Genomic DNA, 68321 nt, shown 5'->3' with positions numbered 1-68321 from the left:
CGCGCCGCCCCCGGGCGGGCGGCCGCCCCGCCCCCGCCGCCGGGCCCTGCTGTCCCTCTCGTCTCCTCTCCTCTCCTCTCCTCTCCTCCCCTCCCCTCTGCTCTCCTCTCCTCCCTTCCCCTCTCCTGCCCTCTCTTCTCGCCCTGCTGCTGCCCCTGCCGGGCCCTGTTACACCCGCCTGAAGGCCCACTGGCCCCCACGGCTGTGGGACCCCTCCCTAGTTCTGCCCCCCATGCTGTCCCACGGCTGTGCAGCCGCTTATTCCCCCCATGGCCGTGCTGTCTGGTGGTCGTGCATCTCTTTTTACCTCTTGTAGCCCTGCTCTCCCACGGCTGTGTGGCACTTTGCTCTCTCCCGACGCCATAGCCCTGCTTTCCTGTGGCAATGCATCCCGTCACTACACCTGTAGCCTCGCTCTCCCATGGTTGAGCACCCACTTCCATCCCCCGTAACCAGACTCTCCCAAGGCTGTGAACACCTTGCTTTCCCTTCCCCTGCCTCACTGTGCCAACAGCTCTGCGTTCCCATGGCTGTCAACGCATTGCTCTCCCCTCCCATAGTCCTGTTCTGTCATGGCTGTGGAACCCTTTACACCCCACTGTACCCCCAGCCCTGATGCACATAACTGCATCGTTTTGCTCCCTGCTATAGCTCTGCTCTTCCTTCATACGGCAGTTCACCCTCAAAAGCCCTGCTCCCACCATGCTATGCACTTAGACCTCCGCATTGCTCTGCACACTGTTCTGTGTGCAGCTTCCCCTGTGGATCAGCATCATCTTGCCCCTTCTTCCTCCAACCCTGCTATTGCTTTGTGATCTTTGCTTTTCCCTGCTCCAGCCCCCTGCCACAGCGTCAGCTGCATGCCTCTAGCTCTTCCCTGCCATCCTCATATTACCTTGCACCCCTGTCCTGTGCCTCTCCCTCCTCCCCTCTGCTATGCCTTCATGCACCCCCCCGACATAGCTCCGCATTCCCTCCCCTTCCCTGCAGCTTTTCACTTGGGGTCCCTACTGCCCCACCCTAGGGAGATGAGCCATCTCGTGGGAGGAAACTTGGCATGTCCAGGGCCTCCCCCAGGTCCACTGCCTCTGGAAAGAGAGATGGTCCTAATCCCAGCCCTCTTCCCCATTCCATGGTCAAGGGTTCAGGTGCCCCACTGCATCCTTTTCTCTGTGTGTGACTGGCCCCATGCATGTCTCTTATTTCTCAGCTCGGTTTTTCTTTTTTCCCCCTCCCTCCTTGCTCTACTTTGCCCTTACTGACTCCTTTTTTCCCCCCAGAGTGGTGCTGCCAGGCAAGGCACAATCAGGAGCTCCACCCAGCGCTCCAGTTTGCAGCTCTGCTTCCCATTTTAACTTTCCCTTTGAACAACACGACCAGAGCTATATACTGTTTTTCACTTGGCTTCTTTCTGAAGGATGTAGGATGAGCGATCATGACTAATGCTATGGCTGTGCCTTGCCTGCTTGTAAATGTTAGTTTCCTTTGGCTGTGTCACTTGCAGTGGCTCAATCCAGCTTCCAGCAGACTGCTTATGTGGGAAAGTCCGTCTCTGCTGTCCCAGATGACTCATCACAGAGATGAGTTTTTGCAGCTTATCCGTTCAGGCAGACTTTTTTTTTTAATAAGGGCTCTGTCCTTCCGATGCAAAACACTGCAGAGGGCTGTCCAGTTGCAATAGGGAACATCCTTTCCATACAGCAAATTTTGCTGCAAAGAGGAAGGCAATCAGCTTTATGGTGCATGAAGAAATGGTTTGAATTTCAGAGAGAGATATATGCCAAATGTTAGGGGAAGATTTTTAAATTGTTCAGTCACTGCAGTAGACTGCCAGGGGAGACTGTGGAGCCTGTGTTTTTGAGGTTTGCTAAAAAACATGTTAGATAAAGATCTGTCAGGAGTGGCTTAAGGAAAGCTGATATGTACTTGGAGCACTGAGAGTGAAGTTGATGTTTTGAAGTAATGTTTTGAAGTCTTTTCCAACCTTATTTTCTATGATTCCTATCCAAATTGCTTTTCTTAAGTATTTAATAGGCCCTTTCTAGCTCTTCTTTATGAATTTGAATTGCTGTTCGCTGTTATGTTCTTTTCTTAAATGAAAATGCAGGCTTATTTGTAGGTAACATGAGACCCAATGCAGAGAAATAGAGGATCAGAAGGTTGAAATATCTGGCTTGTTCATAGGTTTTAACTAACTGATTTTGTTTTTCAGTGAAATTTTGTGTTCCACTGTCAGGGTGCATGATGTTTATAGTACGCTACTGAACCTTTCATTTGCCTTCTGTGTGCCAAGATGTGGTACGATAAATGAGCTTTGTATCCCATATAGGTAGCTGAAGTATAAAAAATGGTTGTTTATTTACCTCCTTAGCCATGAGCAATTGTGTGTCTCCTCAGGAAATCCAAATCAAAGGGTACTTGCTGAATATTTTATCAGCAACAGTTTTGTCTGGTATATTGATTGCAGAAACCTTGCTGCCAACCATACAGCATTACATTAATGCCTAATGTCTGTCTTATCCTCTCTCTTATCATTAACAATAAATGTTGCTTTCCTCATCTACCATTGTCTTCATACTTCCCCCTCTCTTATTTCCTCTTAAGCTTTCCTTGAGCAGGAGTCCTTCAGACATTCCTTCATGTTGCCTCACTTGTTGTTTCTCCCCGTGAAGCTTCATCTTAGTCTTTGACATACAGTCTGTCCTCTTATCATGACTCCTTGCCCTCATTCCTTATGACTTTGTTGTTCAAGTTGATTTCTCATTAAGTTTATTCTTCAGCTTTCTAGCCTATTTGATCTTCATCTGCTAATCGTCATTTCTGTTTCTGGGAGAAGTGATTACTTCTGTTTTGATTTTGCCAGCCATCTTATCTGATTACTGCATCTCCAAGTCCCTTTCTCATGACTGCCACCTCCTCATCTTGTTTATGATAATGCACCTACCTGTGACTGGTTGTTGAACCAGGCGGATTTCTTTGACGTTTTCTTCCTAACTCTTATTTCATACTCAATTATCCTCCCCCTTGACGTCCCCTCCCTCAATGCATTTCCCAGTTCCTTTGCTTTGCTGGCTGTCTGGAGCTCTGCCTTAGGCTTTTTCCTGTATCTCTTCCCCTGCAGAATCTAAAGGTTTCCAGAGAAAAACTGATTAGAATTGGCATATTTACCTTTCCTCAGCACTCCTGCCTGCTACTTTCAGTGATGGATTCTTGTGTTTGCTCTCTGCTTTTTCTGTCTTTAACTGTGTAGCCTGACCCCAAAGCCCCATTCATTCAATTTTTCTGTTTCAACTCCAAATTTCTGTCTGTTACCTCTTGCTGCCATCTTAATACCTTTCTAATTTGATTCTGAGTTAGTCCTCCATTCTTAAGACTGACAGTCAACTCTAATCTGTTTCCCTTCTTTTACACTCTCCTGGAACAGAAAAATTTCTTTGTTGTCATGCATTCTGTCCTATTCCTTCATATTACATTCCTTCCAATCCAGTTTCTGTGCTCTGCTGAAATTGCCTTCATTAAGATCTCTACAGGCTCCTTCTGGCCAAGTTGCAAGGATTCCCCTCCTTTCTTACCCTCCTTGGCCTCTGTTGCTTTCGATACTGTCTGTAATCCTCTACAACTTGATGTCTTATTCTCTGTGGGCTTCTGTAATGCTGTCCTCTTTTATTCTTCACTGCCTTCTACTCTCCGATTAGTATTTCTTCTCCTTTGCTGCTGTCTGTGCTTGTGCTTTGACGTTTTTTCCTCCCTTTTGTTAACTTGCCTCCTATTCTAATAAATTTTTCAACTTGAACTGCTATAAGTAATGTTAATGCAAATTTAATACAGCCATACCAGGCTTTCTTCCAGGTGTGCTTATTCTTTCCTGTTGTTCCACTGCTGTTTTGCCTGTTGAGGTGCTTCAATCTGGAATATTTCTTTCCAGCTTTTCTTTTTTTCTTTTTTTTTTCTCCCCCTCCATTTCACTCTTATTCCATGCTCGCGTGAATTTCTTTCACTTCCTCTGGTGTAGTGTCTTCTGTGATCTGCACTTGTTCTTTATTGTGACAACCACAGTTCTTGTTTACCTGTTGTTCCTTTTCAGTGTTAGAGCTGTGTCAACTTTGTTTCTTTAGGTGATCATGCTGTTCTCTACTTATTTAGGTGGACTTTGCTGTATTTTTTTGTGCTTGCTGTTTCTTGACTCTCACCATCCTGAAGCTTGAACTTTTTGGGCAGGTGGGATAAACTTGACTGGGATAAAGCACATGTTATTCTTAGTGGTTTTAGTGGTGGCCTTGGTTTTTACAAGACTAAAAGAACATCCTATTATAAGACTAGATGAAGACAGATCATCCATTAACTTTCCATAAAGCACCTGCTGTCAAAACAACACACAATAAACCTGGAGTTCCTAACTTCAAAAAAATGTTGTAGTTCTGGTGGAATGTCTCTTCTGAGCAGGTATGGACAATACAGATTGTTAACTGTACCTCAGCCATATCTTCAGTTTTCAGAGGTTCTTGCAGTCAAATGTCTGACTATAGTGGACATGAAGCCAAAACCATTTCATTGTGGGCATGGGTACTATTATGGAAGAAGACCTGCTGAATAATAGTGCTGATGGGCAGAAACAGATTGAGTTGTGAATTCTGCTTCCAAGAGCTAGAAAGCTAGATTTCCTTTTCAACACATTCACAGTAGTTGAAGCTTCTGTTCTAGCCTCTGGCAAGTAGATACAGTATGACGGATGAAGCATACAAGCAGAATCTGAGAACAGTGCTAACGAGTCAGACTTCTCATGAAGTTGTTGATTACTTTTCTGTATTCCTGGTCTGTGAGCTCTGTTCGGCTCCTGTGAACCATCACAGGTGTCCTTTTACAAATGCTGTCACAAGCAACTGCACAACCTGCACAAATAATTCTTTTTAATCTAAGCCTAGAAAGAAATATTTCAACTATGTAGCTACTTGTAAGTACTTTCTCAAATTTCATTGAGTTTTTCCCACTAAGGACTAGCTCCTTCTGAAGTTCAGACTATCTTTCAGTTGTGTCACATCTTAAAAATTTTAAATAGCACATTATTTCCTTTACTTTGTCAGGTAACTCAAAGACTGACTTTTTTTTCAGCACTTCAAGAAATGATAGTTTGGATTAAGACAAGCATGGGACATTGTATCCTTATGAGACTTTTTTTTTTTTTGTAAAGTAAGAACAGTTGTGGAAAAGATTGATTAACTTGCATTGCTAATAGTGAATGCTAAATCCAGAGCTTATGTTATTGTGATCTAATTGGCATGTAGAGTGCAATCAGCCATCAGACTTTTAGGTTAGTAAGGGTATATTCAACTGGCCGCTTTTATTTTTCATTATGAAGAAATGGCAATGTTTGTTATGTAGTGAAGATGTCAACTGTCCTTATGCTGTTTACTCTAAAGGCACTAACTGCACATGCCTTTTTCTCCATGGAGTGACTGTAATTTTTGTTCCTTTGAACTTACCTCAGCAGTTTCTTTTCTGAAAATCAAAACTTGCAAACCAACTTGAGAGAAACTGTGTCTTTGTCATTTTGCATTTGAATCTTTCTCACTTGAAGGAGCTGTTGGAAAATTGTGTAAATTTTATGCTTTGCTTCTAAAAAAAAACAGTCATGCAGAGGGTTGCCACATGATTTCTACCTGCTGACTAAACTGATTGCTAATTTTTACTTCTATTTGATAAAACTATACTGAGAGCTTTTTTTGTGTATAAATTTTAGAGACCAAGTCTGTGTTGGTGAACACATAATAGGGTTCTTGTAGGTCTTGCCACCCACTGTAAGGTTTCACACATTTATGAAGTAAATAAATTTCATTTTGTTGATTGGCCTCCTGTCTGTAGCCCCCCCACCTTTTTTTTTATCTTCTAGGTAAGCAAATTTCCAGTGTGGAATAAAAGTGTACAATTGCATGGCAACAGCCTCAAGAACATCTGTATACATACTTAAGAAGAGAGAAGAGTCAACTTCATTTTGAAGTTATGCTTTACAGTCCTAAGATTAATTTTCCCTGCTTTAATATGATTTCAACACCCAGTGTACAGTGTACTGCAAGAATAGGAGATGATTGCAGTGTACAGGAGAGTTGAGATTCCATACTCCATTTTACATGCTAGTTTCTAGCTGTTGCTATTTCAACCAGTAATTTTGCTAAAATATGGTGGAGAGTCACAGCAAGCAGAACATGGTGAGTTGTGCCTGATATCCTCTCTTAATAAATGTGATGTCGTTAATCAGCTGTTTACAGCAGAAATGAAATCTGGCCTGTTTTTTGGTTTGTGTTTCTTTGTGTGTGGTTTGTTTTTTGTTTTGTTTTGGTTTTTTTAAATGGAAACCACTCTTGCTGCTCTCCAGATACATTATTTGGCTGAGGAAGAGACCTCTGAATGTTGTGTTCAGATCTTTAGAAACAAAACAGGAAACCCATTAAAGTATGTTGTTCAAGGTCATGTCCTGGGAATGCTTTGTTAGATTCCCCCTAGTTTGCCATGAAAAACTGAAGAATAATTGCCTACTTATAAGGAAGTTTGCTTATGCAATAAGCTAAGGGTTTGACACATTTCCCTTTCCATTCTCCTCCCACCCTTTCTTCTATAAATCAGATAGAGCCTTCTTAGCGTTGGTTCCTATTAATCTAATACGCTTTCAATGTCCTCAAGCACTACCCTCTTATTGTAATCCTGAGTGGTTTTCTTTCTTGTTATGCCAGAATTTTGGACCTGTAAGTCAGATTTTATATTTAAGAAGCTATGTAAGCTTTTTTTTTTTTCCCAAAAAAAGCTTTTCTGATCTTCATTTGAGGAAATGGGGGAAAAAAATGGTTCAGAGGCTCTTACTGTACTGATGACATCCATTAAATGTAACTGAGTATGACTATTGGCTTCTCAGTTTCCAACATAGCTCTGTCTTTCGGGTTTTGTACCCAGTGACGTGGAAGAATGCACAATGCCAGTGTATTGAACAGTTCATAGTGTTCTGTGTAGTGCCACAAGGACTGTGTGTGTGTTGACACATGTGAATACGAGCCTGTAACCTTGTAGCCTGTAACCCTCCGCCAAGTAGCCCTTTGCCTTTGAAAGGTAGAAAGCTTTTCTGCAAGGATTGTAAATGCAATACAAAACCATGTGCTTTTATGATTTTCAATTGGCACACCCGCTTGAATGTAGGATGCATTTTCTAAGAATACTTAGCAAACTGCTAGGAATGTCTTTACTAAGTGGCAGAATCGTTGTTTTTCGCAGCAGTGCTGTGCAGGCCCTGAGCTCTTAAAGAGGTGTGATGTTTTTGTCTTGAATTCTGGCTTTAGACACTTAAAAAGGGTGAAAAAATTCTTTTAGGGGACGTTGCTCATTGCACATGAAGAGAGTGCAGAGAACAGGGGCAGTGTTTTCTATGGAATATCCATCTTCTGTGGAGAACATTAATTGGGGAGTTCTGCTGTGTTTTTATTTTCTTCTGCTAATGTCATGTTGTGATAAAGCTAACACATTTGGAAGCAAAATGTGTGTTGTAGTTGGACAATGTTTTGCTAGTCCAAAGTTTGAAAACATTTTGTAATTTGGGACTTGCAGTCTCATAGCAAGAATAAAATCTGAGAATCTGTTTAACAGGTTGATGTGTAAATAGAAAATTCAATGTGGTGAAGTAACTTGGTAGGTGCAAAATATCTTCAAAAATGTACTGTTTGGTTTTTGGTTTTGTGTTTGGGGTTTGGTTGTTTCTTGGTTTTGGTTTGTTGGTGGTTTTTTTTTCATGACTGCTTTTTATTAATGGTTAAGAACCATGAAAGTACCAAACAAGCTTTGAAATGGGTATTTTAATCCCCTGAAAAATATTACTGTGATATTTGTGAAGTGCCCATATATATTGCAGCTTTCAGATAAGTACTGAACAACATGCAATGAAGAAAAGAAACAGGAACTAAATACTTCGTGTGTTAACTGGGCTTTTGTCTGCAGATGGCCTTCTTTCTAAACTTAAAAATCTCAGCAGGTGTGCTGATAATGTCAGCTCTCTTCATTTAATCAGCTGTGTTATGTTTCAAGATAAATATTTAAGTTGCAGACTGAGGTGGAAGCATGTAATAAAGGAGTTTCAGAAGCAATGTTTAATATGGGTTGACTGAAAAGATGGGTGGAATACAATATACAACACAGCATATGTCAGATTCGTAAGTGAAGCCTTCCAGTATGAGTTTTCAGGGTAAACATCTTTATATTACACCATCGATCATGTTATAAGTGCTGTCTTAGGTGCTTTCAATTTTGTTTACATTATGTTTAAGACTTATAAATACTGTGTGCACAGTATGAGACCATTAGTGAAGTAGCAAGTATGGACACATTGAATTGGTGGTATGCTTAGTCTCTGAAAAGAAGCAAAGTATAAATTCATTACCCTTTGGTGGATAACTTTAAAGCGGTATTACACCTCCATAAAACTTTTCCTAGCAGGAACTCTCAGTTTCATACTAATAAAGAGCAGATGCATCTTTTCAGTGGACAAGGCCTCAGAGAACGTGTGGTGATGTGGAGTTATTAGGCAAATGACACAGTTGCTTATCTGTAAAGTATTGGCATGTGGCTCTGAGTAAAATCCAAAAGCATGACTAACATCTGCTTTGCAGTGAATTGGAAAATAAAACATTTTGTAATTAAACTGAAGCAGAAATTCCACAAAAACGGGTCTTAGACACCACCGTGATTTGCATGTTCTGTAATGCAGTTCCTTTTGGAATGGCCCAGAGGCATCTGGCTTATTATCCAGAGGATGGTGTCATCCTGGAGGGCACTTACAGGGAACAGTGAGTATGGTTTAGAGACAACTGCCACTTGTAGCTGTTGTACTACTAAAGTGTCAAACTCACTTGCCCATGAAGTGGGAGACCTAGCTTCAGTTCTGTAAGTCTGGGGGAATTCAAGCCCCTGCCTCCAAGGAGAATGCTATAATAAGCAGACTCTGGAGTAGGAGCAATGCTGCTCTTCCCCAGAGGTCTACACTAAGTCTGTGCTAAGAGTTTTTTGGTGTATTTATGGAGATATTTTTATTGATACATCATGGTTCATTCTTCCAGGAAACTGGTATAGAGTAAAAGTCTGGGTTTGCTGGTGTATCTTCCTCCTCTAATAATGGAGGCATACCAAAATATATATTTGCTGTATAATATATTAGGTTTATTGTGAATTTGAAGACAATTGTCTGAATTCGTGATAAACTGCAGTAAGCTATTGCTTGGTGCTTTATCTGAACACCTGTAGGTCATGCTTAGGAATTCTGTAGGTAATGGTGAGCATTTTAACTAGGGCATCGTCACACAGTGTTCCTAGGCTTCACGGTGCAGTAAACTAAGGTTTTTTTTATAAAAAATTGTGAGGTAGTTGATGAAGTTATGAATTGAAGATAGTTCTAACACTTAAAGACGTTGCTTTGGATACTTAAACAGCATGCGTTCATCACTTTAAGGTTTTATATCAAGAGCTACTTACTTGATTTGCTACTTTTTTTTCCTCAGAAGTGAACGTGTGTGGGGAAGTGAATTTTTTGGGGGGTGTTGTTTTGGGGGGCTTTTTTAGGAACACTGTCATCCAATCTTCAGAGTATTAGAAAATCCTAGAATAATCATAGACTTCATTCTCCCTAGAGGTAAAACACACAGACCTTCATATTGGCATTGTCAGGGACTCTAGGCTCTGTTATTTGTGAAGGTGTTAGAAAATATCCATGGCTTTTCCCTCCCTCTCAGTATGAATTCCTTTATGCATTATCTTTAACAGGTTAAAAGTTGCCTAATGCTTTTGTTTGAAAATGTGAAATAATTAGCTAGATTTTAATTTTATATTCCGATGTTTTACAGACTTGTTCAGATCAGTGATTATCCAGTTGGCTGTGTGTGCAAAGAAATGCTCTGTTTTTCATGAAATAATTAGTGACTCATGTTTGTAGTGAGACACACTTAGTCTAAACTTGTAATTGGTATCACTTATGTTTTAACCACTTTGTGGTCAAAATGTAGTTCAGATGCACCATACTGGTCATCTTACTGCAATTTAACATTCATAAGGAAAGGAGAGAAATGGCTAGTTACTTAATTTTATGTGAAAATGGCTGCAGCTCTTTATAGAATGGGGGATTTGGGTCTTGGTTTTAGGCTTCAGGTTAGAGTGATCTAGTAACATATTAAACTTAATGCTCAGGCTCAGGACTTGAATCCTTTTCCTCTTTAAGCTCTTGGATTAGGGCCTGTTCAGAGGTGGAATAAATTTCATTAGGGCAATATACAGTTGCTGCTAGTTCTTCTCCGAAGCAGCTGAATAGTGTAGAAAGGTGTGCCATGTCTTGGACAGAAAAATGCCATGTTCTTTGGTAAACTGGGTAATTACATTCTTGCAGTGGAAACATTTTGGTAAGCTTGTAAATCTTGGTTCCTCCACTATGCTACCTAGTGAAGGCCAGCATGTGACTGGGGCTGTTTTTTAGCAGGTGAAGATACATGAAATGAGTAAAGAATCAGCTCCTTAAATGGTAGTTAGGAACTGCTGACAAATGGTTTGACTGTGGGGATGTATCAATAGCATGTAAAGCTGTGGTTTTAAACTTGACATGACAGCTTCTGGACTGGATGACTTCTTGGTAGCAACCTCTTTAACTTGGATTGCCCATTTCCCAAGGCAAACTCAGGAACAGACCATGTCTTCCTTACATGTCATTTTGTGGTGTGCATAGTATTGCAATGGACCCACCAATTCTGAAGCATTGAACTTGCATTGTAAGTGTAAAGTGACTGTATTGTGTACTCATTGTGCTATTGGAATAGACTAAATGCTGTTCATACAGTCAGTTGAATCTCTGCTACTTTATCAGAACCAGCCTGCCTTCTTGGAAGGCTACATTCTGCAGGACACAATGACAACTTCCCACTAAGGATCCCGGTCAGGATGAGTATCCTTTTTTGCCTCTGAGTGCTATTTATTAATGCTATATTTACACTGTGGCTGTTTGTCTCCTATGTAGATAGATAGCTACAGAGTAATTTCTAATTCCTTGATTTATGTGTACAAACAGCAGTAATTTCTATTTACTCTCCTACAATGAGCTGCAGTCACATATTCTGAATCCTGGTGTTACATCAAAGTGATAAAACAACAGCGAATTTAAAGGAGTTGTAGTTAGATGAATGTGATTCTTATGATGAGGTTTTGAAACAAATGATCTTAAACTGTGACATCAGTAATACTATCCTTGAGGAATTTTAAAAGTACAATAAAAGCTATCCTTTCATTTAAAAAGAAAAAAAACCCTGAAATACTTGCAAACCAAATTTCTCCATACCTTCATTTTTGAAACTGATTAGAAATTATAACAATGGATATTCCAAGTTTTTCTATAGTGACTCTCTGCAGAGCAAAAAAAGTAAATTAAAACTATTTGAAAAGTTCATTTATGTAATACTTTTGTAGTAATTTAAACTGCTCATAAGTTATGTTTTAAAAGATAAATCTTTTGCGCAGATTACATCCATATAATTCATTCAGGAAACTACTTGTTCTCCCCCAAATAATTCTGTAAAAATAATTGATCTGACTGTAGCTAACTTGGCAGTTATTGATAATTCAGCAGTTATAGTTGATTCAAAGCTATGGCATTTCTGTGAGCTTAATGAAAGGTTGAGGTCAAACCTGCTACAGAGGGGGCTGTAACAAAGGTTGAGTTATTCTTAAATATCAGAGAACCTAAACGAGAAGGAAACAACAAAAAAAAAAAGATCAGGAATTGTTTGCACTGCATGAAGAACTATGATCAGGACTTTCCCTTTGTTAAGTATCAAAGGATCGGATTCAGCTGTGCAGAAAGTCCAAAGGAAATCAATCTTAACTAGTTCCACAGCTTCGAGAACTATTGATTTGTTTTTTAGATGGATTTTGTGCTTAAAAAACAAAATAAACATATATCACACAGAAAAGAATAGTCATAGACACTATTTTGAGGAACAAGCTGAAGCTCAGATGTTCATGCATACAAGTGTTCTTAATCGACAGCCTAATGCAACAGTTCTGTGGAAGGAAGATGTATCTTAAATTTTCTTAAATTTTGTAACTGCTCATAGGGAGGAAACCTTTGTAAAGGGCATGCAGTTACTGTGGTGATTGAGATATTAAAAACTTCAGTGGTGGATCTAATATAAAAAGGAGACTAAGGGTCAGAAGAGGTAAAAAAATTCAGTGTGTGTTGGTGAGGGGAGAGTAGCGGATGGATTTATTTTGTGGAAAGGTCAAACAATGAATGTAAATGAAAGCAGTAGTGAAGTTTCTGTACACTAGGTCTGTGTCTGACAGTACTGTAACCTACCAGCTGAACCAAGAGAAATTTCAGAAGTTTTAAGTGTTCTGAAAAGTTGCATCCTTAAAGCATGGTATGAGCTGTTAAGGGGGGAATGGGCCAAATGCTGAAGCGCCTGAGACTGCTAGGATCTGAAAAAACTTTGTAACTCTAGGCCTGATTGTTTAGAGCAATGAGTCAAAATGCCATGTCTTGTATTCAGTAGTCAATAGAAAGAACGTAGACAGTTCTAGGTGTAGAAAATATGAAAGCTTTTTCGTAATGCCTGCCAATGGGAAACTGAATGTTTTGCAGCAGCATCTTGTGTTAGAACCAGACTGAAAGAAAAAGGAAACTAAAAAAAATGGATTGCTTTTTTATGAGGTATTGTCAAAATTATTTGTGTGTATCTCTATGTAAAAACTATTTCAACTTTTCTGTCTTATTTTGTTGTATTTTTGAGTTGAAATGAAAGACCAAATGCTGAAGTAGAGGAATACTGGATTGCTATGTTTCATCTGGATGTAGGGTTTCATCTAGTGTTACTTACAAGTAAGGCTAATGAACAATTTGTCCTGGCTGTGGACCTTCCAGGAGTTTGGAGCACCTGCACTTGGAAGCTTTTTCTTGAGCTAGAACAGAATAGCTCATGTAACTGGTATCTTGTGGAGTTTAACTCAGTTTGACTTGGCTGGCTGCGGACATTGCCTTAAAAATTTTGACCCCTCTTGGCTTTCTTAACACTGTGTACAGTAGTCCTGGAGTTAGATTAGTAGATTGGAATTCTTCCTATGGGATTTTGATTGGGACATCCTTCATTCGAGGTCTCTTCTGAGACTTGTTTTGGGCTGAGAAATGTGAGGCTTGTACCTGTTGGTTTGTGTTGGTTTTATTTTTTGTCTTTAAATACCTGTATGAAGCTATGTCTGTATTCTTAGAACCTGTGTGTTCATGTGCAAATCAGACTCTCTCAGTTGCTAGCTTAAACTCACTAGCCAAAGTAGAGCCTGGAGTCTAATCTCTCCCTGCATCTCCTTCTCATCCAGTGGATGTTACTCAGACCAGTTATTCAGTGGGTTGTCCCTAATTCAGCCCATCTGTCTCAGCAGTGGCTTAATTGTCTTCTTCCTGAAATATGCGATCTGATCACCACAAGACTTTAGGATTTCTTTCTTCTGCCTTTTTCATGGTGTTGTAACATATCCTCTAGTGATGGCGAATTCCATCTTTATTCACGTCTTTGCTACTTACCCACAGCTTGATTATCCATATATATAATACTGCAGATGTTCTTTACTTCGCTTCTTGCTTCAGTCACGTCACTCATGAATTGTACATTGCATGAGACATTCTGTGTTTAAAAAAATTCTTTGTAATTCCTTGCATCTGTAGTCTTCTGCTGACGTGCCATATTTTTACAGTTTTTGGTGTGCTTATGTGTTTGATGCACTCTGGTTGGGGACAGCGAGTGCTTGTATGGTAACATCCAGTACAGCTATTACAGGTAACAGTGAAAGTAGCAACCATTGGTTCCGTGCTATGCTGGTACCTGTAAAGTATATTACAGTATGCAGGAGAGATGTAAATTCAGACCTGCTCTGTGGTGCTGCAAAGATATATTTTGGAAGTGGCAGGGAGAAAGCCATCTGGACAGTGGGGTTCTATGTTTGTTTTGAAGTGACTGGATGCAATGAATACCAAGAAAATAGCCCCTTTTTATTTTGTATTTGCATACAAGTACTTTCTTTCTTGAGACTGCCCAGATCTGAATTCAACTGAAAAAAACAACAGCTATTGCACTGGCATTCTTCACACATCTCATCTGCACAAAAAAGCCTAACTTTAGACACCCAACTTTCTAGGTGTGGAATTAAGACCCAATTGTAAAATCATGCTGCACACAGCTGTTCTGATATGTTTTTAAGAAGCGTTGAGTTTGCCAGATTTTTTGGAAAATGGACAGATGTAAACTTCTGAACATACCCATTTGGATTCTTGAGTAAATAACTCTTAGGACTAGCACAGAAGAGCTGTGATGGGCAGGAGACGTGTTCCCAACCTGCAAGACCTGCAGGCTCTTTTTCCTGCTTTCCACTCTAACTGATAGGGCTCCTGATTCTGCATGCTGTCATAACGGTGTACAGGTAATCATATGCTTTGTTAATGGCAAGAATGTCCATAGGGAGCATAGCATAAATTATAAAAGCTCTGTTGTAACAGAAAACTTAAAATAAATCAAGTTGTTTCCAAAAATTTTATTTTTCCTCTAGCTTTCTTGCATCAGCAAATATTGAAGGCTTTTAATCTGTCTGGAGAAAAAGCTGAAATCAGTAGAAGTGCTGATTTAGGATTGCAGGCAAAGCATGTCTGCTAAAATTTTATGGTATTTGAGTTACAATGGAGAAAAAGCATAGTTTCCAGACTGCAGAACAAACAATGTTTGTTGCAGGTTATGTTGACTGTAGATTAACAATTTGTGTTGCTCAAGCATGAATATCAAGGTCTCAGTAAACATCTAAGGCTGTAGAGTGGGCAAGGAATAGTCACTAGCGAGATACGCACACCAGCATCAAAGATGAGGATGAAGGGCTGTGAAGCTGTGGAAGAAGATTCAGTGGGTATCGTGAGTACAAGGAAACAACTGAGAAGAAAACGGCAGATAGATCTGGAGAGAAGGTTGGACAGCCTTCTAGAGAAGGGCATTGTTCTAAAGGTGTATAATTTCATACCATATTAGTATGCTTAGTGGTTAAATTTAGGGTGGGTAAGTGCCTTTTGAATTGCCTCCTACGGTACCTTTTGTTTAAAACACCTTCGTTTTAATTTTTTTTTAATTATGTTTTGGAGAAGAGTAAAAACGATAGACACAGAATGAATTACTCTAAGCGTTACACCATGGCATTTCAAGTTCCTTTTGACATATAAGTTGCAGTCCACTTAGTGAATAAAATGGATTACTAATGATAGATGTGACTAGTCAGACAACCTAAATCTTTGCCAGAGCTATTCTAGAGGATGTCCAGTGGCTTTTAAAAATCCTATTAAAAGATTGTATTTGCAGATGGTACGGAGAGGATAAAAAACCCCAACAAAACAAAGAAACCATACCACACAGAGTGCTCCCTCTTTTGTCAAAGGCAACTTACTCTTCAGGTGATCTACAGCTGAAATTTCTTTCTGCTGTTTGTAAATAAAACTAACTCTCTAAAGCGTCAAGAGTTCTAGTGAATTTAGGAATAGGAAGCATGAAGCTTTACATATTTTATGAATTATGATTATGCTAATTATAACAATATAAATCTCACAGTCTTATTGTAAATGTTAAGTTTGAATAGTGTGTTAGTTTTAAGTGTGAACCACCAGAATCAGAAAACAGTTTTGTTGAATGTGTAGTAGAGTGCATAATGTGACCTTTTAGCACCTTTCACTACTGATTATTGAGTAAAATAAAAATAAGTTTGATCTTCAGAACTCAGAGTGAATTTGTGCAGTTTGAATTAACACTATAAATACAACATCTTCAAGTGGAACTTACTTAATACAAGATTGCAAAAATAGCACAGGATTCCCTAATGCAAAGCCAGACTACTTAGAAGACTGTGCTTTTTGAAGCATGGTGTGTGTAGAATTTCATTTACTTTATATCCAGTTTGAAGTTTTCTAATGCTGTCATTTGTAAACATTACTTTGTGCTTGTGAATTAGCAAAAAACAATATCATGAATACCAAAAAAAATCACATTGCTAGTATCACGGGCTACATGCTGTAGACTTTTTTTTTTGATAAAAATATGCAAAAATACATGCTGGAGATAAAAGCTGTTGACATTTTCCGAACCATTCTGTTTTAATTCAGTACTGACATTTGCTACCTTGTCAACAAAGTCTTGAAGATGCTTCAAAGTCTTGAGAGGAAAAAGTAATTCAAAATTTGAATAGGTTACCCCTTCTGCTCTGGCTCTGAAGAGAGCTGCTCTGTATTCTCCCTATAATCAATCTCCTTTTCTTCCTCTAGTATGAAAACGACGTGTGTGGTTTTTGGGTCTTAGTAGACATATGTGAACAGTTAGTACTTGGAAACTAGTTGAAAAAGCTTGTTTCTGCAACTGTATTAAAAAGTAGCTGTAAGCAACGTTTTTGTTATAATAACCAAATTCTGATAGGGTGGTTAGTTTTTTGCTACAGCCAATGTTCATTCTTTTCTTAAAATCATTGTTTTCTTAAAAGCATTTTGCCTTGATGACAAAATGACTGTTTTTAACAGACTTTAATAATCTTAGCAGTGTATACACAGATGAGCAATTTTACCTCATGAGCAGCAAACTATTTGAATTGCTTACAACCGCCTCTTTATACTTTGCAATAAAGCCTCCGTCATTGAGTGTTTCAATTTTAAGTGCAAGATTTTCCTTTCTGGCACCTGGACAATACTCAATAGGGATGTCTGCTAAAAGCTTTAGCTTAGCTGCCTCTTGGCAGGTAGAGAACTGTTCCTTTAACAGCAATTTATCACCTCCTTTCTACCTCCGCTGTATTTTTAAACTTGCCAATAGTGTTTTAAAACTTAGCAGCTTTTGAAAAGTTTAACCTTTTATTCTTCTTGGAAAGCAGATTACTGGAAAGTAGCTCTGGAAGACGGCAATAGCAGATACTGTTGATTCCATGCCATTATCTTATCTTTTCTGTTATTAGAAAAATAATATGCCATTTCGTGGGTAAATGTAAATTCATAGACAAAAGTTGATCTAGCTTCCAGTGGAGGCATTTCTTTTGAAATGTCTTTCATGAGCCTTACTGTTCAGGTTTTTTGGCCAAGTTCCTCCAGCTATATCAGAGTTTAAAGTTCATTTCTTGCTGTATGTTAATGCCCTGGAGAATCATTTTCTGCCTTTTTCTGTTATGAGCAGGAGGCAATTAAATAAGTCTTGTTAACCTCATCTCTTTCTTCTCACACAAGAGCTCCAAGCGAGAGTGGAAGCCTCTGGAGGACCACAGCTGCACAGATGTACCATGGCTGCTCTTATTCATCCTCTTCTGCGTAGGAATGGTGAGTAAGACTCAAAGGATTCTGTGAATGTTATATTGTTGAAGAGTTTTCATTCGTTAGAAGTTTTACAACTCTTCATTCACTTAGTCACTGGCTATCCATCCAGGGTATACTGGCATGGGGGTCTGTCAGCTGTGGAACAGAAATGGGTAGTAAGTACGCATCAAAGGTTTTCATTAGGGATCCATAATTTATTATTTGTGCCAGTTCTTACTCCAGTTTCTCTTCCCCGGAAACTACAGTTTCATTTGCATGTGATTTTCATCAGGCGAGGTATCACTAGGCTCGTGTTCCTTACATGGGACTTTGGATGTCCCAGAAATTATAGCTTTGAGTCTGGTAAACAGTTCTGTGAATCTCAGCAAACTTTTTGCTGAGAAACAAAGATTCTGAATATCAAACAGTTGACTGTTTTCTTCTTGGATGCTTAGTAGAAGCACCTACTATTAGCAGCCATATTACTAATGGTAAGATCTTTCTTTCCAAGTTTTATCAGCTTTGCCCTGTCTGATGAAACTGTTACCTTGCTCAAGGCAACCTCACAACACTGTGCACTTCATATTAGAAGACAAACAAACCTCCAAGAGCTGCAGATTAGTGAAAACTAGAAATACGCTTCTTTTCATCTTATGTTGTTTTGTGGACCTATGTATGATGTTCTTGCTAAACAGAGAATGTCTGTCACTGTCTTGTACTGCTGTGTTGCAAGCAGTAGCCCGTAGGAATTTGTGAGTTCTGTGCTGGTAGCTTTCTTTTCTACTGTCCCTTGGTCTCTGGTCTTTGGAATTATTCCATTGAAAAATTCCTTTTTCTTTCCCCAAAGTGGCTGCACTTTAAATGCAGAGATGATAATTTTTTTCTTTAAATCATATGAATTGTATTCTCACTGTAACATGTGAGCATCTTAAAATCTTAAAAACACACAGTACCTCCTGAAACAAGCAGGGTTTTTTTTGTGGTTATTTTTTCCTACCTTTGTTGATGTTCCCTCATTACTCAGTCTATACCTACCTGTTCCCCCTGTTATACATTAGTCTGCTGTGAGTTAGTGTCCCAGATTTTTTTATCTAAGCAATGTAATATACAGACCGATTATCCTTTGGGGTCAAATACTCTGTTAGTTACTGTTCTAGGGGACTTCTCTTGTACGTACCATGATGGGTCAGGAGGGTGTTCCTGCACTGTTGTAAATTAGATTAAATGGGTGAGGAATTGCATAATTTCCCTTACCTAGTGTGCAGGGAAAAAATTATTGAACCAGCCAAGACCCTGAATACTATTGTATGTAAAATGCATGCTAGTGTATCCTTTACAGAATAGTAAGGGATCTGAGAAATTGGAAGTGAGTGCTGGAAATCAGCTTTAATTATTAGTTGTGATAGCCTTTTTCTCACTTTGCCCTTGTTTTTCACTTTAAGTATTAAACCTATAAGTGCATTAGTGTGTTGGGCAGAGGAAGATAATGACCAACTTGCTGTTTGGAATTTATCTATGGTGATAGCCTGTCCATCAAAGAAGGTCATTCTCCTGTGTCTTCAGACCTTTGAAACCACCCACGTTTTAACTGTTCCATGCTGACTTCATTACCTGTTATCATCTCATCTGCTCCTGTTGCTACCATCTGTTACTCCACGCATTTGCCTCAGCTCTTTACTCTGCTTCCCGTTCTCAAATCTTAGCTTGTCTCATCTGTAAAAACAGTTCATTGATGGCAGCAGAGTGAACTGATGGTTCACTTCTCCCTGTCAGTGGTGTTGCTAGAGAGTTAATGATTCCTTTGCGCCAGTCTCCTGTTTATATCATCACTGCCTTGATCTCGGCTTTGCTAGTGAAATATCTCTGAAAGTTCACAGCAAGACCTGCCTGATGTTGGATATTACTCTGAGCCGTTTTGTGTTCTCTTGCTCTGTATCTGTTTCTTTCCTGCATTTGAACCTAGCATCTGGAACCATAGCGGCCTTGATCTGGTCTCTTGCTTTAGAGGATTTCCTTAAAAGGAACTTAGGTCAGATAGGTGTTTTCATTCTAGCTCATCTTTGAAAGCACATAATTTGAAGGAAGAAAATAAAACTTAAAGCAAGAAAACCTGGACTGTCTGGAATCTTTTAAGGTGCATACTAACCACTGACAACTCCAGCTCTGCTTGTAGCTCTCCTTCACTGCCTGTCCTTGACCTCCTTTGGGCTTCATGCACAACTTGCTGAAATAAGACTCTCCAAAAAGCTACCTACAGGATTCTTAACACTGCATGTGTAATATGCAGAATTAGACATCTGAAACCTCTTTTTGTCATGCATTTAATTTTATAATTGCACAATGGTTCTCTGTGAAGGATCCTTGTCTTTCCCTCTTCAGCCTGAAAGAATTTTTTAAAAAAACTCTGCTTAGAAATAAATGAATTAAACTGACTTTTCCGTGCTATCAAACAGAATTGTTATCAAATATTACTATCAAATATTATCAAATATTACTAAACTGTGGGGTGTTTTTCTCCTCCAGGGTTTTATCTGTGGCTTTTCAATAGCTACAGGAGCAGCTGCAAGACTGCTTTCAGGATATGACAGTTATGGAAATATTTGTGGACAGAAAAATGTCAAGGTGGAGGGAATAATCAACAGTGGTCTGGACCTCACACACAAGAAGTGAGTATGTGATTCAAATGCTTCATTCTGTAAACCAGGAAAGGCAAAACCTTTCTTCCTCTGAGAGTGGTTTTCAGTAAAATGGGAAAAGGGATATGCTAACTCATTCCTACTTGTCCTTCTCCACCCTTCTTACCTATAGAACAACAATCTTTTGTAACAACCGGCAATAGTACTTGGAGAGTGTATGTTGACAGATGTGCCATATGAGTACAGCTAAGGCATTGAGGAATTTCCCTTTCTTAGCATCCACTTCATGTAGGAGATTATATCATGCCACTGAAGAATCTTGTTTGTTAGAGTTTTAGGTGTGACAGGTATTCTCAGATTTGGGAGCAGACCTTTGATATCTATGTAGAAATTATTTGCTTTTGATGTTGTATGCTCAGTTTCTGCCACTGAGTTTAGGTAGAGGTGGGATATATCTGACACATTAAAATAGGACTTTATATATTCTGCTTACAGTTTAAATTCTAGAAGTAGCTTGTGGAGAAAATGCACAAAACTTCTAAGCAGCGCACAGCTCTTACTAAGCAATGTCATGTGAAAACACATACTTACAGTTCAGAACCAGCCCAGGTACTTCCTATCATGCAGAAAAAAAAATCATACTGCAGTAGTAGTACTGGAGCTAAATGTTAAGAATTCTGGACTGAAGGATTGAAAACCTGTGAATATCTGTTGAGGTCTGTCTGCCAGTCAGTGCTCAGAGTGCGTCTGTACAACTTGGGTGACTTTACAGAGTGTATTACTTAGTCTAACCTTAGAACAGTGATATTAATTGACAAAAAATATGTTCCTTTCACTGTTGGTTACTTCAAAGGACTAAAAAATCTTTAATTTCTGAGTATTTTTTACTTTTACTTCACAGTTTACTTTCAGACGAACAGAAAATCCGTAATTTGCATGAATTGTTTCAGAAGGATGCTTTCCTAAGATCTGCTTATTTTGAGTTGCTATAGGAAAGATTTCTAAATATCTGACTTAAGATTTTAATGTAGCTTGGTAATTGGTGTGTTATCAGAAGAATTTGACTTAAATGAAATAGCCTGTCTCTTTCTTCTGTCAAAAGAATCTTTTCTTAATCTAATCACAGCTTCCTGGAGAGTTGAAGGACTTACAACTTATGCGGCATAATTTTCGTAGGTTTTTATATAAATATTTTAGTGCTTTCTAAAATCATGCATATTCAATACAAAATTATCATTCTAGTGTTATGAGAGAAAATACAAAATCTAAAATTATGCTTTTATACTTCCTCAGCTCTAGAAAGAAACGGTGTCTGAGTTTGTGTGAAAACAGAGAAACCCAGACATCTTATTGAAATGTAACAATTAACAGTGTAATAGTCTCCTACATGTGACAGAAATTGGGCCATCATGAGGAGAAACATCTACCACTGCTAAGTGATTTCCTTTCATAAAGGCAAGATAGAAAGACAGCAAATAAAAACAGAGACTATTCTTAACGCAGTGGATAGACAGAGCCCATAGCACATCAAAGTCTTAATAAGGTTCAAAAGGATTATGTTTTTCTAACAAAGGTGTCATGGCTTGAGGCATGACCTAAGCAAATGAATGGATGAACTTATATGTCATATCATCGTCTCTGTTTGGTTGAGACCAAGAGAAAAACTTCTACCAAGGCAGATCATCCTGTAACTGTTCACAGGGAAGTACAGTCAAGAGTACCTAGCTTTGGAATAGGCCAGTTCTTATATAACCGAGTGATCCTTCCCACTCTCACACCCTATGGCTTTTTAAATTTGTTTGGAAGTTTTTAAGAAGAAACTGTCTGCTTTGCATCTGTCTCTAGCAGATGGAGTTCCTGCAGTGTCTGAGGTGAAGTTCATAGGAGTATTTTGTGCTATTTTATTGGAGTACTTTTCAGACTGTAAAAAATAAACTCTTCTTACTGCCTGTACATTCCAGTTTGTGTAGCGAAAGAAAGGGCTTTAAGCTCTACAAATGTGGTTCTGGAAACATGAAGTTATTCTCATTTCATTCTGCTTGCAGGGTAATTCTGTCTTCATTTCCCAGTCCAAGGCAGAAAAGCTAAATCATCTGTAAAAATAACATTTTCTTCCTTTTAAATGACAGCAACCCATAGGCACTGTAATGAGGAAGTGAAATGGATGTGTTCTGTGTGGGTATGGAAATTGTGAGTGGTAAAGGTGAGGAGGACAGTCCTCACAGGGGTATGATTTGATCCATGTGCATCAGTTATGCTGAAACCAGTGAGATGTGATGTTGGGAAGGAGGATTTTACAGCCTGTTCTCGTCAACAAAGAGGGAATCAAGCATCTTTTTATTTCTGCAAATAAAACACAGTACAGCTTTAATAGGCTGTGCTTTATGGTCAGACATGAGATTATAGCCTAGTCTTGGCAGTGAACTCTTGCCAAACGTATCTGCTTCAAATAAAGTCCGTGCCTTTCAAGTTTTGGCAGTTATAAGTAGGTTGAAAAATATCCTTTTATTTGCAAATAAATGATGACCATGGCAGCCAATGCAAGTCCCTGAAATGCTAGTTCAGTCTGGGTTTTTTTTGTTCTGTGTGTTGTTTTTTTTGGTTGTTTTTTTTTTAATCACCAATACTTTGCTGCTTGGACAGAATTCAGTTCATGCCGTTTACTCAAGTATAAGAAGGTGTGTACATGCTGCTATAGGGAAGAGTTAGGGTGGCATTGCACCTTAATAAGTGCCTTTGCCTGAGGAAAATGCTTGGGGTTTCGCTTGTGGGAAAACCCAGGGAGAGTTCACAGCATGATTGCAAAGTTTGGTTGAGTGAAACTGTATATGCTGACCCATAACTTGTTTAGAATGCACGTGATCACTTAATTCACTTCTCCATTATTATTATCCAAGATAAGATGCTGTAGATCACAGCAAATGGTTGTTCTGTGAAGTACCCATTTGCCAATAAAGAGGTACATTGAAGGCTGACAGAAAATCAATGCCACTGGCAAATGTAAGACTGTACAAAATACTTGGAGGTAAGATAGGCTTGTTCGAATGATTTGCCACCATGCTTCCAAAATCAAGGTGTAGTGTATGAAATGATGCTTGGTCTTGCGGGTTTTGCAAAGGAAGAGGAGACTGCTGTGTTTCTCACGGGCATGAATAGGTAATAGGACACTTGTCTAGTAAGCTACCAGTCAGAAGCCAAAATTGTTGATTCCTTTTTTTTAAAATTTTTTTACCCTCCTGTCATTTTGAAATTATATTTTAAATTACTTGCTTGGAAATCTGGATTTTTCTTTCAGAAGTGAAAAAAGAAACAGATTGAAATATAAGCCCAAAATGGTACTAAAGCATAAGGAAGATTATCCTATAGATTCATAAAAAAAAATCTTATGATGCCTTTTGAAAAGCTGTACTGAAGTTCATTTTGAATTACATGCCTCAGGATGGACAACTTGCTGTTGATCTTATTTTCAGACACGGTGGCATTTGAAAAGTTAGACTCTTTCCTTATTTTCCTTTATGCAAAGGAATCAGTTTAAAATTAAAGATGAGCTAAAATTTTTGGATTTTTATTATGGCTACAGAAGGTAGACATATTAAAAATTACATGCAGTTATTTTTACTCAAGTAACTTTTTTGTCATGCCATATTTCAGAGTTTCTTTTAACAAAATTTGATTTTTCAGAAAAGTGGATTGTTAAGGTCAAAGAATCACAGAAGCACAGAATGGGTTTGGGTTTGAAGGGATTGTTGAAGATGATTTAGTCCAACCCCCCTGCTATGGGCAGTGACATCTTTCACTAGACCATGTTGCTCAAAGACCTGTCCAGCCTGGCCTCGAATACTTCCCTGGGCAATCTGTTCCAGTGTCTCACCACCCTCACAGTAAAGAATTTCTTCCTTATCTCTAGTCTGAATCTACCCTTTTAGTTTAAAATCATTACCCATTGTCCTATCACTACAGGCCCTCATAAAAAGCATCTCTACATCTTTTTTATAACCCACTTTCAGTATGGACTTTGTTTACTTCGGTCTTTCTATTGCTGATCTAAGTTACTTTCTTATCAACAAATTAGTCTATTGTTGATTCTGAATAACTGAAATTGCAGCAGAAAGCATGTAAGTACATTCTGCTAGTGAGAAACAAAACCTGTTGTGGTGACACAGTATGGAATTTTCTACAGTAAAATCACTTACTTTCAGTAAATCATAGCTTTGAAAACAAAAAACAGAATGCCTTTTTCTCTGTAATACTGGTGCCTAGCATTTAGATTCTTGTTTTAGCTCCTAGAAATTAAAAAAAAAAAACAACTTACTTCTGTTCTCCTAGACCATAGATTGAAGCCAGGGATTTGATAGCTTGGAGTTTGCTTTCCAGCTGCTTCATTGCTGTCAGAACTGTCTCTGAACTGTGCAATGCAGTGTTTGAGTTACATGTGTCTGTTGAAGGGTATAGCAGCACTGCACACTTCCGTCAAAACTGCATATGGCAATATAGTTTCATTGTGTCTCTAAATTTCCAGGCTTGAGTTAAACCCATAGTATTTATTTTACAAAATATTCTAATTTCTTCTGTCCATTAAAATTATAGCTTGGTCCTTGAGTTTAAATGACTATAGGAGTGGGCTGGATTCTAGCTTGTTAATGCCGACATTCCTGACTTGGTTTCCTTAGGCTTCCCTCAGTAATATGTGTTAAAGGATGTCTGGAGGAACCTCCTGCCCGTACACTGAAGCCAAACCCAGTACGCCCTGGGACCCAGGGTCACTGCCTGGGCTGAGGGATGTGGATGGACAGACACATACGGAACACTAGCATGGCTAGTTACATGGACTGGCCTTCAAGAGTGCCAACATAGAGGATGCACGTAAAAGATAAGCACAGACATCCATGTCCCCTCCTCCTGGTGGGCTGGCAGAGACAGAAGGTCACTAGTGCAGGCACACACGTGACACTCTCCAGATTCAAAAGCATATGCACATTTAGGGATGCCCCAAGTACCAGCACAGCCCCTCTGCCCACCCAGCACCTCTGCCCCAATCCCAGGCCCCCTTACCTGCCCGATGGGTCCCCCCTACTCGGCAGCTGCTTCATCTTGGCGCTCGCTAGCAAGCACGCACACAGTTGTCCCACAGGCCCCCCCATGCTCACAGGGCCTCCTATCTACCAGCACAGACCACCCACCTCACACCCCTGCCTGGTCCCAGAGCCTCCTACATACCAGCTGGTACAGCTTGCAGTTTGCTGGAGAGTTACACATGCACAGCCTGCACAGGCCCACTGTGTGTGCAGGACACAAGTTTTTATGTTTGCACTTGCTTCTTAGACTTTCATGATCTACAGAGTCCTGAGGTGTGTAGTATGTCTTAAGTAAAAGTACATAAATAATACTGGATACTTTTCATAGACATGTGGACAAAGAAAGGGAATATTTTAAGAACGCAAGGAGTCTATTAGCACATTATAGTTGATATAGATGACGTGAGTTTTGATGGACTTTCAGGACATAAGGCAGGAGGCCCTGAAGGACTGAAAAACTGTACTAAGTAGTAATAATTCTTGCATACTGAGACTGGATAATAGAACAATCTTTGTATGGGGGAAAGTTAGTCAACAATTGGCGTGTAGACTGAAAGCATTCAGGCAGCACCTAAGTGCTTTCTGGGAGCAGGAGGGAATTTTATTGATTACAGAGTGAATTCCTATCATGAGGACTGCAAAAATGGAAATGGCATTTTATATTGTGGTTTGGTAATGTTTTCCTGTGATGATGTTAGATAACATGAAGAGAGTATTTCAATGCATAGTATATCACCAGAATTGTAGGAATTTGAAAGACTTGTTTAACTTCAGGATAGAAGAACATTCTGTATCACTGTTATACGATGAATGGACAATACTGTATGGTTAGGGTTTGTGATGAAGTGTGTATAGCCAGGAGAAGATGTAGGCTAGGAAGCTTTAATACATACTTCACAAACTGGATTTTTTAAATGACAGTGACTCATCATGGAAAGTTAGTGCATAGAATCTCTTTAAAATACTGCACTTGAACACTGGGTATTTCTACTTGAAATATCTGAACAATTTTTATTTCAAAATAAATGCTACACTAATCTGCTCAGTCATACGGACTTGTGGTATGGAAAATCAATCTAAACCAAAACAGTGTTCTTAATTACTGGTATTATGTGTATTCATTAAAATAGCCATGGATTTTGTCCTTTTTGCAGGGCAAGTATAACCTTACAGGGTTTGTTGGGTCTTTTTGGAAAACGTTGGAAATCTTGAAGTCGAGTTTAAGGTCAGAGCGCAGCTTTTTTTGTGAATATTTAGACCTGTATCTGTGAAGAGGCATGGTAGAAGTGCTGCTATTTTTATGAATAGCACTATTTGAATGGACTTGAATCTGGTAGTGTTAAACATCCTTTCCGTGTGATCCAGAAGTGTATCAATATCTATGTATTTGTCATGCATGTGAGTACTTGAATTCTTTTGACCCACACAGTTAATGATAATATCAATTTTCCTGTGTTTCTAGGTAGACCGAAGGTTAGTTTTGGCTGAATCCTTTAGTTTGAAATGAAATTCATAGAATATCTCAAGTTGGAATGGACCTACAAGGATCATCAAGTCCAACTCTCAACATAATTTTGTTCAGTGTAACTTTTAACTAGAACAGAAGTAATTTACCTTTTTTCTTTCCTAGGTATGTGTTCTTCTTGGATCCATGCAACATTGATCTAGTACATCAGAAGATCAAGTCCCTTGCTTTGTGTGTATCAGCTTGCCCCAGGAAAGAACTAAAGACTCTAGCTGATATTCAGAAATTTGCAGAAACTAATGGTATGCAAAAAGCATGTCTGTTTTTGTTCATGTACTAGATATTTTCATAGGATTAAAAAAAGATGTGTGCATTAGCACATTAAAAATGAAGTATCATTAAGAAATATAAATAGAAATATTTTTATTAAGCTAAAACTTTACTAAATCTTACAGTATTAATATGCTTCTGTTCTGTTGTGTCTTGGGTTTTGAAAGCTCATTGATAAAACAGGATTACAAAGTGTAACGAGAATTTGAGGGCATGTCTAAGTGTAGAGTACGTTCTTAACTCCTGTGGAAATGTTCTGATGTTTCTGCTAAGCAGTAATGCCTATTGACATGTCCTCATGGCTAGTGAGACCAATGCTGCTATTGAACTGTGCTTGCAGCATGGAGTGTGGCTGTAGAATATATTTCTATATATTCTATATCAGTGAAAATATTTCTGCTTTCATTCAACGCTACAGTGCAATTCGTTCTCTTACACTTTTCTTTTTTTAAAGAAATGTGAAGGAAACCAGCTGTATTAACAAATGAAATATTGTACCCCACCCCCCCAAGAGCAATACCTTTTCTGTGTTGTAATAGCATCAATATTATTTGCTCAATCCATATTTTAACACTGTATGGAATGAAATGCACAAGAGGTAACCAACTTTTGGACCTTCCAAAAGAGAGTAAAGATAAAAATTTAAAACCATTTGAGGAAATTTCAGGGGTTTTGAGCTATTCAAGTGTGAACGTTTTGTCCTGAACTTTCCCACTTGATCTTTTAAAATGGTGCGGTAAGATTTCTTTGCAAAGATAGTTGGCTAATGATGAGTCAGCCTGGGTGACCAAGTTCAAAGCAGATTACTTTTCCTAGAAGGAAATGAAATGTTAATTTCTGTTCTGGTACAGGTTATGTGAGTACTTCCTGTCTAAAAGCAGAGCGAATTGATGTGGCCCTAGGACACTGTTAGTACCCTTGGTTCTTCCACTGCATTGTGCCTGCACACTTGGGTGTCTGCATCAGGGAGCTGAACTATCATGTGGCATTACACTATGCGCGGAGCTGCACAAAGGGCTGTGCGAGCACAGTGCAGTGGGTGGTCTGAGAAGGGGAGCTTTCTCATGTGATCTCTGCACAGCTGTCAAGTACAAGCCCACAGTGAAGCTAGCCAGTATCATCATAACAGTTTTACTCTTTAGCCCTTAACCAAACATGCTGATTCTTTCTTAATTAGCGCAGGCCAGTTATTTGTTGATGTGAAGTCAAGGTCATCAGTCGTGGAGTTTAAGTACCTCTTGAAATAATGAAAGGCAGCCGTGCCTTGTTTTACCACAAACATTGTTTCTGTTTGTAAGTTAAGTCTCTTATTAACTGTGCCTGAAGTATGTTCAGCATAACCATCTTTTTAAAGTACACCAAACCCCACTCTTCCTAAAACATGCTATACCTTGTCCTCATGATTCTCGATTCTGTCTTTATCTCCCTTACTGTTTTAGGTTTTAAAATACATCTTTCAGACTGTTTTTTTTTTAATTAAAGTCGGAGTGAATTGTTTCCGTTTACAGGAAGCTTGGTCAAAAGTATGAAACCTAGTATTGCAGCAGAACAGAATTATTAGTGGATTCCAGCCCTAACTTTCATTGTATAATGTTGGGCTTGTCAAAAACAGGTGCTAAACTGAGCTTTCCTTTTGTAGATGAAAACTGCAAGACTGAAATCACACAGTTCTGAGGAATACTGTCATCATCATGGTTATGTTTCTGTTGAAATGTTCAAGAACATGTGTAGGTTCCGAAAAGTGATCATTTGCAGCAAATGAACAGCTTAAGTATTGATCACATTAAATGTTGCATATGCACAGTAAAAGTTAAAGCATGATTCCGTCTTACAATAAAGCAGTAACAGTGAATTAATACCAAAATTATAGTATTCACTAAAAGGGATCATTTTTCTGAGAGACACTTTCTGACTATAATAGTGGGTTTAAATTAATTAATACAAGGATTATGTTTAGCAGTCTGTTTCAAGTGATCATTGACTCCGCTGTAATAAGGATAATAAGGAAATCTGAGGACTTTGAACATGACTGTGCAGAGCTTAATTGCAATTTCTATGTTTGTGGTGATACCTAGTTAGAATTTAGAGTTCAGCTGTCAAGTTCTGAAGGAGGAGGGCAGACACATGGGTTTGGTTTCAATGCTGAATTTTCCAGGCTTGCAACTTAAAATCATAGAATCATAGAATGGTTTAGGTTGGAAAGGACCTTGAAGATCACCGAGTTCCAACCTCCCTGCCATGGGCAGAGACACCTCCAACTAGACCAGGTTGCCCAAGGCCACGTCCAGCCTGGCCTTGAACACCTCCAGGGATGGGGCCTCAACAACCTCTCTGGGTAACCTGTTCCAGTGCTTTACCACCCTCATAATGAAAAATTTCTTCCTAATGTTTAATCTAAACCTGCCCTCTTCCAGTTTGAAGCCATTCCCCCTCATCCTATCACTACATGACCTAGTATAAAGTCCTTCCCCAGCTCTCCTCTAGCTAGGCCCCCTTTAGGTACTGGAAGGCCACAATAAGATCTTCCTGGAGCCTTCTCTTCTCCAGGATGAACAGCCCCAACTCTTTCAGCCTCTCCTTATAGGAGAGGTGCTCCAGCCCTCAGAGGGTCTCACGAGAGTGGAGTAGAGTGCCAGAATCACCTCCCTTGTCCTGCTGGCTACACTTCTTTTGATGTAGCCCAGGATACGGTTGGCCTTCTGGGCTGCGATTGCACATTGGTGGCTCATGTTGAGCTTCTCATCAGTCAGCACACCCAGGTCCTTCTTAGGGCTGCTCTCCAGCCATTCCCCGCTGAGCCTGTATTTGTGCTTGGGATTGCCCTGACCCAGATGTAGGACCTTGCACGTGGCCTTGTTGAACTGCATGAGGTTGGCTTGGGCCCACCTCTCCAGCCTGTCCAGGTGCCTCTGGATGGCATCTCTCCCCTCCAGTGTGTCTACCTCACCAAACAGCTTGGTATCATCAGCAAACTTGCTGAGGGTGCACTTGACCCCACTATCCATGTCGCCAACAAAGATGTTGAAAAGTACAGTAACTTCTAACACTTAACAAGAAAACCACCTCAGTATTTTAAATACATGGGTAGAGAATGCAGTCAACTCTTAATTTTGTTCTGCCAAGCCTTTGTGAAAGCTTTAACCCTTTCTGCAACCTAATAGTAGCAATTGTGCTGGAGATAGGCTTTGTGTAGGTTGTTGCATGTACATTTGAAGAGTTAGCCATTTTCACATGCCACCCTTAAAATCACCTTACTTGTACATGCACCTTGGAATTCTTTCAACAATTACTGTTTAAGCACCTTCCCATCCCAAAGAAATGTTCTGTTGTGCCCCAGCCCATCAAGAGGTGGTATGGTAAATTCAAATAAAGTTTTTTATCTTATCTTTATCAAAAGATGTAACATAGTAAAACAAACTACAACATCCTTATATTAATGAATGATTTTATCAATACCAGGTATGACCTTACAGCTAGCTCAGTGTTTATGGTATCTTCCCCAAAGTGGGACAGGCACTTGATTGCCTGTACACGACATGACAGAACTGCCAAGCTGAACTGTAAGGCAGAGCTCTTCCTTATTGTGCAGTACAGCTTGTATTTTTCTGTAAGCAAGATTATAAATAAGCATTTGGGGAAGAGAAAATGCTTGCTTGAGGCTTGAAGATCACTTCATGACAAAGCAGCCTTTTGGCTTCCTGAATCAGTAATGATGCACTTGCTGTTGTGATATAATTTGGGAAAAGGAGCTGATTTGGTGAAATAATGCTGCACCATTTCAGGACAGTAACTTCACTCCCAGCCCCACCCCAAATGCTCCCCCACAGTCGGGTCTTGCATTTGCAATATGTTCCCATCTAAGAAAAGGAGAGATACGCCCCTCGCAAAGCCTGTCTGATTTTAGGAAACAAGAAAATCTGTGCTGTTAATCTTTTCAGAATGACTGACAGAGTGATTGACACCCAGAACCCTGGGAACCAGTTGGGACCTTTTACAAGAGGAGAAGAAAGGGAAGGAAAAAGTGGGGCGATTGACCACTCAGATCTTCAGCCTGTACAAAGGTGCAAGCACAGGAATGTTATGGAGCAACTCCTGGAGGTGATGCAGAAACGGGCAGTGTTGGCTGAGAACATTTTCTAATGCTGTTCTCAAACAGCCGTGCTGATATTTGAGTTTGTAGAGCTATGGATTGGACATAACTGAGAACGTTGTATATTGTGAACTGGCTGTTGCTAGTCTCCCCAGGATTTTCTCACCCAGCAGAATACCTCAGGCAGGGAGTTCTTGGGATTCAATGCTTTTGTTGGTCTTGGCACTTAAAAAGTTATGTAGTTTGAGTAATGTGACTGAAAGCTGTTCTTTTTTTTTCTTTTCTTTTTCTTTTTTTTTTTTCAGAAAGCTGATTGTTGCTTCAAAACATAGTGTTCAGGAAATACTGCAATGCTCTTTTCAAGGTCTTGCCAAAGCATTTTGAAATATCCTGGGAGATATAATTCATATATAGCTGTGCCAAATAAGTAATGAAATGTCATTATTAAAAAGAAGCACTAAACAGGTGGCCATAATTTGTCATGTTTAATTCAGTGATAACTGTACTGACTGGTCATTGTGGAAAGTAATATTCCTATCTGTTGTGTAAATCACTGGATGCAGATTTAGGAACCAAAAATGAAATTTCTGTTTTACAATGCGTTGGCAGGCATTTCGGTTGTCAGAATTCTGTAGCTAGGCCAGGCTAGTTGAGGTCCGGGTGGACTTAACAGCCAGAGGTAAAGCTACATTAAGTCTGCTACAAAGACTGACCTGAATGAAATCAATAAAGGAAATCATGCTGACTAAGTCAGAGCAGGTCATCTCTCTGAGCAATGGGAAGGAACCATAGGGGGGAACAAAAAGGTTTTTCCTTTGTCTGAAGATAATGACATCTTCATGTGTAGTAATCAAAGTACATCTTTGCAGTGTATCGTTGGTAGTTGCCTTAGAAATAGTTGTTACATCAGTTGCTGTCAGCTTCTGATGTTTTTCTTCTGCTTCTGTGTCATATCGTCCCGCCCCCCTGCCCTCTGGACTTTGTTTTTAGTGGAAGTGTGCTGACTAAAGCTTAATCCTTTGCTCATAATTTTCCTCAGCTCTGGTGTACCATCTTAGTTTTAGGCATGTTATGATTAAAAAGATTGTGCACCACTAGGTCTCTGGGAACCTGGACGTGTTAATTCTAAGTATCATTTTTTTGAATGGCTGGAATAAAAGTGCAGTATGACTCTTTCTGAGATACGGAGTCATCCACTGCTACTCTGCCTTGTTACCAGAACTGCCTGTCAGGGTTGTCTTGTGTTAGAAATGAACCCTCTAGTCAGAACAAAGTCATTTGCACAACAGAAAGTGGCTGCATGTGGAGTCCTCCAGTAATACTGTGTTATTGATTACATTAATAAGCCATTTGGAAAGGGGGAGGAACAGTAAGGTAATAAATCTTGCTGCAGCTACTGAATTATTTAGAATTACATGAAAAAAAATCTGAATCAATTACACTGGAACAAAATGTCAAATGCAAAGGAATGCCTGCAGAGCGAAGGGGTGGGGACACACACACCCCCACTCCACCTCCCATTTTTAGGCATTAGCGTTTTACTTTAAAATGGTTGTTGCTAGTTGGGAAGGAGATCATGAAGCTGCTGAGGACAGCAAGAGGATTAGGTGGAGGCACAGCATTGTGCGAAAGTGTAATGTTTATTAATTGTGAAGAGAAAAAAACAGGTACCATATTTTGTGGAAACTCCTGCTGTGTTGGGATCATAAAGGCTGTGTTCTGGTCCTTCCTTGGCAAAGTGTTTTCTTAACTTTTTGCTAAACTTTTTTATATTACGTGTACACATCCTGACAACACAAACAAGGTTGATCACAAGAAAAGAACAATGATTCTTTTGCCTGGAAAAGAAAAAGCTTTTAAAAAGACTAAGGTCTTTAAAAGCAGCAAAAGCTTAGAGAAGGTTAAAACAATTGTGTTATTTGATCTCATAACTTGAGTAATATGAAACTAGAGGTCAAAAAAGAAATTACTAGGCATCAAAGGGCCGGATTTTTTTCCACACAAATTATAGTTCATTTATGAAACTTATTGGCATGAGAGTATTTTAGATACCAAAGCATAAACTGTTAGAATAATAGTGTTTGGATATTTAATAGGTTAGTACTCAAGAATATCCTTAAGCTATAAGTGGAGAGTTAAAGATGCCATAGGGGAAACATGCTACTGGACTAGATGGATTTTTAATTTCATTCCAGAATAGCTGATTTTGTTTAGCACTGGAAGAAATATGAATCAAGGAATGAGTAAATTAATATTTGGTTTCGACTTTCTGTACTGTTGATAGAAATGGGGGAATAGAGAAGAGGATAGTCAGAGCTTTCTAATTACAACTGAAATACATCTGTATGAGTTCTGAGTCTAAGATAGAAATTTTTAAAAATTTTTATATTTTTATGTACAGTTAGAACAGTAACTGCACTTGGCTATCTTTGCAGTTCTCGTTGTGATCTTAAATTCTGGAGACATTTAAAGATCTAAGTAGTAGGTTTTATGTGTTGGATTTTTCTCAGAACATTCTTGCATGCACTGGAGGATACTTAATTTCACACTTATCTGTAAAAGTAGGCTGCAATTTCTCCTGCCCTCTAATTGTCATTCTTTTAAAGAAGTGATGGTATGTCCCTCTGCAACAACTTGAAGTTTAGATATGTACAACCCTTACTTTCCTTCCTCTAAGAGACTCTGTGTGCTTCTGGAACGTACCAGTGGCTAGATCTAGAGAATGAAGCGTGCTTTTGTCACTGAGAACAAATCTGCCATATTAATCTGAGAAGTCCTGACTGCAGAGTGATCTGTTCTACACCTTCTTGCTTATCTGGAAGCATCACTATTTTTCTAGACTCTGCTAGGTCCCAGAGATTAGGTTTAGGTGTTAAGGTTCAGTTCCATCCTTGTTTGGCCTTCTGCCTCTATTCCCGCACCATTTGCAAAAGGGGTAGCTGCAGTGTTTAGGTATGTCTGTGCAGTCCTCTGACACTTCCACATTAAGTTCTACTTCAGACCATATTAAAATTATTGGCCAAGAAGTGGAGTTCTTGTTTTTTCACTCATTTCCAGCTCTGATGCTAATCTGTGCACAGATCAGGTCTACTTCATTCCTAAATGAAGCATCAAATGTGAATTTGTCTGCTTCTGGAGTGTTTTTCTTCTAAAAACCTGTAGGCAAATAGGAAACTTATATGAACCTAAACTTTATGTAGTCTTAATGCTTGTGTTCTGAGTAGAATTATCTCCTGTAGCTGTAGACAGGGTATGATTACTGTCGTCAGACCTAGTGGACAAAGAATGAAAAAAGTCTGGTCAGCATCTGTGTATTTCCTTTGATGACAGTCTGAGCCTTTTTCCACTTGGCGGGAGTTTGTGAAGAAAGGGTCTTGTTATTACTCCCTGCAGGCATGTTTTTTCTGAGGTCATGCAACATTATCCTTTCTTACTGGCAGAAGTCAGCAATGGATAGTAACTTACCACCTTCTCTGGAAGTAGTGCTTGTCATCCTACCTTTTCTGTGGTTTTTGGCTGTGGAATTCGCAGCAGAGTTCCCTACAGATACACGAGCCAGTGTCTTAAGCTTCCGCTTTTCTATGCCCTGTTGCCAGTCCATAATGTTGTAAGATAATATGTAATTACTGGTAGTGTACCAAGTTGTCTCATTGTGTGAAGCGTTGGACTGGTAATGTGGTTCAGATTAACAGCTTAGAGTATGATAGAGCTGATAGAGTTGGACAGGTTGATTTAAGTCAAGCTCTGGAGTGAGAAAAGTAGAGAAGTGTTAAGAATTTCATCATTGTGAGAGTCTGGGAGCCTTGTCCTTCCTGAATACCAGTGAACTCCACCCCTGTCAATATCCAGCTGTCAGTACCTCGTAGGCTGTATTGCATGGGTTGGTCAAGGATAATTATCTGTGAGTCATGTATTCACAACATTAGCTATGTTTTAATTGGTGCCACTTGCTCGTAAAATACCCGGAACCCAAGAGGAATTAGCACTGGGCTGAAAGTACAGAGGCCAATAGTTGTGATTTAAACAGTCTCACTCTTGCTAATACTTCTGCACATTTCTATATCTGTGATTACCTGGAGTTTGATTCCTGTGTTTGAAGGACTTACGTTACTGATGGACTAATAGCATGTTGCATGAGAAGGAGAGAGAATGCTTAAAATGGAATATGATGTTGAGTTTTTTAACTGTAATCTCTGCTTCATCATATGATCTTTTAGAAGTCAGTTGTGTCACCACATAGGTGCCCAATACATGCATACTGTCAGTGAGATTCAGAACAGTGAGACCACAGATGGAAGATCATTAATGTGTATTAAAGGAAAATATGTGTTAAAAGAAATAATTTGCCTTCTCAGTTGGGAAGAATCTTTGAAATAAGAGTTTGGTCCCCCACCTTTGTCCTGGCTTTCTACAGCATCTTTACATAATTTGTGCTAATTGTAGTTGTTCTTAAGAATGCCAGAGATCATGGCTGTACCGCTCCTTACTAATCCAAGCCTAGCCAAAGTAGAAAGAAGGCTTTTAAAAGAAGTGGTGCCTTTCTCTCCTATGGCTAGGTTAAGGTTGAAAGGAAAGTTTGTTTTTTGAGATACTTTGCTCCAGTCATGGCCCCAAAATATTCTCATCACTGGAGCAGCTCTATTCATGGGAAAGAAACCATGGAACAGAAGCTGTGTTATGTCTCCGGAATATCACTTTGTAGGTGAAAGCACCAAATACATCACTGTGGGGCCAGTAAACTGTGTGCTTATGACTGGCCCTGCAACTGTTTCTATGTATAGTTTAGAAGTATCTTTCTTTAAGGTTACAATATGCTGGGATCTCAAATCCGATCCCTGTAGGACAGTTTGATGTTGTCACCTAATGATTTCTCCAGAGGAAATATGTGCACTGCCATAGGAAGCAAAGAATGTATTACTTTAATGATTTTTGTTTCAGTTAGTTCTCTGAATTCTACCAGTAATGTTTTTGAAACATTTACGAGTGGTAATAATTTAGGAGTAATAGTAGTGTCTTTGGTAAACTAATTATCTCAGCAAGGTAGGTGATTTGAGTTCTTCTTTAACCTTTTGCAGGCCTTGCAAACTCAAACAGCAATAATAAGACTGGCTGTGCTAAGACAGTCTGTACTAATCCAGAATAACTATTGTGGGGTGGAAGGTTTGGCAAAGAACTCCATTCTTCCCACTTTCACTCAAAATTCAAACTTTTATTTATTGATGCACAGGGACTCTTGTTAAGAAGTCAGTTTAAGATAAAGTGATACATTACTCAAGCACACATTTGGGTTGTAGAGCTCTCCCCCACGGTATTAGAGAAGTTGGAAGGTTTTCGAAATATAAAGAAATAAATATTTATGGGAATAGTAAAAATTTATTCTGCCTAATAATATAGGACAAAAGAACAAATAAATGTCATGGGCATTATTTTGGCTATTGGACTAGTAGTTTGTTTATATTCAGGGTGGTTAACGACCCTTGTCTGACAAGCTCCATGAAAATATTTTTCTGCTTGGCTGTGAGTCTAAAGAAGTACACTACATGAGGTAGACAGCTGAAGATAGACAGCTGAGATACAAAGAGCAGTTCCTAGGCAAGACATGATTGTAGCAGCCAGAGTTCTCCACTGCTCCATTGCATGACAGGAGGGAACACGCCATTAGGTTCCACAGGGGCCTTGCAGGGTTTGTTGGGTTACCCTAGTCTACAAGTCCTGCTTGAATGGCTTGTGACCTGTGTTGCAGATCAGGATCTGGTATTGCGTTTTGCTTGGCTTACATTTGTGATATAAAGAGAAGATCTTCAGATACATATTTGTGCAAAGAACCTATATCCCTCTTCCCTGGCCATAACAAATCATTGCCTTTTTCTCTTCCGGGTGAACTGCTGGAAGTCACAAGGAGGCATAAGCATCCACAGATCAGCTGTGTCCCTTAGACTTATTTAGGTGTGGGGCGCCTCTGCATAAATACTTAAACTGTAGTTCAACACTGGTAATGTTGAATGGCAAAATTACCAAGCTGGTACCAAACATTTTGTATTGTGAATCTGTATACAGTTGTTCATATACAGCACAGCCCACACCCCACCCTCTTCTTCCTATAGGATGTCCTATTCTAGTAGTCTTAATTTAGCTTTTGACCTATATTCAAAATAAAATAAAATAAATGTAAGTGCCTGCAACCTTCCTTTTCCTTGTCTCTTTAAGATAAACACGTGACTCTTTACTGCTGCCCCTCTGTCAAATTCTGGAGTTGTTTGTAAATGCACTTGCTCCAGAGGTTTTCATATCTACAAGAACAGATGAAAAATTTTTGCAGCAGTATAGAGTCTTTTTGTCCAAAAAGAGTAATAATTACTTTTAGATATTAGGTAGTTTAGTCTGATGTCTGTTTCTCTGGTGCCATGTTTACCATGTAAGCAAGTAGAGGTATAAGGATTCATACAAACAGTATAATTGAAAATGGAGTTCAGATGTTTTACCTGATACCTTCTCTTTGCAGGAAATCTATCTTTCCTCAATGGTGTATTTACAGTGTTTTGGACCTGCCCCTCCCCAAATCATTTGTAGAAGTGATATTTAAGTGGTGTTCCAGAGGCTGCATTGGATAGTCCACTCAGCTGCTCTCTGTCTTTTCTTTCAGTCTATAGATAGAAGATGTCTCTTCATAGAAGTAGCAATGTGACAATGGTAAACAAGATTTCTGCAAATAATATTCGATAATTGCTACAAATAATACTTCTGTTTGGTGTCCTGCGGACCAAGATGAGGCTGTTTGTCAAAAGTCTTGGTTCAATTTGGGTAAAAGTGTGTATGTATTGTCCAGATCCAATTTGTGGAACTCTGCTAGAAAGTATTTCTGGAGAGAGGACTTTTGTAAGGGAAATAATTGAATATTTATAGGAATGACCAAGATGTCCTTAGTTTATTGTGTAGGAAAAAACCCTAAAGGCTATGTATCCAGATCACTTGGACTAGGGAATAAGCAATCTGTTCATAAATAAGCTTGGGAAGAAACTTGTCTTCGGTTAGGCAGCTTGTACAGTTGGAGGCTTTCTTACCTCTTCCAGTTTCTGAGAGACCACTGCTCCAGTCTGGTTTGGCAGTTGCTATATTCCTAGAAGTATTGGCTCAGATGTTCTGTATCTTGATTATAGATAAATGGGAAGAGATCTGTCTGTGTAATGTACTTCCATTAGGCAAGTGTCACGTACTAAGGAAAGCTTAAATTATGTTTGAATTTGGTTGTAGGCAACTTGATCTTTATTGTGCTGTACCAATTTGTTTATAGAGAGTTCAGCTTTGTTAAAAGCTTTGGACAAAAAAGCTTTGTGGTCAAAGCTTGTGTTGTATTTTGAAAACACCAAAACAATCCCTGAAAAACCCACTTGAATGGTTTCTTTCTATAATGAATATTGTCTTATGTAATATTCATGCACTAAAAATGATCAAGAACAAGTGTGGTGGAGTAGCAGGGGAGGGTGACTTCAAAGTGCTTTGTGTCCTTCTCTCTTACACTGCATTGTGAATCAGCCTTTTCAAATCGAATACTCCAACGTTGGAAGACCCAAAGCAAGATTAAGAGTGTCATTCTGTTACACTGAAGCCTGTGTTGGGCTTCATTCACTGTTCCATTACAGGAGGAACTGTAGCGTAACTTTGTGCTAATAACATGAGGAGCTGCAGAATCAGGACCTGTATCAGTTTTAGTACCATTTGCAAAGAACAGGAATATTTGGGTTTTATTTTTTTTCCCCATCAGTCTTTTTTTTCCCCAACAGGATCCACGCTGTGTAGCTATGAACTACAGCCATCAGAATATACTACAGACCCAAGGGCCGCCAAGTTATGTCCTAAATATCCTGTTCCAGAGAGGTAATATTAACATCTTGTCTGATTGGGGGTGGAGGGAGCAGACATTTGTTTTCTTCATGATAGTTCTTTAGAAAATTTGCAGCACAAATTTATTCTGTCTTACAGGTGGATGTTTTAGTGTATTATTGCCACATGTTTTTAAAAGACGTTTTGAAAGCAACTCTTAAAGAAAAACCTAAACTATTCAGGCATGTGTTACTGACACTATTGAACTGGTCTCTTGAAGGTCTCATCTCATGTAACTGACGCTGTGCTGAGTATCAGCTGTTTTACTGCCTTTCACCCTATAGCCAGCTGGCTGTCAGCAATGCAGATCAGAGACAATTATGGAGCACTTTGGATCTTCAGGAGGAAAAAGGATATATTCACACACAGCTCTCTTAAGTGTTCACTTCCTACACCTTACCTCAGCCAGTCAGGTTTAGCAAGTGGCTTCATTTTTTATTCTTTCAGTCCCCAAATGACCAATATGAGGATGGTCAAGTACCAAAAAGAGGGCTATATTTTATAAAGAGATTGATTTGAGTTTTATTGTTTAAAATATTTTACTAAACTGCTTTTTGTGAAGTAGCAGAGGAAAGTTTGTAGCTACAGAAACTCTGCTAGCTATGCTGGCATTGCTGTGTGCACACCCTTCTGTCAGTAATTCCACTCACTCAAGAAGAATCATTTGTGTTTTCTCAAAATTTAGCTTCTCAAACATATTCAGTAGTGGGTTGTAACTGCAGTCTTGCCTTACGCATAGTTTTCTGTTATGATTTTATTAAATGTTATAATTGTGTCAGTTCTAAAAACTTCAATTTAAAGTCTCTCTTGTCTGCATGGTAGCCTCTCCAGTGAATATTTTTTTATATTGTAGTGACAATAAGTAGCAGCTGGAATATTAACTTTTTTTGCTTTTCCCCACAGCAGATTAATATTCCTTGCAGCTAACCAGCTGTTATAGCTGTAATACAAAAACAAATGAAAACTTCAGTGCCAGCTTGCATACTGAAAAAGCTTGTCAGTCTTAATTTTTGCCAGAATTATATTGACTTTTCTTACTGTGTGTTCCCATGTCATTCAGTCTGAATGAATATAGCTTAATAAGAAAACAGGAGGATAGAACAGTGTGTCAGAGCTCTAATGACACTATGTAAATTCCTCACAAAAACTACCTCAAGTTATTTTTTAAAAGCTGTTGTGTAGGTAGAGTATTTCCCCTATTTTATTTGATATGAATAAAGTGCTCAATACGTTTGAATATTTTCTGAGATAAGTTCAGAGAAAAGTCTGAACTTAATGCCCTGAAGCAAAAAAGGCCAATATTGTATTTGTTTTTCAGATTTTTGTAGTTAAATTATTTGAGTAAATTAGTGTAATTTGGAGGGGAAATGGAATCCTGTGGAGACAAACAAATGAAAACCTGACACGCTGTAGGCTGAGGCATTCAGGAAGAACTTACCCAACACTTCTGTTTTCAGATTTGATCTGTGAGAGGTATGAACCATCATCTGCCTCCCATTAGGTCCGTGGGACAGAGAGAGCATATGCTGTGAGGACTGTCCCTGTTTGATGACCAGGCTTCTTCATGCCCTCTAGTTGACTCTCCACTTCTCAATGGACTCTCATCCTCCGGTTTCAAGGCCATATGTCTAACTTTGATACAGCAGTACAGTCTAGCAATGCAGCCAGCAATACCTGTGTCTTCCAGAAACAGTACCTAGCACATCTCAGCCTCAGTAAAGTGTGACTTTGCTGTTTAGTTTTGAAATAGAGGACCCTAGAGGAAAACTTATGCAGCTTTTCCCTGCAGCATTTATCAAACAGTTGTGTCAAGCTGTGCCAAGGGGCTGCTCCGTAGATGTTATACGGAGCAGGTAGCAGTGGCGCTCCAACCAAGTTCCCCACACACAGGTTGCTATATAGTAGTAGTGAGAGTGTAGTAGTGAGAGGAAAAAGCTCTCCTCTGAAATCTAGTACTTGCACATGTTCATCAGATGGGTCTCTTAAGTTCATGGAATATTGCTTTAAAAATACAGTTTTTAACATCATCTGCTCGCATTTGTGATTAAGTATCATGTTGTTATTCTCAGAAATGTGTAATTCCTTTTTGCTATGCAGTATACCGAGTTATAATCAAGAGGCCATATGAAATAGCACAGGTCACTGAGAATAGATCTATTACTGTATTTTTTCATTAAACAAAACACCTTACCTCACTCACTCATTCAGTCAGAAACACTGAAATAGGAGCAGGTCTCAAAAGGTGGATTCTCAGGAGTCCTATTTACTCAAGAAAGCTTGTAGGAACCACTGACCTAATCTTTTTTTTAATTAATTACAACAAAGTTAGAAATTAATTATTGCACACAAAAATAGGTAACTTAAAATGTGTAGTGAAAGTGCTATAGCTTACGGAGTGTTAGATGGATAATATAAACTCTGGTACGCAAAAGGCATTTTTTCCTCTGTTGGAATGTATTTTGAAAGAGTATTTTAATCCCATTAGCTTCCCTATTCAAAATGGGTGTTTTCTTATTTAGATGCAGGAATGAGTCTTTAGCCTATTCCCAGCTCAGAGTTTGTACTTTGTTATTGATATTGACAACTTCTAAATGCTCTAGGCTTTCTGCAAAGTTGGAGCAGTTAACAATTAAATAAACCTCTCAGATCTCAGTATTTCCCAGTATTACTGCATATAATGAACCGCAGTGTGCTGCATGTTCCAAAATAGGTTATGTTGTAAGAGACTGAGAGAACACATGGGCTGCCTTTTAGGTAGGGCAGCCATCATAATGGTTTTCGTTTGTTTTTTTTTTTAACAATTGGGACTAATTCACAATTATTTTGCTGTACTTAACTGCTGTCTTCATCACTACTGAAAAGTAGACCATCAATATGAACATCTCCAAATCCATTTACCTACTCAGCACAGTAGGTTTAAAACCATGTAATTTTCAATTGTCAGTCACTTCAAACAAAACCCTAGGATCTATTAATTACCTAGGTATGGCAGGTGAACATAATTTCTCCTGAATTCAGTACAGAATAATTACACAGTTATGGTTTTCAGCATCTCATCTTTTTTTCCCAAAAAACAATGCATAGAAAGGATGTGCCTAAGGCAGCTGGTTTACTCGCTATGTTTTTAAAATGACAGAATTTTGGAAATGCTTGGGCTTAACAAATAGTTACTGAGAACAGAAAATTGCTGGTTTATAGGTGATTGCTGAAATGGGGAAACTGCAAAAGATTATGTCCATTGCTGCTACAGTCCACTGAAATCTTTTAAGTAAGGATGACTGGGGAGGGTGAAACAAATTTAGAGGCTAGAAGAAAAGACAGACTTAATACGAAAGCCATTTCTTTGCGTACAATTACAGGAAGGAACATGTAATTCATGGAACATATATCTCAGGTATAATTGGAAAGATTGATCAAAAGATGTAAAAGGCCTCTTTGAGATCTGCCATAGTTTATGAGCAAGAAAGGCAGCTACTTAATGGGAAACATTTGGAAAATAAAATTACCTACTTTTAAAGGGAAGTTTTTGTTCTCTTGTATCTTCCTCTGATGGACTTGATAACAGGTTCTGCTGAGCATTCAGAAAAGTTAAATGCATGGCGTCAGTATTTTGGGGAAGGGTGCTTCCAAAACAGCCCAGGAATAATGAAACAATACAGGTATCTTTGCGTGTTTTGCAAAGAATATAGTGCATAACTTTAACAAAATTAATGAAGGTAAACACTGTGATTGTAATCTTCAATACGAGAGCAAGCTTAGTATGGGAAAAGACTAAGAGTAAATACATTGGATTTGCTTGGCAGCAGTTGTAAGTGCTGATGTCTTTTTGCATAACATGTATGCTTGCAAGAAGAGTATTGTCATTCTGGGATTTCTTTTGCTGCAAATATGGACCAGTATTCCATTCTAACATGAGTCAAAGGCATTGTTTCAGCTGCTGGTTCACCACCTGACACTTGAATGAGAGATGTTTAAGTGGAAATAGGAACATGTATTTTCTGAGCCTTGCCATTTAAGGGGGGAGGGTGATAATTTCCTACCGGACTGTGCACTCCAGCCTCACAGAGTTACTTGTAAGAACTGCGTCACTTCCCATTATGATCATCCTCATTCCAGCGGCAGCACTTGTGCATTCAACACATGGTTTCTGGTTATGATGTTATGAGGGTGGCGTGGTTGCATCTATTCACCTTTCATTTGTGTGTTGATGTGGCATTTATATTAAGTAGGAGTAATTTTTTTTTCTGATTTTTTTTTTCTTGTGTCACCAGTGCACCTATTCCATTCTTCCATCGCTGTGCTCCTGTGAACATTTCCTGCTATGCCAAGTTTGCAGAGGCCCTGATCACCTTTGTCAGTGACAGTAGTGTCTTACACAGGCTGATTAGTGGAGTTATGACCAGCAAAGAGATTATAATGGGACTTTGCTTGTTATCACTAGGTAATTGTTTTTCTCATTACTAGCTATTTCTTAGTATTGCATTAGGAGATTGTTAACACCCTCTAACCACAATATGAGCAAAAAAATGTATGATAGCAATGAGCCCTTAGAAAATGGTTCAGAATGCTTTTTTAAAATGTTATTTGACAGCTGAACGATTTATTCAGAAGCAATATGCATACATATTCCTGTTTTTTTTCCTCCTCTTTCACTGATTAGGAGATACAGAGGATGTGTTGCAGCTGATTAGCCAACATTAGTTTTGGTATAGTTAACAGAGCATCCCCATTATCCTCATTTTTATTATAATATTCACCTTTCCCTTTTCTAATATTCATCTTCTGCTAAGCCAAGTCCAAATAAGTCCTTTCCAAAAAAAAGTGCCAGGTGAGAAGTGCACAATAAAATGTACTCTTGTAAAATGTAGGGGGTTTATTTTGTTTCATTTAACATACTTGTCCAGGGATATGAAAACTTGCAGAGAGAAAACAGGAAAGTTAGGTGCCCATTTGTTGTATTGGATGTTACGCCCTTCTTCCCCTTACCCCAAAGCTAAAAACTTCAGGCCTTTGAAAATCTCAGCCTGTCTGAATAGCTGGAAATTCACGGCAGTATAGAGGTGCTGAATTGTTTCTACAGTTCTGAGATGGCTCTGGCCTATAGAGTGACACATAGCACTAGACCGAAGTGCTGTTTTAATGAATTCTTGTGAATTAAGGTGGAATGCTACTCACCCACATATATTACTTTCATAACGAATTTATTTTACTCCTACCAAGTACAAAATCTGAAATCTTAAAATGGGAAGCTCCAGATACTATCCACGTATATAAGCCTCATGTGGTTTAGAAACACTGAGAAGATGTACAAGATAAAGAATTCCTTTGTCTGCCGTTGTGGTTAAAAAAAAAAAAGGAGGATGCTAGATACCATTAAAAAAAAAAGAAACCACAAAACGCTAAAAACCATTGAGTATCTTTTGAACTATAACCAGAAATCTGTTTATTCTTCTATCCTGACAGCTGCAATATTTGATAATAAAGGTAGAAAGACCGTTCCGAATCTGAAAGCAGTGATTAGCAGTGCTACTGTTGGATTAGAGTCAGAAGTTAGTACAGTTTTACATACATTTAATTAAAAAAATGTTTTTCATACTTTCATAGTTAAACAGAATTTATTTGTTTTTAACTAATGTGTAAGATTGTGTGATTCAGAAAGCCAGGTTGCAGTGATTTTCATGTAACTGCTGTACACAAATAAATATATGCAAAAATATGTGCATGCACTTACACACACCATTCACTCAATCTTAGTTGTCTGTGATTGTAGAGGGCTTTTAACATACAGTTCCTGAATGGCAGTGGAACTATATGAACACAGCTTGTTAAAGAACTAATTTTGAATATTGAAAATAAAGTAGTAATTTTTTGTTTACTTTTTAGTGGCATGACATTTTAGAATACACAGGTGTATCTGCACTTGTTTGACAAATGTATTTGAGTGCAAATTCTGCTGTGGTCCTCAGGAGGTGTGCTTAGGTTACCAGACTCAGAGTACTATCATGTCTTGCTGTCTGTTTTGTCATTGTCTAAATACATCTCTGCCCGTATGTACGCATTATGTCTTGTATTTAATGTACCATGTAAATGTATTTATGCTGTCTTTGTTTTAATCAACAGTATCAAAGCAGAAGGTGTAGAGGTGCCCAATTTCCTCAGCTATCTGTGCAGGGAGTTTGTAAGCCTCAGAAAATAAATCTGTCTAAAAATTCTGTTAGAAGGCAGTTATCTTAGTGCATTGGGAGAATTAGGAAGGCTATTTCTACTTGAAATAATTTCTCTACTTATTTTATTTGTCTTCTTTTGCAGTGTTGTCCATGATTTTGATGGTTATAATCAGGTACATTTCAAGAGTACTTGTCTGGATTTTAACAATTCTTGTCATTCTGGGATCACTCGGTAAGTCTTATTTGTCTCCCAGTTTCCGAGTGCCCAGTTCTAATCTTTGTGCTCCATGTCCTCAGGCTAGCTACATCCTGTGCAGATCTTGGACCATACATTTCCCTTCAGCTTTCCTTTACGTTCCTTGCAAGACAAATGCCAAAAATGCCACCTTTGTAATTGCAGTCCTCTCCCAGCAAGTACGTTTCTCAGATTTGATGCAGTCCCTGCTTGGCTAACCAGCTTCCTGTCAGCCTATCTCACTAGTGCCCACATAGGCAATACGGGATATTCCTCACAGTACTTGTAGCACAGCTCTTAACATTTCCTACTTCTTAACCTGCCTTCCTAACAAGTGAGCAAGACAACTAGTCTGGGTGTGTCTGATGGCATACCTACCTGCTGGATGTATTCAAGTGTGCAGGAATCAAAGGGCAACTATTCCAGGGGACCCTTAGGATGTAGATGTGTCCATACAACCCTGACAGGTTGGTTCATCAGCCCCCTCAGTCCTCCAAGTAGTTCTGTAGCTGTATTTAAGATCTGCTCTTGATGAGAGGAAGCAAAGGTGCTTTTTTAGCATTTCTGATTATATCCTTGTGTTTCCATATGACTCAAAGTCCTGCATGACCTATGTGACCAGCTCACATATGAAATGCAGCCAGCCATGCCATCTTGGGAATGGCCAAAGATTGTTTCATCCAAAATTATTTCACTTGCATGAAGATAGTTTTGCTTTATCACATTAACTTTCACATTTGTAAAACTAAAGTTTTTTTTATTGTTGATACTCAGTTGCAAAGCCAAAATGTATGGGCAAATGACTGTAGGGAAGGAACAAAAAATAGAATAATTAAATTAGGAAGTACTAGCAATTTAATTCTTGCAATGCATGACTGCAAGGGATGGAAAAAAAAAGCATCAGACCATCTATGTCTTGTCAGGATCTCTTATTTTTTCTTCTTACTGTTCATAGGATCTCTGGTCACAGAAAAGGGAAAAATATAATTTTTTTCATTCATAATCTCTTAAGCTGCTATGTTGAGTAAAAGAGTTGAATGACTTACTGCCATCTGTTGTAATGTTCTAAAAATTCGCATCCATCACACAAACTGAATAAGAACATGACAATTGTGAAACATACTGCTTATTTGGTATTCACTGTTCAGGGTACACCAAAAAAGCATCCTCTATTTTAGACCTGAACAGAGTACCTTCAGCGAAGACTTGTGATCTCTAGATAACCTTATGTAGCTGATTCAGAAATAACAACAAAATAGAGAAAGATACTCAAAAGAGATACTCAAAACACTCCCTGAGGAACTGGAGTCCTATATTTAAGAAAAGTTTTGCCTTGAAAAGGTAGCTAGAATATGAGAACGAAATTCTGGCCGTAAGGCTAGGATTTCATAACCGGGGTTAGAAGAAAGTATCTCACACTATATTGGCCTCCTGAGCCTTTCACTGATGTTTTTTTCCAGTGCCCCAAAGATGTTGTCTGATGCAGGTGTATATATGTCATTAACTTGAGGTGCTGTTTTCAGTATCAGGGCTCTTTCTTCTCATCTCAATTAGTCTTTCCAGTTGTAGGCTACTTCTTTTGTTCCTCTTGTTATTTTGCATCCTAATCCAAAAGTCGCTCTCTGTTCCCCCTCCTATATTCTTGCTCCCTATCATATTATATACAAATACATACGTCCTACCATATAATTCTTTATTCTTCTTTTTGTTACACTATTGCCTGTCTAATGGGAGCTGTGATCTTTGTTGTTAGGGATTCCTGTGAACGAGTCCTCTCATGCATTTTACCCTAAAACACAGAGTTGGAAAGCTGCAAGTCTCTTAAGTGGTCGTAGTGGGGTGAGACTGTGAAAATCCACTTGAGAGGAGGGCGCTTGTCCATCCTCAGAAGTTTCTGTTGGGTTATTAGCCATCAGTGCTCTTGAGCCTTCTGTACCAGGCTAAACTTAAAATAAGAAACTGTTTAGTTTCTTTGGTACTTGTTAATATAACTGTGTCACATAGAAGAAGCATCTTTGTTATCCTTTTTTTTTTCCTCTCTAAAACATAGGTGGTACAGGAGTCCTGTGGTGGCTCTATGCTAAGCAACGAATATCTGCCAGTGCTGTTGAGACTCAAATAGCCAAAGACAACCTTCAGGCTCTTCTTATCTATGCCATTTCAGCTACAGTCTTCACGGTATGTTTTGTTAATGACTATATTATTTTCTTGTTCTGTCTTCCTGGTTATCTCTTTTTTTTTTTTTTTTTTTTTTTTATTCAGGTGAAAGGTTTACATTGCACACATTTTTGAAGAGTTTATTTCTACTTTTCTACTGCAAGCTCTGTTGCAGTGATTTTTTTTTTGTTGTTTTTTTGGCTTCTAGGCATTGTTCTGTAAATCAGTTTTTGAGTCAGGAGAGAGTTCCTGACCCTGCAGCTACTCTCCTCTACTGCAAAATGTCCACAGGGACTTTTCATGAATTGGTACAATATTGGACTTCCAATCCAGTTTCACTTATGAGATCTTTTTCTTAGGTTCCCATTTCAGAGGTACTTCATAATTTCAGTTTATTTGAAAGTGCTTAGACCATTCCTACTTCCAAAATCGGTTATTCGCAAATTTTTCCATTTATAGAAGGATCGTTGTGAACTAAAATACTAAAAATTATTACTGAACCAATTTCTTTTCTTCAGGCCTTGCTGCTTGTTTCAGAGTTACTGACTTTAACATTAAAAGTGACTATGTTTGATTAACTTATATGACAAATCCGCCATACCATGCCCAAATATAGATGTTAAATTGTATTCTTTGTGAAATCTTATTGATTTAACTGGTTTGTAAAGCAAATTGAGGATAGAATCAGTGTAATTTCATAAGCCTGAGGGTGATGATGGTTCCAAATACATAATTATGAGATTGGAATTCCCCAGAAGTATAATTTGTAAAATAATTTATCACCAGAAGAAGGTGATAGTGGTTTTACATGTTGATCTTGTGATCTTCTAGATAGAGCATGTGTTAATTTACTGTGTTTGAATATCCTACTAGTGCAAAATTATAACTTGCTTATTTTTTAGTTCTTTAAAATGTGATTTGGAAACTTCTTCCTCTAGGTTATCTTGTTCTTGATAATGTTAATAATGCGCAAACGAGTAGCTCTCACCATTGCCTTGTTCCACGTGGCCGGCAAGGTCTTCATTCACCTGCCGCTGCTAGTCTTCCAGCCATTTTGGACGTTCTTTGTGCTTATCCTCTTCTGGACATACTGGATCACAGTCCTGCTTTTTCTTGGTACTACAGGTAAGCAGCTACCACATTTATTTTAAATAAATTCCACTTCATTTTTGTATGTTCTCAGGCAGAGTAGGTTAAAAAGTATGTGGGAAGCTTGGGAAAAAACCTCACATACTATGCTTCTGTTGTTGTGTGCTTCAGTGACTTCAAAACACTTGTTTAAAGAAAGTTGTGCATTTGAGTCTGCATTCCCAGTATGGTATTTTGTGCTTTTGGCCGGCTTTTTGATTTGATGCAGATTGGCATGGTGCAAACCACAAGACTCCATTAATAGGACTGCTATAACAATTTTTCCAGTATGTACCTCTAATTTTATATAAACAGGTCAAAACCAGCTAAACTTACAACTGATCTCATAAAGTATTGTATTGTCTTGTACCCAGTACTCACACAGATGAAGACATAGTAATGAAAGAACCATTGCTCACCTTTGCTGTCTCCCAAAATGTGAATATATTCAAAGTAGTGTTCAGCTGATCATAACTTAGGTGTCTAGTATTATTTCAGCATTTTCCAGAATTATTAGGGAGATTTTTCTACTGTTTGTACACGATATTTTGAGAGCAACCAGTGTGCTCTCAAGTTCTGCCTTCTGTGAAGATTATGGAAGGAGAACTTTGTGTTCAGAGTATGACAAGAGCTTCTAGAATTAGTCGATCCTATAGGTTCAAATCTTAGTTACTTCAGCAGAGAAACCTAGCAACTGCTTTTTAAAATGGGAGATGTCTGTGTTATTTTGCAGTAAGTTGTAGACAACTGAGATCATCATTCATTGCTAAAACCTTGAAATTTATTGTTTACTACTGATCGAAAAGTAACAGTGTTTCAGGTCACAGAGCTATTTCAGGATGATACAAGATAAATATTTTTTATTTCATAGCCTGAATTCTTAGCAAAGGATGGAGGTAATAGAATTCACATGTTCTTGTTCTCATTACTGTTGAAACTTTCAGTTTTCCTTACATGCTGTGCTATGTGCAGAAAATGTTTGCCTCTGAAAGTGAGTTAAGTCTCAGTCCCATGCTTTGCTCTGTGAGTTAAAGCCCACTGCACTGTGACTAAATTTGTAGCAGAGTTTAGGCTGATACTATATTTTTCTGACAGAACTCTTTGATTTCCCTTGATTCTGCAAAGTACTAATTTGTGCTCTTAGTTTTATATGCACTCAGTATCTTCACTGATATAAGTTAAACAAAGTCTTTGTGCAAATAGGGCCAGATCTTTTCAATCCAAACCAGGAGAACTGAAGAAGTCTGCATTATACGTGTATGAGAAGAAGCCCACACTTATGAAGAGCTTGTTCACTAGAACCAAAATTATTTTGATAGTTTGATTTATTCACAAGAAAATACTAATTTTTTATATAAGCATAAAAGCATAGCTAAGAAGGTGGAGGAGGGGCTCTCAATGCTAGGTCTAAACAATGGTTTTCAAGGTACGCATTTTATACATATGATGTTACTTTCAGTATTTTTCTGAACCTCATCAGCTGTTCACATAACTGTTGCGTACAATGAAACGTCTCAGTGTGGATTAACACATCCGAATAGAGTGTATCGTAGGAGGGTTCTGACATGTTCTGTCAGTCTCAACATGTGATACTGCTATTCAGATGAGACAGAGTCAATGGATTTCTGAATGTATGAAATCATAGGTTTAGAATCTCTAAAGCTGCTTCTTATGTCTGTAAATACTTTTAAAGCTATAAATACTGTTGAAATACATGTAGAAACACTTACCATAAGGAAAACAAAAGTGATTGTTAATGTTGACATCCAGATGTAAGGAAGTATGAAGTTTAATATTGATTCTGACTGTATGAATAATATCAACAGAGCAGCAGACTGAAATTAAGAGTGACGGAGGCAGGCGTCTGTTATGTTTAATTATAAGAATTTTTGCTATTTGGTGGGAGTTAGTTTTGGAAATTTTCACCATGTGGCTATAAATTAAAAGAAGTCTTGCAGGATTTTGAGCACACTCAGGATGTTTTTTTTTAGTGCTTTTTTCAAATGCTATTGTACTGATTGTCTCAAAAGCTATATCTATCTTATGAACAATCTTCCTAAACGTGACATTTAGTAGTGTTAGTAGAAGCTAGAGGGGTTCTGCTGTAGACGGTATGCTTCTTTCTTTCTGACTTGATTTAAGCACCATCTCCTTTTTTACCTTCATTTATTTCTAGGTAGTCCTGTCCCAAATGAAGAAGGATTTGTTGAATTTCGGATGGTAGGCCCCTTGAAATACATGTGGTGGTACCATGTAGTGGGACTGATCTGGATCAGCGAGTTTATCCTAGCCTGTCAGCAGATGACAGTAGCAGGGGCTGTTGTGACATACTATTTTACAAGGTATGGACAACTTAGCTCTGCTGTTAGCAGCCTAGAAATGGAATTAGCAGAAATAATGAGGCACACAGCTTTTGCAGAGAATGCTTGCTTGCGTCCTGAAAGCTGGAGAGCGGTTGAATTGACTCTTTTTAAGTCATGTCAAGGATGAAAATAATCTGTTTTGCTGATTATAGATGGTATGCTTGATATTTAGGACTTGGAAGTCTTGTTTTCTTTGTAACCTGTGCACATTATACAGACATGAATGACTGTTTATAAGGCAGAATGCACCTGGAAGATCATCTGTAATGCTAATAATTAATGCTGATAAGCTGGGTAAAGATAAAAATATTGAAAGTAATTGATTATTATTTTAATTGCAAATCAGTGCCCTTTCAATTACTTACACTGCTTCATTAATCTTTCTTACACAAGATTACTTAAGGTGTTATTAGAGTCGTCATTTATATACAGATTCTGACCAGATCGTGTTCAGATAAAAAGTGATACAAAACATGTGTGTTTTAAAGCTCCAGATTTTATTACTCTATTTGTGTACTAACTTGTGTATCAGGGCATACTTCATGCTGGCTGTTCTGCGTGTATCTGCTAGCTGTTAAAGAAGGCAATACTAATTACTAAGCAGTGGTTTTACCAAACTTCAGGTGCAAGAATTTTGCTTCACGAAGACAAGAAACTGATTTTAGAATCACAAACAGCTTTGGGGTTTTAGTCTCTAGTACTTGAGAACTCCTCTGAAATTAGAGTTGGTTAAAATTTACTTAAATAAATGAAAATAAAGTTCTGGTTTTAGACATTTAGGACCTGTCTTTTTTATTAAAATATGGTATCAGGTGCTTTGTTAGTAATTCATGAGAATAAATGGTGCTTCAGTGATCTGAAGTGTTACATTTTGGTATGTAGAGCAGAACTACAGCAATATTTTTGATAAGGAAAAGAAGCAAGTACACTAATCTGTTTTATAAAAGTATAGTTTAATGAAGCTTTTCCACCTGTCATCCTAGATCTAGTAGTTCATGATAAATTTCTTGAGCCTCCCCCCTGCCAAAAACCCATTGCATCATTGTCTAAGAACTAGATGAGTAATTTTATTTCGGATGTTCTCAAAGTCTTTTTCCAAACAATATAAATACAACTCCTCTGGATAAAGAGCAGCATGAGTAAAGGATGTTGACAAGATACTTAGCAATGGTGGTTTACTTAAGAAAGGAAAATGAAGGCATTGGAGTGACACTATCCCCAAGAAGTATCCTAAATACATATGTAGTTCAGCTAGTGGGTTTAGTATGTGTTTTAGCATTTCATATGAAGACTATTATATATAACAATTTTGAATGATATCCAGGAGCCACACTCTATTCTTGCCATGTGCTTTTAAGAGTCTGATTTTTAAAAAAATGTTTTTTTAAATAATGCATGCAGAAATTTTTTGAGTGCGTGATTTAGATCTCAAATGTTTAATTGCTTTGCCTTTTTAATTGAGACTGTTATCTGAATTACATGGGACTCCTTATCTGCCCTAGTCTTTAAAACAATATCAAAGGCAAGGAATTAATTTACTGTGCTGACTGAAATTCTGTTATTTTATTAATGATGAAGTCCTACAGTATACCAGTCAAATACATCTGTGAAGTTATTGCAAGATGTTACAGGGGTGTAATCATGTGAATAATTCAACTAGGTCGAGTAGCAGAACTATGAAAATACAGAGCAGAGAAGATAACTTTGCGTTGAAATAGATCACTTAGCAATGTGTATGCTTCATCAGTAAGTTTATGTATTTTCTATCACCTGAGAGTGAATGATTTTTCTTTTAATTGTACCCTATCATTCCGTGACAGGAATTATATTTTAAGTTAGTAAGTACCCATTTCTCCCTACCGTTATTCTTGTCTGCATTTTAAGTTACAATTCTAATCTGAAAAGTGACTTAATAAGAAAGGAAAGGGCATTAATGTGGACTTACCCATTATTTTGCATATTAGTAGCTTTCCACAGCAAATGAGGTTAAGTTATCTGTGGAGAAATGTTCTATATATGTTCACTGTTCACTTAGCTGGATGGATTCCTTTCAGCTCAGGCAATAACAGACCTCAAGGTGTTCTGCATTACAGACTCTGCCCTCAGTTACATTTACCTCAAAATGAGGAAGTGATTCAGTTGCCTGAGTATAAGGCTCAGACCCTTTATGTGATTGTGCCCAAAATGGAATAGAATTTGGCTTCCCTTACCTGAGCTCTAAAAGTTAATTGGAAGAAGATAAAGGGTAAACCTATTTTAATCATTCACATCTCAGGATTAAGTTACACAGATGATAGTTACATGGAATAAAGACTGTACTTTTTATCTTTTTGAATGAAACTCACATGAAAATAACTTTCTCCCAAGCTGAGGTGATATTTTATGTTTGGAATGTTAGCACTTGTTCCTTTAATATGCTTAGTATTATGTTCATATTTCTAATAAAGAAGAAGAGCCATTCTTTAAATGTTGACTAAAGCTATTCTTTGAGAGAGAAATAGAAATGGCTTCCTTAGTAGAAAATGTAAATAAAAACTTTGAGAGAATTGCTTCAAAACTGTGACAGTGAGTATTCATCTCATAGTTTAAAATATTCTAGCCATGTTGCAATAAATAGCTTGTTTTAAAGATTAGTGTTTGGTTCCTTGAGGATGTAATAGCTAAATCAGAAATGCAAAACGTCTGAGAAAAGAATTTACCTAATAAATAGCAATAGTAATATCTTCTCCAAAGTCTCCACAGAGACCCCCAGGAGAGACAGGGAAGGCAAGTTCATCAGTAGTCCAACTGAAAAAAAATGTTAGCCTTGTTCCTCACTTTTTTGGGGAGGTTTTGAATTACACACCATCAAATGCAGTTTTATAGAAACTGCCAGTTGGCGGTAGCGGTAATGCAGCCAACTTTTGTAAGACTACCCTTAAGACATACTGATTCCTTATCCTATTCCTAGTAAAGCATTAGAGCCAAAATTGTGACTTGCACAGACTGACAGTGTGAACAGCATACAGTCAAAGCTAGTATAAGGATAATACATTCCTTTTGCACGTTAGTTTATTGAGAATTTGTCGTACTTCTAGATGATACTAAGTACATATTGATTGTTCTACTTTATTCTTTTTCTGTTTTCAACAGGGAGAAAAGGAATCTGCCGTTTACTCCTATTCTGGCATCTGTTAATCGCCTTGTTTGTTACCACCTAGGAACGGTGGCAAAGGGGTCTTTCATTATCACACTAGTGAAGATACCACGAATGATACTTATGTATATTCATACACAACTCAAAGGAAAAGTAAGAGAAATAGATTCCATTCTCTTACTGAAACTTAATGCCTGATGTGTTTACAGCTAATTTAATTTAATCTTTGTGGGGGCTGGAAGTCTTGTTTTGAAATATTTGGTCTTTAAAGGACCATGGGACTGAGAGGGACTGCTTAAGTTACTAAGCTGAGTATCAGTTACTGAAACACAAAGGAATATTGTTTTCTTGAGATCGTTTGGTTTTAATCTCTATCTTTGTTTTCCTACATTCTGTGATTTCCTAGGAAAATGCTTGTGCTCGCTGTATGCTCAAAGCCTGCATCTGCTGCCTTTGGTGTCTAGAAAAGTGCCTGACCTACTTAAACCAGGTAAGATTTTCAATATTCAAGTTTTATGTAAGGGCTGATAATATATGTGATTCCCAGAATGCAGTCTGAGGCTGACACATGAGGTATCATACCTTGGAACTGAACTTCAATGAAGTACTTCAGTCTTGTCTTCGTTACTGAAATTACACTGAAAATCACTCCCTTAGTCTTTGTGTACCCTGTAAAGGTGAAAAATAGCTTGTATCCATCTTACTGAACACGGTATCTCAATTTTATAAAAATTTGTTTAGTGGCTGGAGGTGTTCCTCCCTATGTCCACTCTGTCAAACTACATCTGAGTTTCAAAATGTTTGTTGTGAAAAGAAAATGAAGCTTTTCTAGGTGTAATATTTAAGGTTCACACAATTGAAAAGCTGTACATAACATCAAATTGTCATCATCATCTGCAAAGTGGAAAAAGAGTAGCAAGTTGCAACACACTGGCTGGTCAGACCCCTTTGTAAAAGATTTTATTGGCCTGTGGTTCCACCTCTGTTAAGTACATCTCTAAATATCTCTCTTATGTCCCTTTACTATTGTTCACTTTTTTTGCTTGTGGAAATACAGACATAAAAGCAGAAGAAAGCATTTAAAACACTTCCAGTATAATCCTTCAAAACTGTCCTGGCTAACTTTGAATGCAGTCTAGTGAAGTATCTAGAAATTATCTTGGTGGACTTGTATGACTCTCAAACTATATTATATTTCCAGAGTATTTTTTCTAACTACTTAATGCTGTAGTTATGCCACTGCTTACCTCCTCCTGCAGAGAAATTGCAAATTGTTTTTAATTAGTTTTTTGGAATAAACTTGTTAGTGCATAAATGATGAGCAAGGGAGGAGAAGAATAGCAATTCTCTACCTCATATAGTCTTCTGTCAGCTGGTGCATACTGCTTGATTCAACAACTCTCAAGGGAATGTTTGTTCATTAGCATCATATGACTTATGTGACTTATTCAGAAGCTGTATCTTCTCCCTCTTCTTCCCCCTCCTCCATCTGAAACATCTGATCATTCCTTGAGTAAATCATCAATTTGCTTTTCCCAGAACGCATATACAGCCACAGCTATCAACAGCACCAACTTCTGCACCTCAGCAAAGGATGCCTTTGTTATTCTAGTGGAAAACGCTTTGCGAGTGGCTGCCATAAACACAGTTGGGGATTTTATGCTGTTTCTAGGAAAGGTATGTCTGCTGTATACAGTTGTTACTGACCTACATAGTAACAAGCGTTCCTTAGCAATGGCTTGTACCCCAGATACAAAATGCCTTCAAATTCCTGTTTCTTAGGATGCACTTTATTACAGCTAGCTGCATGATATAAGGAAGGGACTGTCCAGGATAGGGAGGATAAACAGATGACCCACTTATGTTAAGTAAAAGTGATCAGAAAGGAATAGCTGAAGATGATGACACCTATTGCATGAATTTATTTTCAGGGAGTCAAGAGAAAGGTGATTATTAGAAGTTTTGAGTTTTTGACTGCTTTTGTGTTTAGAACCTAGAATTCTAAGGAAAAGAAGCATTTCCTCTAAATTCTGTTTAGTAAGGGCTCTCTGGGTTTATGTTGAAAATTGGCACGTTATTGATCACCATTTATGACAAAATTGGACTGAAAAGTGGTTCCTGCTATGAGGAACTGCCAGCTTGGACTGAACTGTCTTTCTTATTACATTCCTCTACTTTTATTAAGTCAAGAGTACAGTGGGCTGAACTTTTAATCCAGTAATTAAGTCAATAAGATGTGCGAAGAAATAAATAGTGAAGATACAGGTGCTTGGGAGACCATGAAATTACATAATGTGGTTTTATGAAGGTGTCTGAAAAGTGTTAGGAAACATCTCCCTGAAAAGATGTCTTCTGAATTATTAGAGAAATGCACACGTGACAGAAATGTTGAAATGAACAGTGCAACATATGAAAAAAAAGTATCAGCTGAAACAGTGCTAGGCTGCCAGCCTGTCTCCTCTATCAGTGCAACCTGGTATTTTCATAATATAGTAAAGCTGACCTATTTTACAACTTTGTGTTTAGCTTCAGTTCGTAATAATAGATTCAGAAATGTTAAAAATGTTGAGTGGCCACAACAATTGTTTTAGTCCTTTTATTATTCCCAAAGACCAAACTGCTGCCCAGTGAAATGTCTGTTAGGGCCTCACACATAGCGTAGTTCTGTGGAGACTGTTACATGAAATGCCTCACATGAATTCTGATATACTTTCCCTGTATGGAGATGAGACAGAGATAAGATGAGCTTCAAAGTTGTTTCCACCAGCAAAATGAAAAGCGTACCATCCCGCCAGGACCTGCCTTTTCCCTCCCTCTCCCCATGACATTTACACTCAGGGATGTGGGGAATCCAGGACGTAAAGATGTCGTTACCACAGCGTCTGTAGCCCCTAATTCTAGCCCTGGTAGAGCAAGAAGCAGATAGGTTAAAAACCAAAAGAAACCCAAAAAATCAAAAGGCTTCTGCCATTCGAGTTGCGTTCTGTTTTCTTCCTCAGGTCCTGATTGTCTGCAGTACAGGTTTGGCCGGGATTATGTTGCTGAATTACCAACGAGATTACACCATCTGGGTGCTGCCACTCATCATTGTCTGCCTCTTTGCATTCCTGGTTGCTCACTGCTTCCTTTCCATTTATGAAATGGTTGTTGATGTCCTTTTCTTATGTTTTGCCATCGATACAAAATACAATGATGGGAGCCCTGGGAGGGAATTCTACATGGATAAGGTTCTCATGGTAAGTTTCCCCTTGCTCTCTAATGCTAAGGATATGGTTGCATAAGATGGGCATTTTGAGATGCCCATTTAAAATCACTAGCTGATTTTAAATACTGTTGTGTTTTTTTTTTCACCTGGGATACCTTACTGTCCTGTTCATGGCTTAATCAGCAAACGGTGTGGTCTGATGAGCATCAGATGAGTAATGATGCTTCCTTCGCTTGACATCACTGGTATCACCTTCTATACTCTGGCTGTGAGATGAGCAGTTGTCTTGCAGAATCATACCTTTGGGTATCATTTCTTGTAAATGATACGGTACAGAATGGAAAGAAGCAAAAGAAGGGGTATTTGTATTTTCCTAGGAAGGACCTCTCTTGGGACATGGAAGAGAAATCAGAGTATTCTGCCCCACACACAGATAGTGACCACAACGGAATTTTTCTGCCTTCAGACAGGAACCAGAATTTGCTTCTCAGGCTGTCATACACAGAAACAACAGAAACTACGTGCTGTCCAAGAGCCTAGATCAAGGCCCTTTGCATAATTCAGTTCATATTTGTTTGTCCCATCTTATTCCCTGTTCAGTCTAGCTAGAGACCAAGATGTAAAAATTCTGATCCTCAAGCCATTCAGTTTGTTGTTGACTAGGTAATTTTCTTGATAATGTTTTTAAGTGGCAACTGTAGAATATGTCCCTGTATAATATGTACCCCCATGTGTAGGCTAGAGGAAGACTCTTATGACTTCTTTCTTAGCATAATTTTTTTTCTGATTACTTGTTGGAAAAACATGTCAAGATTTTAACGTTAAATTTTTGGTAAAACACTACAGAATCTGGAGTATATAATTAAAACAGTAGCTGATGCGTTGCTTTTTGTCACAGAATAAGAGTAAAATGCAGCATGCTGTCTCAGAAGACAGCACAGATGAATAACAGCATTGTGGGTTTCTTCAGTGAAAAGTCAACATCAGAAAACACTAGCAGCAGAAGTTTACTGAAATTTGCTGCATAATGCTTGCCTTTAAGAGAAAATATTACATAAAATTGATTAACACCTTTGCTAATCTTTGTGAGTAAGTGATTCTGATCCAGTGAAAAATTTAAGCATTTGAATTGAGGGAAGTTAGGGAAATCAACAAGATCTTGCAAATAATTATCTCCAAGTGCCTCTGTTTGATGGAGTTGTAACATTACGCACACTACACAGGATAGGATGTCATAACTAGGATCTCTAGGGTTTTTTTGAGAATCATCCTCCTACCTTCCTTCCCTGTAAAGGAGAACATTGCGTGGTAGATGTGAAAGTTTTAACAGCACACAAGGCAAATACCTGTCTGTCTTCCAGAATTAAATGAGGGAGACCCTTGTGGCTATTTCACAGGCTCTTTTGGTACTTTGTGGACAAGTCCGACCAAGAGCAGTGGGAGGAGCAAGTTGTGTTGACATTTTGAGCAGTTACGTCTTCAAGTTTCATATTGAGATTCGATGTTTGGAGTCTGCTCTAAGAAAGCACTTTTATTACTATTTTTCAGGAGTTTGTGGAGAATAGTAGGAAATCTATGAAAGAAGCTGGCCGGGGAGGTGGAGCTGAGGGCAGAGAGCTAAAACCAATGGTAGGTGCAGATGAGGAGGTGGCGATCCTCCAAGAGTTTCACTTTTACTTCTTCTCCCTCTTTGTCTTTACTGACTGCACTTCTTCAGGAGAAGTTTTTGTTCTCTGTATCACTCAAGATGTTCTGCTTTTTCTGTTTGTGAGCTTGCCTATCACCTGGATGGCAGAGTTTTTGTCACAGCTGAGACCATCTCCTGTAAAAGTAAGATGAAAGGAACTGTGTCATATGAAACAAATGCGGTATCATTTCATTAGGATTAGTATGCATGCTATGTGGTACACACAGACAGCCCCAACTGCTGAGTACTCCCAAAATAAGATGATTCTGGAATTCATTGGGCTATTCTGACTTTAATCCTTTTTTCAGTCCTGAACTGAACAATTTTTGTTCATCTGACATTCACCGTAAAAGCCTGAAGAACACTACTGAGCACATTCATTGTTGCAAAGTAGGACCAGGCATTTAAAGCTCTCGCCAAATTATTTTATACAGTGCCAAGGAATTGGATACAGTGATTCCTTTCAACCTGCTCAAATGACATTTCTCCCAGTTGTTTGTTTTTATTGCCAACTACTTATGTTGCTTGTCTCTTGTGTGCTCTTTCCATCTCACACTGTCAGATACACAGACAGTGAACAATGCATCATTTATGCTTCTGCAGCCTGTTTTTACTTATGGTGTGCCTGTTAGGAAGGCATTGCATGTCTGAGTAGCCTGGAATAAGGAACAGCTATACATGGTACAGATAACAGATAGGAGGATGAGTTTGGAAGGTGGAGAACTGAGAGCATATGATGGAGACCCAGGCTGGGCAAGGTATGACTTGTCATCGTGCAATATGACTTTGTGAAATAATTCCATCATTACTTTCTCAGAGTATTTGGGGCCTGATGGAGTTCCTTACCATGGGGACAATTTTCTAACCTAATGGAACCTAAATAATGTAAATAAGTGTACAGTAGATTTTTTTTTTTTTAAATGATGTATGTGAAGCCATGTTGCATGAGCACTTTTTGACCTAGCTGGAATGGGTTCCTGCTGTAGAATGGATAGACATGTAGCTTTGTGTGTTTTGCTATTTCATTATAGCATACCAGTTTCTAGATTTGCTTATGCCTAAATGCTGCTGTGTTTAAACATCTAAAAAACTAAATCTATGCTCATTTACTCTTTTCCTCTGGGAGTAATTCTAGCTGTTCAAACAGACACTAATGCTGGGATTCTCAGAGTGATCTAAACACTGTAAATGTAAAGCTGCCATTAAAATGATTGAGAATTGGGTTTGCAAATGCTCTAGTCACGCACACATAAAATCTCAGTCCAAAAGTGTGTTATGTTAAACACTAATTCAAACAACTGGTTTACCTTATGTGGTTTTCCACTTATGCTCTCATCAGTGCTAGCACAGACTGCTACTCAGACTTTCGTACTTAACTGCCTACAGCTTGGATGTTAAAACATTTATTCATCCCCCCCTTGTAAAAGGGCAAACCAAGTACTTGCAAGTCAAGGGTGGTCTTGTTCTTTTAGGAACTTGACTCCAGGCACTTGAGCCTGGCACTGGCTGAAAGTCCTCCTAGGACTGCTGGAGAAGATGCTGAGCACAAGTGCTCAGCCTGAGTGTCACCTGCTGAATTACTCCCAGTTCTGCTACTCATGTGATAGTCTTGCTTGGAACTGACTGGGCCTTGTTTTCTCAAGTGGTCTTTCATTTTGGCGCATTCAACTCCAGTTGAATAGGTTCTGAAACATAGGTTCTCGCTTCCTGACAAGGACGGGACACAGCAGTTACCTCTGTGAAATTTATGATACCTTTCGCCGAAGCATTCATAAAGGCCTCAGTTACATCTGGAATAGGACCATTCATAAGTCTATTCTGTACTAGTAGCACCACTAGTCCCAAAATTGGGTATTTGAAAATTAGATTAATTTTTCTTTTTTTTTTCTTCTTCTTTAAAAAATAGTCTCTACTGTTTACTTGAAATGCAGATACTTCTTAGACATGACAATTAGTTCTAAAAGTGAAATGCCCTAAGTGCAGTTGTATTTTAAATAGGTATTCATAGCAGAGATGAGGAAACATTTAGAACCTTCTGGTCTTGTATCAAGGCACAAGAAAAAAACAGCACCTTTTCACACTTCTTTCTTTATGGTTTCCAGTGACCCCTTTGACTCAGTTTATCCTTGTCTTTCGGCATTTCTCTAAGACTGTGCTGTATGACTTTGTTTTCTAGGCCTCTGGAGCAAGTTCATCTTGAAACTAGCCAGCCATATTGGAACCCATTGACATTCCAAAACAGTATATATATACATATATACATACATATATATATATATATAAATAAACAGCCAAAATCAGAGAAAAGGAACAGGGATTTAATACTTTTTTTAACAATTATTTTTGTGAAACATGTACTCTTTTCATACGGGTGGCTTTTACAAGCAGCTTTATCATTGTTCCATTTTTTAAACTATTCATTGTGGTCATGGAAAAGTTGATTCTTATCTGCTTGATATTTTACAATCTGGAGGAGGTATCATTGTAAAGATAATCTGAAATGATGACTGGGTTTAGAGACAGATTTCCCATGACACTGCTAAACTGCTGAGAGTTTTACTTGTTTAGTTTGTTTATATTTGCATGAAATTCAGGACAGTTACACGTGAGGAAAATCTTCAAATCAAGAAAAGTCTCAAATTTAGTTTTTCAAAAGGTGGTTTCAGTGAGCGTTCATTCAGTTTGAGTGAGTTTATAAGCAGTCATTTTACTTTACAGCCCTGGTGGGGCACAGTTTTGTTTATCAGTATCAGATATCACAATAACCAACTCCTCAGGTATTCAGGTGTGTGGGAGCCCTTGCATCTCCTATTAAACAGAAACTAGAAAATGGGGACAGATAATTTTTATATGCAATTAACTTCCTGTTTTACCCCACTTACCCCTCTTACCCATTGCCCGCTATCGTCCCCTTGAGTTCAGTAGCCTCCTTCACACTTCAGCAGTGCTCCTTTGAAGGGTATGGATTCTCCATATGAGCAATTGAAATAACAAATTGTTAAAGCTCAGTCTTAGCCATACTCATGATTAATTTGTGACTAGATGTAATGATGCTGGGGATGGGAAGAGAAATGAATTGTACTAGTGTACAAAAAGAGTACTGTATGCTTCATTTCATTTAATGCTGGAAAGCTTTGGGAGGTGGAAGGGACCATTCCTTGCTTGTTTCATCCATATTTGTATGTACTGTAGCAGGTGGCTAAAACAGGAAAGGGCAGAGAAACATTTCTTTGGAAGTGTAACTGCCAGGATAGTTATCTAAAGTTATCAAATAACAACAAGAGAACATGCTTTTTTATTATTATTCTTCTTAGATATTTACATTTCTTTTCAGTCTGGAAGTTCACCAGATATGAATGCTAATATTCAATTCTTCAGCATATTGTAATGGTAAATGCTTAACTGTCTATGCTATATACTCCTTTTGTTACAATTTTTTTAAGAAAACTATTTTTGTTAATGTAAAGTTAATATTTCAGAGCAGAATTTTTAAACTTGTTGCACTAAATATAAGCTCTGTACAAATAAATAACGCCTCAATTGTTCGATCACTCCATTCAAGAAAATCTTTTGAAAGAGAAAAGTCCTTCTACAGAAGCTTTGCGATGGAGTAGAGAGGTATGTCTAGGTAAAGACATGCACAACTTGTGTTTCAAGGCTTAGTAAGTAAGCAGTTCTCTGTGCTTCCTTTCAGAGGATCAGGCTTTTAAATCATTGTTGAAAGTTTAAAAAAAAATAGTATCATGTAGCTAACCAGTGCTCTTACCTTTTGGCAATAGTGAAATATTTCACTTTTGCTTCTAGAAGTCATTTGATAACTTACATTTGTTTGGTTTTCTTTTGGTAAGCCAATTAAAAGGATTTAGTTTTTTCATATCACAGAACCAAAATGGTATGAAACGTATGAAAATAAAAATACATCTAGAAATAATAGCTGCTGGGAGGCAGGGAGGCAGAACTATCCAATCCTACACGCACTTAGATGCTTGTTTAAGTGAACCATATCAGTAGCTCCACTGACATCAGGAGGGCTCTCTAAGTATGGAAGTTGTAAGTTACACATCTATGTAAGTGCTAAGCGCACTAGAGCTTCAACCTAGGGATTCAAACTGGAGTGCTGGCGAGGCCTCCTAGTGCAAGCTAGAGGTCAGACTATCTAGATGAAGTACTGGAGCAGCCTTAAGTTTGTGGAGAGGAGGCATTACTGCTGCACAAGTGGCTAAGACAGCAGTAGCACTGAACACAAGTATTTGTGTAGATCAGTGGGGTTTAGCAACAGAAATTTAAAAACTGGCTCAGATGAATGCTAGAAACTGGAATCCAAGGCTAAGAGATTTACCACATGTGCAGTTGCTTCCAGATAAATTAATTTCCAGCTTGCCTGGAAGTTATTGGAGGTGCTTTGATTGAGGCCTTGGATTCTGCGCATTTTAACAACATATTTCTGCCATGACCAGTTCTGCAAGTCTGTGTTCTCTGCTGACTGGAAGTCCTGGGTGGGGGCTTTTCTCTGCAATTTCAACTAGGACTGCAGTTGGAAACAAATTTTGTATTTTTATATGACTTGACTGTGCACCATTTTTATAGCAGTTTATCCTGTTTTAAAAATAAATTTGTTTTATTTACATGGTGTTTAAAAGGTACAGGCAACACTTTTCTATGGGTAGTTGTAATGTTTAGGTGACAAATCTATATCATTATAAAGTTCTTATGAAATTCTGTGCACCATTCTTGAGTGTATATCCAGCATGCAGAGCTTTTCAGTCATGCCAAAGAGGCATTCCATCCACAGGCTTTCCAGTGGCCATTTTGAATGTCCTTTGAAGTTCATTTGCAACCAAACTACAAGCTTCCCTCTTCCACCTCTGTCTTGTGCAAGGAGATAAGCAGAAGACTGATGTCTGAAGAGACAACTTTTCAGGACAAATTTAGACTCTGCTTTTTTTCCCCAGTGGGGATAGTAGAGTAGAACACTTGACATGTAAATCCCTGGTTGGCAGTAGAGGTGCTGGGGTCTGCCAGTTGTGATGGATTAAATACTTTTTTTTTTGCTATTTGGCTATTAAAGCCAGTATGTGGACTGCTTTGTGGGAAGCAGTCTAGACTTACTAGAGAGTGATGCTGCACTGGGAATAACACTCCAGGAGGAGCAGGTGAGACAGCTGAGATAGAGAAATCATCCTTGTGGAAAGTCCGCTGAACCAAGCAGTGCTTGAGGAGTGGAGATTCAGGCTGGACAGCTGGGTTTAAAAACCAAGCCACTGGGCTTACTGGTTCCCAGCATTTGGTTTCTGCAGACAGTCTGCATCATAGCCTCTGATCAGCTGGATTTCAAAGGGAAAAAAGCAAGCCATACATTAAATTGTTTAAATTTTTTGCACATCATTTTACTATCTGTTCTGTTTGGAAGCTGAGCAGCAGTGTGTCACCTTTTTTGCTTCTTCCAGCCCTAGAGAATTTTTTTGGTTCTTTTAGCTCTCATTTCTGTATTGCTCTTTCAGCAAAGGAGTGCCAAGTGGCAGAGTGTCAGCTCCCCTTTGTCCCACCGATATTAGCACATGCCTTCTCACCCTCCTGAGGCAATGATTCAGGAGATCACCTGGACTGAATGGGAGGGTGAGTAGGTGCTGAGCTGAAGTTCTGAGATCTCTTTTTTTTGGTATGATACCATTCCATCACTGTCCTTGCTGTGGTTAGGAGTGCAGCCTATCACTTCTACAGTTTCAGTGCTGCTCCACAGAGAGAGTAAATATATTGTATGGCCAGCTTAGAATTGCATCTTCAGCCTTCCAGTAGCTTGTGTTTGCACTCCCAGGTGCCAAAATCAGAACTGGGTTTTACATGTGGCCTTAGCTTGGCATAGTAACGCAAGGACTTTCTGCATTATGAAAGCATGTCCTAGAAGGGAGAACTTGGTGTAAGACCCAGTTACAGGTGGTGGTGTGTTGACCCTGGCTAGCAGGTAAGCCCCTACTCTGTTGCTTGCTCACTTCCCCCAGCAGGATGGGAAGAAGCATTGGAAAGGCAAAAGCAAGAAAACTCATGTGTCAAGATAAAGATGCATTAGTTTATTAAGTAAAGGGAAAAAAAAAAAGAAAAAGAAACACAAGTGATGCAAAGGCGATCACTCACCACCTCCCACCAGCAGGCCAATGCCCAGCCAGTCTCTGAGCAATGCCTACTTTGGAAAACTTCACCCTCTTCCCTCCGCCCTTCCAATTTTATTGCTAAGCATGACATTATATGGTATGGAATATTTCTTCAGTCTGTTCAGATCAGCTGTCCTGGCTGTGTGTCCTCCCACCCTCTTGCCCAACCCCAGTCTACTCTACTGGGGTGGCAGAGTGAGAAGCAGAGAAGGCCTTGACCCTGTGCAAGCACTGCTCAGCAACAGGTAAAACACTGTTGTGTTATCAATACCGTTTTGGTCACAAATGGTAAAAACAGCACCATACGGGCTGCTGTGAAGGAAATTAACTCCATCCCAGCCTAACCCAGTACACAAGGTCCACTTACCAGAGTTAATCCAAGACTCGCTTCCTGCGTTTCTGTACAGCACCTTCTCAGGGTGGTTACTTCTTTCTGAAAGGGCTTTTTCAGCAGCAGGCAATTAGCCTGCTCCACAGTGCTCCCTTTCATGGAGGGAGCAGGGGATGCTAGCTCTTACTCTTTCAGCACAAAATGGGGATATAAAGCAGAAATGAGCCCTTTCTGTATCAGTGTTCTGGCAATTGAGCAGCCAGTGTTGGAGACAACATACTTAATGTGCCCTCAGGGCATGCACTTTAGTGGTTTGCTCTGAGTGGTTATGATGTATTCTATGAATGTATGTTATAGAGTCAGAATAAAATGCATGTAGCAGACACCTACTCATCATCACCATCCAGTGATCATTTGGTTATGAGTGCATATTACACACTGTATTGAACATGGCACTGTCATTTTAAGAAACACTCTTAAGATATAAAAGTAGATACCTAAGAGCATCCCTGTTTTTTAAATCATGGCTTTGCCTGTGCAGATACTGTTTACTAAATCTGAACATCACATTGTTTCTTGAACAGTTTGTGTGTCATATTATCACCACAGAAATCCCATTTCATCTTTGTGGAAAAAAACCCTCGTGTTTCCCAAAACAAAACTCAACAGACTTATCTGAAGCATTTCTTGCATTCAGCTTGTTTGTTGGGATGATGGAAGTTTACTTTAAATTGTACATCATTTTTAAATGCTCTTTCAACGATTTCATCTCTGCTGTTATTTCATCACATAACAAGATTATAGAGACTAGTAAATTTGTATTTCTTGTGTTCTGTAGCAAATACTGTTCTCAAGGTGTTTTTTTTCTTTTTATAGTTAGAGAGATGAGGGAAGAGATGAAACTTGTCTCTTGTGATGCGGGTCACATATAAAAGGGAGAATTTCTGGTCTGGGATGGAGCTGTGATGTGTCTTGCAGTGTTTGCAAGCCGATGCAATCAAGCCAAAGTTCTTCAGAGACATTAGGATTATGAAAATATTTCTAGGGACAATAGGGAGCATGAATTCATCTAAAAAAACCCATTAGGAGGCTAAACTACCTGGCATTCATTTGACAGAGATTGGTCAAAACAGAACTAGCAGAAAACCAGCAAACATCAGATTCTACTCCCCTTCTCACCGAAGTGGTGAAATGATGTGTGAATATGTTGAGCAGAAATTGGTGTTTTAAGCATTTGGTACTTTTCTGTAGAAACATGGGACTCCCCTTAGAACCAAAGCTGCAAGACTTCAGAGCAAAAGTACCAGCTGACTTTAGCAGAAGTAGCCTAATTTCAGTAACTTTAAAGACAGCTCTGGCCTCTCTAAATATGTGATGGAAGACGCTGGCAGCATAGCTGGCTACCATTCCTCAAGTGCACCGCTGCTCCCCTCTGGCTTGAGTGAAATAGGGGCAGCTTGGGAGTATGTCAGAAAGCTTTTGGAAGATAAGAAAGGTGATTGCTCTTGAAACCCATCAGAAGTTGAGGACTGACTGGAGTTCCCACGAAAAGTCAAGATTTTTTAACTCTCAAATAAATACTGCATGTGCTCCAGTGTTAGTATTGGTTGAGTCTGTCCCTGCTCAAACTGAAAAGGGAGAATATCTCTCGTTAGAAAAACAGTGCTGCAGTCAATGAGGTAGTGTCTCTTAGGAGAGTGAGGCAGGAGAAAACAGAAAGGTGGTTGTGTTTCTAATGTGGGCCAGAAAGCAGCTGCCAGAGGTTGGGTGGAGCCATGGAGAGCAGGATTTCACAGGTAGAAAATATTCTGCAGGATCTTCACAGTAGTAAGAAAATTAACATTCCGATTCACAGACATCTCACAGCAACATCCCCTGTGCCCTGCTTTTATTTTGCTCTGGAGCTCTTCAGGGCAAGAAAGAAGGTGGAATCCTATACCTATAGAAAGGAATTATTTCTATGTGGTGGATTGTGTTGCTGATTATAGCAACTACCCTAAGGAAAAAGGAAAATCTTCTGAACAGATTTTAAAGGCTTGATAGTACTTGCATTGTGATAGTCCATCAAAGCTTCATCTGGAAACAAATTTTTCATCCCCTTTCACTCATACTTCTAAAAGGGCAGTCAAACCCCTGAACTGGTTTAGTGATTTACATTGAATCAAGATCAACTAACAAGTGCTCCTTTTTCCAGTGGAATGCCACCTCCTTTGGGAATGGGAAAAGTAAATGTGACACTGTTTATTGTTGTCTGCGAACTTGAAATGTTTTGTACTGCAAGCTGTGAATGCAGGAAGAGAAGGGACATTAACAGTGCTGATCTAATGTTAGATTTTCTGTGTAAACTGACATTGTGCCAGAATACTGATGCAAAACTGTATTTTAGTCTAAGAAATGTATAGATTTTTTAATGTATCAAAATAAAGCTTTTCTTTTTAAGTAAGAAGGATGTTTCTGTGTCTTCCCTACGGCATGCTAAGCCCTGCTCTTCCTCTTAGGAATACTATCTCACGGCCCTGAAAGCAAGCAGAGTTCCTCTGGATCCTTGATCAAGCTTTCCTTAGCTCTGTGCCTGCCCTTTAGCTGAGCAGCTGCAGTAGTGCTGGGCATGCCTTCTTGGCCCTCTCACTGTGCTGGTGCCAAGAAAAGTGGTGTGATGCTAATGCTTTGTTGAGCAAGATGGAGAGCATGGGGTTTTGTAGAGCAAAGGTGGTCCCTTATATGGACAGCTTAGAGGCAATGCAGAGTAAGGAGGGATGAAGGGAATCTCATTATGTAATATGAGAGCTATGCAAACTGCACATCCCAGTGCAGCACCTCTTGTGGGGCCACCTCCTTGCTCTGCAAGGTCCTGTGCATGCTCCTTGCTCCCAAAGCAGGATCCCTGTTCTGCAGAGATGTTTTAAAAAGCCTGGATAGCTGAATGTGGTGAA

At 38.7% G+C, this 68321-nt stretch overlaps 1 protein-coding gene across 1 annotated transcript; it reads left to right on the top strand.

Moving 5' to 3' along the window:
* Positions 1-14906: 14906 nt before the first annotated feature.
* Positions 14907-62208, top strand: SLC44A1 (solute carrier family 44 (choline transporter), member 1). Its single transcript, XM_009887207.1, has 16 exons — positions 14907-15044; positions 17288-17377; positions 19877-20019; positions 26695-26831; positions 38731-38824; positions 43102-43271; positions 45140-45229; positions 47283-47410; positions 48328-48514; positions 50694-50859; positions 54013-54169; positions 54423-54506; positions 55556-55693; positions 57016-57252; positions 58770-58850; positions 61085-62208. The coding sequence occupies exons 1-16, from the start codon at positions 14907-14909 to the stop codon at positions 61106-61108; spliced, it is 2064 nt and encodes a 687-aa protein (XP_009885509.1). The 3' UTR covers positions 61109-62208.
* The last annotated feature ends 6113 nt before the right edge of the window (positions 62209-68321 follow it).

The sequence above is a fragment of the Charadrius vociferus genome, unplaced genomic scaffold, assembly GCF_000708025.1.
Source record: "Charadrius vociferus isolate BGI_N301 unplaced genomic scaffold, ASM70802v2 scaffold586, whole genome shotgun sequence".
In the NCBI taxonomy this organism is placed as follows: Eukaryota; Metazoa; Chordata; class Aves; order Charadriiformes; family Charadriidae; genus Charadrius; species Charadrius vociferus.
Note: the sequence above shows the minus strand (reverse complement) of the source record. Positions and strands in the feature narration are given on the sequence as shown.

Excerpts from the sequence above, each read along its gene's own strand:
- SLC44A1 (XM_009887207.1), top strand. The coding sequence starts at position 14,907 with ATGAGGATGAAGGGCTGTGAAGCTGTGGAAGAAGATTCAGTGGGTATC. Across the intron at positions 43,272-45,139 it reads ACTTTGCTTGTTATCACTAG|TGTTGTCCATGATTTTGATG; the intron begins GTAATTGTTTTT and ends CTTCTTTTGCAG. Across the intron at positions 58,851-61,084 it reads GCAGAGAGCTAAAACCAATG|GCCTCTGGAGCAAGTTCATC; the intron begins GTAGGTGCAGAT and ends TTTGTTTTCTAG.